Source organism: Phasianus colchicus, chromosome 3 (assembly GCF_987193195.1).
Source record: "Phasianus colchicus chromosome 3, bPhaCol1.hap1.1, whole genome shotgun sequence".
NCBI lineage: Eukaryota > Metazoa > Chordata > Aves > Galliformes > Phasianidae > Phasianus > Phasianus colchicus.
In genome coordinates, this window is record NC_143438.1 from 29,129,082 (window position 1) to 29,201,170 (window position 72,089).

Below are 72,089 nucleotides of genomic sequence, written 5' to 3' on the forward strand. Positions count from 1 at the left end.
GGCAGATTTGTTTCAGTCTAAGCTAATCTTGATTCCCTCTTAGGTTATACCTCATCTTGTCCTTTCCCAAAGACAGCTTTCCATAGCTGTTCAGGCAGCACAACAGTGTAAACGATAGCTAACTAGTGAAGAAGTACTAGCAAGGAACTGTAATTTTTAGGTGTTAAAACGTGGTGTGTTGAGGTGTCAAAGATTCTGCCGCAGTTTCCATTGTTACAAGAGTTACTTATGTTTTACTTCGTCCTGGTCACATATCAGTACTTAGTGTGACAAAAAAACAGTTCTGATATAAACTCAGCCTTCATATGACTTGGCTCTGGTATCCATTTTCTTTCCTAGTCTGATTCAAGTTTTATTTTCTGAGCAGGAGTAAAGAGATAGATGCTCTTTTGGTGAAGGATTCCACTTGGAAATTGCAACTACCATTCAGCCACCAGCTGGAAGCGTGGTTTAGCCAGTCCATCCTTCCCTACCTTTTGACATCATGGTTCATCTAATGTGTGGTGACTTTTCTTCACCATGCTTGATGAAAATAAACCAGATATTTAGTTACATAACTAATGGCACAAAACAAAGCTAATGGTTCTAAAAAAGACCAGCTTGGCCAAGCTCCTGAGTTGCTTGGACTGCAAGAATGTGGGCAAGGCAGTAGGCAGTTCATGTAACCAACCACTAGACCTACGCTAAGAGAATAAACCTGGAGAGCAGTCTATGCAAAAAGAATGAAATTCTGTGATAATGTAGAATTAGGCAACCTAATGAAAAGACCTTATTACTTTAAATTGTTTCATTCTGGGAAAATTGTGTTTTTAAAATATTTTTCTTCCTTTTTATATAGTATTTCACCACTCTTTTTCTACATATTTAAATAAAATTTCTTTAATGGCCAAATTATTCTCTCAAGTAAGTGAGAAAATTTTCATTTTCTTGCAGACAGATTGGTGAATCTTATTGTAGCTACTAAGATATACCTCAAAATGAAGAAAGAAAAAAAGTTTTTACATAATTTTTTAAAATATCTTGTAGAGGCAGAGAAATTGTATAGTCTATTCAGTGCATGCAAACAAAATATTTTCTTGTGACATCAATTATATTTGGATGCAGGCTTTCCCATTTTAGTTATTTACTCTAGAACATGGATGTCCAACATTTTGCTTGCTTGGGCTGCATTCAGTAAAGAGGAATTGTCTTGGGCCACATATAAAATATATAATATAGTTAATATATATAAGTAACAAGACTTATATATACATGTTATTATTAAAACATAAAAAGAGAGTAACAAATTTTGTTAATTTGTTAATTAATTTTGTTCATTTGTTAATTGTGCTTAGCCAATGTAGCAAAATGTTTATACCAAGATAGAGAAAGAAAGGAAGGGAGGAAGGGAAGAAAGGAGGAAAGGAGGAAAGAAAGGAAGGAAGGAAGGAAGGAAGGAAGGAAGGAAGGAAGGAAGGAAGGAAGGAAGGAAGGAAGGAAGGAAGGAAGGGAGGGAGGGAGGGAGGGAGGGAGGGAGGGAGGGAGGGAAAGTAAAAGAACCTGATTATCCAATTATGAAACAAATCATCTTTTTCTTTCAGCTGTAATTTCACTGACTGTATTTTTGAAGTAAAATTAGACAAATATAATTTGAAGTAAAATTAGACAAATATATATAATATATAAAGATAAGCTTCTTAGTACTATATACAACAATTCAAGTGTGTAAGTCTTGCTGAATTCTTTAATTTATGCAAACCAGAAAAACTGTCTGCAAAGTCTGTAAAATAATTAAGAAAAAAGGTAATTTTGTACACCTATCAGAATACTGCTGAACATGTATTTGCTATTATTCTAAAAAAACAGTGTAAGATGATAGTCCATGAAGTATGACTGTAATACTATTCTGGAAAGCCTTCATTCTAAATAGGATGCATTCATTATTTTTTTCTAAATCCATGGAGTTCCAAGTATATGTATATATTTTTTAATGTAATTTGTTAGCTATGTCCTTCATATTTGGAAAAGAGAAGACTGCGGGGAGAACTCAGTACAGCCTTCCAGTATTTAAAGGCAGTTTTTAAACGTGAGAGAAATCAACTTTGTACTTGGGTGGGTAGTGATAGGACAAGGAAAGGTTTTAAAACTAAAGGAAGGAAGATTTTGATTAGATATCAGAGAGAGCAGTGAGATGCTGGCACAGGTTTCCCAAAGGGGTTGTGGATTCTCATGTTTTAAGGCCAGTCTGGATGGGGCCCTGGGTAGCCTCATCTAGTACTGGATCTAGCAGTTAGCAGCACTGGCTGTGGCAGGGAAGTTGGAACTTGATGATATGGAGGTCCCTTTCATCCTAAGCCATTCTATGATTTTATAATTCCATGAGTATTCAGTATTTGCATAACTAAAACATCCATTATTTGGTATTCTTCAACTTCAAAACCTAAGAAACAACCGACTTGCTGGAATAATACTGAAGAGAGTGTTGTTTTTCTTTGAGTAATGTTTCCTTATAATTTTGTGGGATCAGCACTGATAAACAGCAAAAGAAAAGGAATTTGCTTGTTTCTTTGTTTTGTTTATTTTGTAAAACAAACAAAAAACTAATACGGCTGCTTTACTCTCTCTTATTTGTCAAAAAAAAAGTAATACAATACTTTTCCCATTACTATTGTTCCTTGGTAAATTATTACCATTTCAACAAATGCAATATGATCTCTCTCTATTCCTTTTGTAAGGAAGTAACCAACTTTCAAAATACTCTATTCCAAGTAGGTTGATCTGTTTTGTGTACATCTGACATTATTTTGTATGTAGATTGCTCCAAAAGTAAAACCTACTATTTTTTTTCATGAAACCTTCAATAGCTATAAACAGCACAGTAAGACTACTCAGGAGAGCAAATTCTCAGCTACAAACACTATTTTCCAACATGGTCACCAGCATTAGCAATGCATTTTCACCAGTGATGAACAAGATGCTGCATGCCTTACTCTGACATCTGGAACATGACTTGTCATTCATATCATTGTTGCCATTGATGAAACACACCATCCACTGCATTCACATCCACCATTTGGTCTCTGTAAACATACAGCAAGCATCAGTGAGTGTCAGTGAGTGCAAATTTTTCCACACAGGGGAATTCACTTCTACAACTTCACTTGATACACACTCCCATGTCAGATTCCATTTTGCCAGACTGCCCCTCTACTGTCATCTATCACATGGCAACAAAATGTTATGGAATATTGGTGGGAAGGTTCAACCTCTACTGCCATACCACTAACATCTGCCTCTGACATCGTGGAACAATATAATAAAATAGCAAGTGTTACTTTCCAAGCTGCTCTTGTACAAATTATTTAATTTGGTCAAGGAATTCATCTAAAAATTAAAACTATGAGAAAATTAAGAAACATAACTTTAGTTAGATCTGAAAACAGAAAGTTCACTTCAGAGTTAAGTAGTAATAAGGATAAAACATGCTGAGATATTATTACTGTTACTAGGGACATGGACTTACAAACCATTAAGGTCATTAAGGTTCATCTAGATTTAATTAACTGAGAAGCTGTGTTTCTGGTGTTGGTCTAGCTGCCACAAAGGGACCAAAGGGAGAGCTTCCCTGGCTAGATAATATCCACTAACCACATAATAAACGCACATTTACTGAACAATGTGCTAAATATAGATGAATAGTCCTGGATATAACCAATAATTCTTAAAACAAAACAAAACAAAACAAAACCTAACCAACCAAAAAAACCAATGTCATTTCTCACCTCAACTTTCTTTTTTTTTTCAGAGTTTTTATGGTTTTATGATTCCAGCTAACTAAATTTTACTCTATAAAATAAACATGTCTGTTACAGAAATTCCAAACATGAATAAATACATCAGCTCCCTATAATTCTAGGAATATTTTGAGCATGTGAGTTATATAAAATACAAAATAGGCATCCTAAAAGACACTTCAAAATGATCCCAGTGCGTGCCAAATCCAAATTTACCTATTTATCATATCACCAACTCTCACTATTACCTAGTTAGAGATCCACATTTTATTTGTGCTTTACATTACTCCTCTCAGCTTAAGAGTTGATGCATTTGAGATTCAATAATATGGTTGGATGAAAATTCATGATGTATTTTCTAATTAAAAAGAAATTCATATTCCTATCTGATCTTTACGCTAAATTCCAGAAATAACACTAGATCCAAGATGGAATACAGTAAGAAAATAATGGTAGAGCATGCTATGGTTTAGGATATATGTGAATACAAAAAAACAAGCAAACAAACGCAAAATAAGTTTCTGTTTGCATCATTACTTTCTGGGGAGTAAGGTCAGACAAACATCAAGATTGTTATTCTAAACTGAAAATATCCATCTAGGAAATTCATTATACCACATTAGACCATCAGAAAAAAATTTGATGGTCTAAAAAAAGATCTTTGAATCTTTTGTGTGTGGGGGGGTGGGTTACATTATTTTCTCTTTATTGTGCAACAGGTTTAATTTTTCTAAAACTAATACTGTTTCACATTTATTGACATGGATATATTTACTTCCAATGTCATACTGTTTACCAAAGTTGTATGATTAAAAAGTCACATTTTAACATGATATTACAGTTTGGATGAAATAGGTTAAATATCTTGGGCTTTGAAATTTTCAAGTGCTTGTTAATATCTGAGAAACAGCAAGTTTCAGAAGTAGCATCATCAATCTTACCTTTTTAGAAATATTTTATAAGCTAACTAATTATCTGAAGTTTGCATATGAAATAATGCTGCAGGAACTGTATTGATTTTGAATCCACAACATTTCAACTAATGTTTCAACTAGTAGCAAAGTCATACATTATGTTTTGTTTTCATTTCTGTGCCATCTGATCCTCTTGGATTTTCTTCAGAAACAGAACTTCAAAAGAGGATATTTGTCCTAGCCAGCTGGAGCCAAGAAAGTACCTTAAACCTCGGGACATTAAATGATATAAGGCTCCATTCTATGTGATTTTTCAGTGGATAAAACAGTGTTTTCCACTATGCCACAGACTGTGAATTATTCTGTTGACAGAGGCTTCCTGCTGCTTCAAACTATATCAGGAGACAGGTAAAACAGATTGTAGATGTTTGCTGCTGAGCAATGCAGCTGAGTAAACTTCCAGCATTGCTCTAACTTTTCCACAAAAGATAAAAGGACAGACTTAAATCTTGAGTAGATAAATTTTTAACAGATATATTTTGGTTTCATTATGCAAGAGTTTAACTTGATTTAAAATATTTTTAAAATGACAAATGCAAAATATGGAATTTTTCCTTAGTGAGAAACTTCTCTTAAGCATGAAAAGGAAAGATATATTGTACCACATACAAATTAAGTGCACTCATCAAAGGTCAAAAAAGGTCCAGGAAGCTGAAAGTACTGGAACAAGAATACTGTACAGATAAAGAATATTTATGAGGAAATAGCCATTAGTTTATATTTCTGTGAACTGAAATTTTAAACAATATGCTATTTGAATTATCAAAACATTAAGAATATAGTTTGGTTGCATTTTGAAATAACAATGTCTTGTTTATCCTACATTTTGAGATAGGATAATGGATCTTTCATTTTGATTATCCACTAAGCATCAATCTTTAATAATAGAATGGTTGTTCTTTTAAAGTTTTTTCTATTATTAAAGAATATTTGGTTTCTCTTCTGAAAAACTGTTCTTTTGAAATCAATGGGGCATGGTAAAACACTAGCAAAGAAGAGACACTGAAGAAACAGAACCAAATATGAGATACATATTTTGTTATATTTTCTGTATAAGGGGTACTGTGTCTGTAAGGGTACTAATAGGCACTTTGCTATTGCTAGAAATCTGGTGTCTGTAGTTGTCTAAAGTGCTAGTACAGATAAAAAAAGGTTAGACTTTGGAAGGCTATGGAGAACAACTAGCTTAGGCATGGCATTAAAACATACAGCTTCCCTAAACATCACCTCAGATGATCTGATGGGTCATTTATTAAGTAAAATTTGAACTGGAGTTGCACTTCAGCAACTTATTCCAGATCCCATTTTGCTAGGAGTGTCACCACAGAGGCCTGCCCTATTTGCTTACAATTGAAATATAAAAAATACACTGGTACAGATAGCTGAGGGACTGTCATATCACTAAGACAATATTAGCCAGCATAACAGCAAACAGAATAACATTTATAGAAATAATTATTATTCAGTGTTAGTTTAGCATCTTGGACTGGCACTAAGGGCTTTCTGCCACTTATTTTCCTTCAAATGGAGCTCTGTGTTAATACTGCAAACCAACAGCATTTATGAAGTTTATTTGGCCCTTAAAACCAAACTGAACATTAGCATTTTGTAACCTAACCCACTTACATGTTCCAGTTTGGAGTGAGCTAAAGTAGGTTCACGGGATGAGGAAATTGAGCTCATAAAACGTTAATTATTGTGCCTATAAAAATGTTAATTAACTTGAGTCTAAAATGCCAACAGAAATATGTGTCATGTTTGTTGTGAACTTGGAAATATTTATGTTCTGATGTGTCCTGCACAGGAAAAGGAATATTTATCAAACAGAAAACTTAACAGGATTTTCAAGTTATAAAAATAAATTCTATATTCTATTCACATCTTGGTCTTGCTCTTTACTCATTCTTCATTTTTCCATCTCCATTTTGTTCTGAGTCACTTTTGAGATAATCATTGTCTGAAGAAAAAACAGCAACAATAATACACAAAGAATTCTCCAACAGTATTCTGAAACAACTTTCATCTTTGTCATGGGCAACAAGAGCAAGATCTTAGAAGATGTTTTATACTTTCCAGATCAAGAAAACTTATGTATATTTCCATACTTTACCTCCCATGTACAATCTTTGACAATACTGATTTCATCCCGGAAAGATAAGCCTCATGCTTACTTATATAAACATTCATTTATAGAATACTGTAAATGTACATGCTGAACAACTGGTCTCAAGATTAGAGGACTTTTTGCTATAGAGGGTTAAAATTCAAATGATGAAGACAAAAAAGAATGGAAAATTCTGCATAGAGACCAGATAGTGTATTGGAATATAGCACAGAATAGGAAACATTTCCTTTTTTTTTTTTTCAAAATCAGGCTGGAGTCAAGTATGTTACCATAAAATATAATAGGTCCCTCACTAGAAAAAATAGATAATATTCTCAATGAAGAAATAGAATAACAGTTGCCAAAATCAAATATAAATAGAGAACAGGAAGAGTAGAGTATCTTTTAAAATTGGAGATAGAGTTTTGTGCAATCTCATGGATTGTGAATAAGCAGCTTGAGCTTGGACAGTAAAGTACATGGAGAGCAGAAAGAAGCAAGGGAAAGGAAGGCTGAAGGAAGGAAAAATAACTGTGTGATCTTTACCTGGATGATTGGAGAGGATAAAAATACAATAAAGGGAAAGAAAAAGGAATCCACAAAGGAGGGCCAGATGAAACATCAGGTTGAGGCTTTGGATGAAAGGATGAATTTCAAAGTTTTCTTTCCCATATGGAAAAATATTCAACTTAGTATTTCTTCCCAACTAAATGATCTCTTGTGAGATAATAATCATTGTTTGTTAGGCACTACAAAATTTAATTGTCAAAACATAAAACTTTCAGCCCATTATAATTATGTGTGTTTTGCTACAATTTTAGAAGGAGAAGCTGAAACACTAATATGTTGAATGACTGTGAATTATAATACCAATTAGACAAAGCAGACAGCTAATCTCCAGCTCTATAAATGTGACTGCAGGAGAGAATGAATTCTCCATTAGTAGTAGCTACAACTAAAGGAAAAATCCATAGATATACCAGGCTGCTTACTGCTTACTGTACTCTTTATTGCACAAATGCAATACATTTACAGGTTCTTCAAACCATGAATGAAAGTTAAGGGAATGAGCAACTGTGGGACAAATTAGCCAACTAAATCATTAAAATAAATAATCTACCTGACTCCCATCTGCTTGCATTAAATGGATTGAAATAAAAAGTAAAGCTCTGCCATCCGTTTTTCTCTGGTTCCAAATAAGGCCAGGGAGCCCTATACTGAGTCAGACGAAAACAAAAGCATATTTTTTATAAATAATTACCAGTGTGCATTTAACACTCTGTGGACCCTATGAAATACATTAACAGCAGTTCTCATTGAAGTGTTCTAATTACCATAATATCTACTGTAGCAGTAGTTACACTGCATCTTTTTTTTTTTTTTTTTTTTTTTTTGACAAACCTACTCATATAGCCTCAGGAAAAAACCTTGGTTATCTGGACTTTGCAGCTTATGTCAAAAGTCCTTGAAGGTTTACACATTTATTTTTTCATGACTCTTTCTCAAAAGCCAAAAAAAAAAAAAATAATCCCTGCAAATTTCTAAATACTCCAAAGTATGAGGGGTGGAGAAATGCTAAGTCATTACAGTAAACTAAAACAAAAGTCATGAAGTAAATATTGAAGTGTCATTTTGAGATAGGACTGATCAACATGGAAGTTTTGTTATACTCAAGACCGCAGTTACATTTGTCTACAAAGATCCTATTTCTTCTCAAGTTGGTAGAGGATACCCAAATATTTCTACATTACACCTGAAAATATTGCCCCATTTCAATCCCACACACTTCCAAAATTCCCTTGGAAATTAAGATTCATAATCAACAAATAACAAATAACAAAATCACATTTCACTTTCAACCCAGCCAGAAAAAGAGCTACTGATATCAGGACATCTTCCCTCTCTGCCTTATTTATTTATTTATTTATTTATTGTAGTAAGAAGCACCATCTCAGACACCAATGCAGAGTCCTTTCTTTATCTCTGTAGCTGTCTGTGGATTCTCTAACCACCAGTCCTGATTCATAGTCTGAAATGTCTGCTTCTTGGTGAACTTATTACATAGTTTACTGTAAAGCAGAACATTATGAGAGTGGTATGGGTAGAACTTCAAAGTTCCTCAAACATATGTTTCCAAAACCAGTTAAAGGAATGCTATAAGGCACCATTGTTTCTCACCCCTCCTCACATATAACAAACTAGACTATCATACTGCAAACTAGTATGGAGGAATTGGGCAGGCTTAAAAATAATCGGGGGGGGGGGGGGGGGGGGGAGGAAAAAAACCCAAAACTGAGCTATCTAAGATCAGAACAGTATCAAAGATGTATAAAAGAGTCTTAAAAGGCAGATCATAGCATTAAAATACGTTTATGTGGCATATAAAGTATGACACAGTAAACACAAAGGACAATTCAAAATAACTTGGTCAGAAAAACAAGCATCTTTGAAAAAAATGGTGAAAGCAAAGGTGTTTCCTCCTCATTTTTGAATTGCTAAATCTCATTCAAACTCTTCATGAGACTCGGTATTACAATAAGAAAAAGTCATTTTTTCCAAAACTTTAATCATTTTTCTAAAGAAATTTTCCTGTGGATGTCATCTTTGAGGTGAGAACGGCAATAAATTACACATACACAGATAAGAAATATAGAACACTTTTTCCTCCCAGAACTGTTTAAGTCAAACGTTCTCAACTTATTAAATAAGTTTCCTCCATTCATGTAATCTGATTTCTTTAAATATTTGTTACTCTCTAAAATACTTTTTAGTTACAGAATACTGTTTCACCAGCTGTACTTTTGAGATATCCCTATTTTTCAATTAGCTTCCCTTTTATTTTAAATAAAATACACTATGTGCACAGGTTACAATAGTTTCCATGAAGCAGAACTAAAATTAAATAGAAACATATTTATGTATTATGTTGAGCAAGACCTCATCTCTTATTTATCAGTATTTTGTCCTGACAGTAACACTAAAAATGGTAATGCTATCCATGTGGTCAATGAAACAGACAGGAGGTATGTTAGACACTTGCTAAAAGACATTAAAACTTCTTTCACTGTGAAAACTATGGAGATTTAAATAGTAGATTTTAAAACATTGCCTTGTAACTGTTCAACTTGCTTGGCACAACAGAAACAATTATATATGAGTTCTGAATTTCAGGAGAAATGGGCAACAATCTTACTAGTAGTATTTGTTTGCTTTTTTATCATTTAATAATATTCCATTCACATCATTAATAAGCAGGAGATAGCTATGGAATACACATATGTATTTGAGATGCAAAATGTGCAAACGTAATTTGAAATTGGCATAATTTTTAGGTGAACATTTATTCATTTAGAATGTTGAAGAGGCACAACTCAGTGGTTTTGACCTATGTATTTGGCAGCGTACCTTCTGAGTAACTAATATAAACTTGTGATGTCTGCCAATACTATAGTCACAGTAGTTCCAAGAAAGAATACTGAAATAAACTGAAAGAAGGCAAAAGGAATGTAGCTCTATAGTGAGCTTTCCTTCAGGTATATTCTACCTTATTCCTGAGCTCCCATATGAGGAGACAAAATATCATCTTTCAGGTGGAAGCAGCAGACAAGGGGGAATTATTTTAAACTAAAAAGGGGAAGATTTATATGATGTTCAAGGCTTGGGTGGAGCCCTGGGCAGCCTGATCCAGGGGGTAGCAACCTTGTCCATAGTAGGGAGCTGGAATAAGATGATCTTTAAGGTTCCTTCCAACCCAAGCTGTTCTATGATTTTATGATCTCTTCAAGTCCTACTCTCCACAAGTGGCGAAGACACAAATAATGCTTATGAGTACTCATGGATTTTCTTCTCTAGAGGATGCCTGTTCTTGCATGAACACAAACTAATTCATATCAACCAGACGCAGATTGTCTTGCTTTGCTTAACTCTCTTGTTCATTTCATTATTATAACATCTTAATATTCTTTGATTATACAATGGAAAAGACCTGTAAGATCATTCAATCCAGCCATCCACCTGCCAACAATACTGCCAACTAAATTATGTTACCACATAATAACCATATACTGCAACTTATTAGGACATCCACACGTTTCTTAACACCTCCAGAACCAGTGACTCAACTTCTCTGGGCAGCCCATTTCAGCACCTGACCAGCCTTTTGGAGAAGAAATTCTTCCTAACATCCAGTCTGAACCTCAGCTGGCACAACCTTGAGGCCATTCCCTCCAGTCTTATCTCTAGTTCTCCAAAAAAAGAGATTGATCCCCAGTTCTCTATAACCTCCTATCAGGGAGTTGTAGAGGGCAATAAAGTCTCCCCTGAGTCTCCTCTTCTCCAGACTAAATTATCCCAGTTCCTTCAGCTGCTCCCCATAAGACTTGTGCTTCAGACCCCACACCAGCCTCATTGCTCTTCTCTGGACACACTCCATGGCCTCAATATCTTTTTTGGAGTAAGAACCCCAAGACTGAGCACAGTACTCAAGGTGTAGTTTCACCAGTGCTGAGTACAGGATGATCACATCCCTGGTCCTGCTGGATACACTATTTCCAATACAACCAGGATGGCCAGGGTTGGAAGGGACCTCAAGGGTCATGAATCTCCAACCCCCCTGCCACATGCAGGGCCACCAACCATTCCACCTAATGCTAGACCAGGCTGCCCAGGGCCCCATCCAATCTGGCCTTGAATACCTGCAGGGACGGGACATCCACAACCTCTCTGGGCAGCCAGTACCTCACCACTCTTCTGTAAAGAATTTCCCCCTGACATTCAACCTAAATCTCCCCTCCCTCAACTTAAAACCATTTCCCCTTGTCCTGCTGTCACTCACCCTTTCAAAGAGTTGATTCCCCTCCCCTCTGTAGGCTTCCTTTAGGTACTGAAATGCTGCAATGAGGTTACCCCGCAGCCTTCTTTTCTCCAAGCTGAACAAGCCCAGCTCCCTCAGCCTGTCTTCATAGGGGAGGTGCTCCAGTCCCCTATCATCTTCATGGCCCTCCTCTGGACCCTCTCCAATAGCTCTCTGTCTTTTTTGTACTGGTGGCTCCACACTTGGACGCAGTATTCCAAATGGGGCCTCACAAGAGCAGAGTAGAGGGGGACAATCACCTCCCTGTCCCTGCTGGCCACCCTTTTTTTGATGGAGCCCAGGATACCATTTGCCTTCTGAGCTGCAAGGGCACACTGCTGGCTCGTATTAAGTTTTTCATCTATCAAGATCCCCAGGTCCTTCTCCACAGGGCTGCTCTCAAGGACCGCTCCTTCCAGTCTGTATGGTTGCCTGGGATTCCTCCGGCCCAAGTGCAAAACTCTGTTTTTAATTCAAACTTTTTAATTGTTAAGAGACTGTTTATTTTTTCAGATGTTTGCTCAATTTAACAATAAAGAAATTTTTCTTGCATGTCAAATCAGACAACAAATGGTCTACTTACTTTACTCTTAAGCAACCTTCTGAAGATTTAATATTGCTACTAATGCAAAGCACCAGACCACATTTAACTGTCCTCTGCAGATATAATTAAGTACTTCCAAATGTTTTGCCTAAATGCATTCCTTAACATTCTGAGTGATGTTTTGCTCCTTTCCTTCAGTTATGAATTGCATTGATAGCTTCCAGTAATCCCATTTATCACTGCAATTTGCTTAGCTTGAAATGTGCAACATTAATTAGTTCTTTTCAAGTCTTTTAAAAGAAATGTCTGGAGATCATTAACTCTATATGGGCAATTTATTATTGCTTAAGAGAATTACATATAACAGTCTGTTGCTCCTTTTTATAAACTTCTTTCAGCATTTCCCTGCATAAAAATTATCTTACATGATCACCTTCCATAAACCCTCCCTTGTGAATATCACTGTGATTTTTTATGGTTATAAAGGGCTCCCAAGCATTAAACAGCCAATTCCAAACAAACACTATTAGTATTTTCATTTATTTATTTATTTATTTTGTAAATGTTATTCCAAAATGAGTTTAAAAAGCACATATTAGCAGAATGAACATTTTTCATGATTTATTAGTACATAACAGGGTAATGATTGAGGTGCACCATGCAAAAACATGCAGGGAGACCAACAGTGGAATTGCTCTTTGTATAGTTATTAATCAAGAGAAGATTGTTTTGTTCTTCCTTGCAATTACGAAAAGAGAGCACAAATCTCATCTTCTTTTCTCCTTCGGTTTCAGTGTTATATCATAGCTGAACAACTTTAAAGCTGTGAAAGCTTTTCACACATTTTATTTCAAACACATCTGTTGCCACACTGAAGCTCAGTGCCTTTAAGCCCTGAGTAACACTCAGCAAGATCATAGTATTATTCACATGTTGACTTCAGTCCAGGGGAATTTTTGAAGCCATATGTTCTCCACTAGAAGAGAAGATGAGGAAGACTGAGAGTCTTAAAAAAGCCTAGGAAAAAAAACTCCTCAATCTATTCACCTTCATACAGCTATAGTTCAAAACAGATCTAGTAATTGGTGGAATAATGCATATATCAAAGTTGAAAATAAAGGTGATAATTAAACATGATGAGGGTCACTTGCTCACAAAAGATTAATAAGGACATGGCTTTCAAGTTGTATGGTAAATCTGAGGTGCGGAGAGGAGTTTTAATTGTTTGGGAAATCAACACAGTGTGAACTCTTACATCTCATGATAGAAATGGCACCAACCTATTCCCTTTTAACGTATGCTTTTATATGCTCTGATCATATTCTACTGCTACGAATCGACTAGTTTCTGTCCTCTTGCTATGCTCCATCTTTTGGTATGTTTGTTCTCATATGTAATAAATGATATGGATATAAGTATTAATAGATGTATCTTTATTAACAAAAATATATATTGCAGATTTTTTATTGCATAAACATCTCTAATTAAGGAGAAGCTGTAAAGGAGAAGCCATTTAAAAAGAAAATTTTATGGGCTCTATTATCATTGTTTTTAAATAACTATTGGAAAAGCAATGGAAATATAATATATAAACTAATTGTAGGCAACAAGTAGTAAAAATAATTTTAAGTGAGCCACTGGGGAAAAAAAATACTTTGAAGAAATATCATGACTTAGTATATTTACCCTAGTTTTTACAGTCTATGTGTAAGGTAAGAAAACAAAAGTCTCTTACTGCTGAGGAATATTGTGCAAATGGTATTCTAATTAGAAGAAAAAAAGTAAACAGTGCATTTTAAATATGAAATGTAGGAAACAATGTAGGAAACAATAACTTCCTGTAAAGCATCCTTGTTTTATGTGGGGAAAAAAATATATATATATGAAAAAAAATGTGTACTGATGAAAAATACTCATGTTAAAAGTATCTTTTGTGTTTAGAAAGTATATAAAAGCTTCAAATCCTTTTTAAATAATGAAAAATTTAGAGTACATGTAGTCTATATTTACAATACGCTACATAAAGCAGAAATATACTCTAATGTAGGACGAGTATTTAACTCTAGACAAGAGCTAACTAGATACAGCAGCAGGTTAGCTAAAGTACCACACAAATAATTTTAAGGGAGGGAGGATACCATTAGGAACTTAAGCCAAAGGTTTGTATCTTTCCATTTGAAGGTGTCAAGGCTAACTGGAAAGTCTGTGCCTCTACAGGGAGCATATCTGAAATGTTTATCTTAAATGTATGCAGTATGGGGAATAAACAGGACAAACCTGAAACTTTGGTCTTTTCTCAGTTATGACATCATTTGTGTTAGTGAGACTTGATGGGATGAGTTCCACCAATGGGTGCTGGAATGGAGGCTTATCAGTTGTTGGGAAGAACAGGCAGGACAGGAGAGGAAGAAGTGTTGTGCTGTATATAAAGAAGAGATCAAACTGTACAGCTCTTGCTGTTAATGTTGGTGTAGCAGATAGCCTATGGGTAAGGATTAAAGAGATGGATATCAAAGCAGATGTTGCCAAGGGAGTCTACTATCAACCACTCACCCAGAACAATAGCACAGATGAGTTATTCCATAAAAAATTTGGAAAAGTTTTTGTATCAGTTGCCCTCATCCTTATGGGAGACTTCAACTTCTCAGACATAAACTACAAATATCATACAGTCATGAGAACTGAGTCTGGGAAATATAAAAAAAGAAATGTTTAAGATAAATTTCAGTCACAAATAGAGAGATAACTAGAAATGGTGCCCTCCTGTTTCTGTTGTTTGAGAATAGAGAAGGCCTTGTGAGTGATATGACAAGTAGCTGTCTTGGCCATGGTGATCAAATTGAGTTCAAAAGTTGTGCTGCAAGGAGAAAAAAGATCAGTTCACCCATCCTGAATTTTAGGAAAGCAAAAACGTAGTTCTTCAGGGACCTAGTTAACAATGACATCAGGGAATCTGCTCTACAGGTTTTGGGGGTCTATATGAGTACGTTATATTACACCAGAAGTTGAGCAATACATGAGGGTGGTCAATCATTGGAATGGGCTTCCTTGGCAGGACAAAGAGAGGGGGGAAGGGGATTACAGGGGAAGAGGGAGAGGGGGAGAAAGGAAAGGAAGAGACTTATCCTGAGATCACAGAGTTGCCCAGGGGTGCTGCACAAACACAAGTATATTTTTTTTAATATGGGAAATTTTGTCACATCATGACTCAGTTTAAGGATATAGTATACAGGTTATAAAATTTAGGATATTATGTCTTCCTGGCTTTCATTTCAGCTGCTTTGAAAAATAACGTTATTTTTTTAAGACAACTTAAATTGAAACATGGCTATTTATATAGAAGCCCAACAGCTACACTACAAATAATATTTTCTCCTTAAAATTTTTTGTATTTCATCAGCTTTATAAAGAAGCAATTCTCCAAAATGTGTAACTAGAACATTTTAGGAAAAAAAAAAAAAACTACATCCGCATGATCAACATGAAAATATTCTAGTAGAGAATGTGACTAGTAAAGAAAATTATTTTTTCTATAAGAAATAGAGTAAAGGATTAAATACTTGAATATTTGAGTCTCTGACCTTCTTTCCTGGCCCTTTCATATTCATAAAAGTAGAAAACTGGTTAGATTATGACAGACTTATGTAGTTCTTACCTAGATTTTCCTTTGCAGGCTTTTTACTGCCTGGAGCACACTACTCTTGTAGTTACTTCTTGTCTTTTTATGTGTAAGATATAGAGAAAAACAGACTAGGCAACAATAAGGTACTTCTTATATGTTGTACAAAGCATATTATTACACTCTTTTTTAATATATGTAAAATATTCTCTCATCACTTGGAAAGATGCTTGGATAATGGCAGGAGTTTTGGATATCTTTTTATATTAATATACACAATGCTCCTTTAACTTTGGATATTTTGCCATTATCTTGTCCAACATGAGAAACAATTTTACTTCCTTTTGCCTCAGCAGTATGCCATTAATATAAGAATTTTCTCACAGAAATAATTAATAGAAATAAAAGAAAATTCCTCATCATGCATTTTGCTATAATTTACAATTATCATTTCAATACTTCGATGTTTTAATCGTAACACAGGAAATTGAGGTATTATAAATTCTCTCAGTCAAGAAAATTTTTAATTACTAGTGATTCCGGTATATGCGTTTCATGAGTTATTAAGAGTTTCAAAGTCATGCCACCAGCTAATCTTGATTCTTTTTTATGCTAAAGCTTGCATCTATCCACGAAGCTTCCCTCTTCTTCTCACTGACTTTTAAAAAAGGCACACATCCTTTTTTGAGATATTAGGGTATTTGACTGAAACTAAGCACTTTAAATGCTGTCAAAATATCTCTAGATGCTGAGAGTTACAAGCAATAGAACATCTTATTAAAACACATTATTCTGTGTGGATCTTCTGTAGCAGTTTCTTAACTCATTTCCTAGCATGATAACAGGTCAATATTTCAATTCAGACTTTAAAGAATTGGTACTGTTCATTGTTCAGTATTAATGATTTTATCTGTAGCCATACCTTAATGTGACCATTCAGTTTGTGAAAAATATAACACAGATTTATACAGAAATGATGATAAAATGGTATCAGTAATACATGGTCTTAACTAAATGTGGGAGTTTCCAGAAGTCTTTTGCAAGATGTATGATTTTTTTTTCCTATTTTAATTATGAAGTCGCATGAAATAGAAGCTATACACCTACAAACAAGGAAGTCAGGCTGCATTTGGGAACAGGAACACTGATTGCTGGAAATCTGTAACTCTAAAAATATTTTGGAGATTATATCAGACAAGCCACAGAACACAGAGACAAGTACAATACTGTGGGAAACAAGATTTTAACACACAATCAGAACAGTGGGTAAGAGCAAATCCATATATGTTGTTTTGTTCAAAAACCAGTGTTCAGATGTTATTAATAGGTTCCACACTATAAAAAGTACGTTGCATGTGGGAAAAGGAAAGGTAAATAATAGTTATTATTTTTATACATTAAATCACTTAAGGCAGAAAGCCCCTTCAAACCTTACAGAAGACTTGAATATTGCACATCAGAGGAGGATCTGGGTACTTATGTGTCTTTTAAAAGTGTCAGAAAAAGATACAAGGTGAATATAACTGTGATAACCAGTAGAATTAAAACAAAACAAGTCTTCATTATAAGGACATTATTAACTATTGAAAGAAGTATCAAGGGAAGATGAAACGAAGATACAACATTATTTCAGGAATGTCCTAGCCTAAAACACATTCTCTTTCTTTCAGACAGAGTATACCGGTAAAGACTAGCTAAATCTCAACTATTTATTGTTTGTATTAGATTAGTGCTATCCAAGTTTTCCTGCAAGGTCAGAAACATAGCTTTGTTAGTACTAGGAAGGGATATGCTGCCACCTTCTTTTGATTGCATGCAAGGGAATGCAAGGAACAGGGTAACCTGTTTGACTTGGTGCCAGGCCATCCTAAGTGAGCTGGCAAGGTGAGTGCATGCCAAAAATGTTAGACTTACTGCACCTGCCTGAGAGGAGTCATGCGTCTGTAAGATGCTTTGCTCCACAGCTATACAACACACCGAAAACCAAACCCAGCACTGCAATGGCAGTCAAGAGCATAATGATATCAACTGAGTCACTAGATTGACTTATCTCAAGAGACGTACAATTGAAAGGGTATTCAGGGTATTCAGCCCATGAGCTGAGTTAATTGTTTGATCAAAAGATGACACTCCTGAAATTCTCAAACTACACAACCAAACGTTTTTGTCTTATCTCAAACTTTTTAAGATCCAGGCAAGATTTTTCCCTAAAATTTCAGCTTAACTCAAAAATCCTCTCATCTAAATTAAGACCTAATAAATTGAGAATTTCTGACCTTCTTTGTATTTACTGAGTTACAGTGTGAGACTTGATGGCCTCTTGAGAGATAAGTACCTCTGTTTTGAAATAAGCAAGTATATCCAGAAGCTAAGTGTTGGTCTTTCACCGTGGCCACATCTGATAAATCTGGAGTGTAAATTCCACAAAGTGACAAATTGTTTGGCAATAGCATATAGGTGAAGCAATTATCCCCTCAAATAGTCTTCCAGAAACTCCCTCTGATCTGCCATTGGACAGAAGCAATCACATGTGCAAATGCTTAACAGAGCATTTGCAGAGCTACTGGAACTCACACACATATTATGGCTGACAAAGTTGAAAAGATAACAAAAATATTAATAATAATAGTAAGTAAATAACCTACAAGCAGGTAAGCAAATAAACTCTAATGGTCCAGTGGCTGAACATAGGCAGATTCAGACCAGAGGCAAGACTAACATCTTAAATGAAATAATTATATTTTGGATTTTTGAGTAATTTAACTTCGATTACACTTCAGGTGAATTCTTTGTGTCATTTAAAATATTTTCTAGTAGATCTAACCAATTAGATGTTAGATGTAGGATTATTTGAACTAGAAGACACAGTACTGAATAGTGAGTTCCAAAGGGCCCTTCTGGCCCTTAATGTAGTGAGTTCCAATAAAAAAGTGCATATTTTGTTTCATGAAACAGTAATAGCAAAATATTTATGTAAAAAATACATTAAAATACAATCATAATTTTCAGCTATGAAGGAATTCATTTAAATAAAAACTTGTTCATTTGTAATGCTGACACAAGAGTAAGTACATTCTAACAGGTGGTGCTATAATTAACAGCACATTCTGAATGAAATATGACACAATTTGGAACAGTACTACCTCCCATTGCAATTTTCACAGATCTCAGGCATTTCAAATAACCATTTTTGTTAAAATCACACAGTGTTCTTATTTTAATTTACTTGTAAGTGTCTCATGGGGCTTTTCTCTTTTTCCAAAAATGCACTGACATTTGACTGTGTTACTGATTTTTACACACAATACTTCATTTTTTATAAGATTTACCTCAACTTCATGGGAGAAGGGAAATGAGAGGAGAAAGCTGTATTCCACTGAATTATGACATACGACATTTAGATCTTGACTGCAGACTAAATCCTTTCAAAACATGTACATTACATATTCTGGTCTGATATTTGAACTTATGATACCATATCTAGGAGCATTTCCTATCTGCTCTCTATTTTTACTGCTGCTTTTTACTAAGGTGAGAGGGAAATGGTACTTACATGTCCGTAAGCATGGGCATATAGTACTACTATTAGGAAGTCAGCTAAAATCTATCAATATATGAATATACAAGGACAACACTGAGAAGGAGTAGCAAAAAGGCAATGAAAGGAGTAAGATAAGATTCTTCCTATTGCTTCACAGGGATTTGATGAAATCAACTTTTCCCAAGAACAGGGCCAAGACATCAAACAGTAGGGTCAGAATACAAGTGCTCAAAAGACTCAAAAGGAAAAAAAACATATTTGAGTTCAAAAGACGAAGTACTATTTGTCTACCTTTCTGTCTGACTGTTGTTTTTTAACTGCAGTACTAGTCATGCATGTTAAAGAAAAAGCTGTTCACAGAAGAGGCTGAAAGATTTGCAGGAAAAATGTAAAGTATATAGAATTGCAAAAGAAGACTTAAGAAGATTTCAGGGCCTTAAAAGGAATGAAGCATGATACGCCTTCTCAGTAGGAATGCATATGCAAGTATCCTGTTCTTGTCTTTCTGGAGTTCTCTCCTCACTTATTGCTGATTAAATTTCAAAGTGTTTTGCAGTCTATGTATGAACCCATATATCAAGTCCAGGCATAAACCATGCCATACATGTCGACACAAATAAAATCCAGACAGCTTGTCGGATACTAAAAGTTTTGGAATGAATATTAGACACAGGATATAGGTAATTGCATCACAAGGTTTCTAGTTCTGGGAAGAATGTAACACACCAAAAATGCTGATTAAGAGTATGTATATTCATAGGTACAAAGCTAAGACAATACTTCGATTTTGCCCTGATACAGAAAACTCATGTGTTCCTGTAGTAACTTAAAAACTTGAAGTTTGTTTTGTAAAGATCAAGATTATGTATTAAGTCTAACTTTACTGAAAACTTTCATTTAATACTGTCTTATTAACTGTCTTCAATTATTGTTTAATAACTGTAATTACTGTCATTAATTACTGTCTTATAGAATTTTCAGTCTATAATTATATCTAAAAAGATAATAATATCACATCTTCCATAGTATGATGTTTTTTATAGCAACTGTGGCTTTGCATATGGCTGTCCATGATGAATACTGCAACACATTCTGCTCTTCTTATTCTCATGTGTTTTTTAAAAAGCTAGGATTAATTTGTCCTGATATCACATCTCTTTAAAGGCATTATCATTAATAACATCCGAGACATTTTCTGGATTAGAAAACAAATCTCATCTTTTTATTTTCCAAACCTTTTAAAATTGCACCTTACAAAAATGGGAAAAGGAAATTCCAGAAAATTCTTAAAGAGATTAAAAGTAGCGGTAGCATTCTCAACTAAATATCAAGGAATCAAATCTTTGCACTGATCTGAATTAAAAATTACATTCTTAACTGTAGTTGATTCCCTCTATCATGACTGAGTCCATCTCTACGAAAATCCTATCAGATTTGATAGTCATAACATTTTATCATTATCTTTCTTATTCTCATTTTCTAAACATGCTTTATAATTCTATTCTTGCTTTCATTGGTCATTTGAATTTATTAATAAGTTGCCTAGCAACAGTCAATAATATCTTTATTCCAGATGCTTTTTGAGTGCTATTTTATGGTAAAATTTATGACCAATAACTAATTATACTGAGTAACAAGAGAATTTTTTTTACTGAGATAATACTTATAGACCACAACCGCTATTAAAGGAAATGAAATAATACTGGCCTTAACACTGCATGACAGCTTTCAGCATATTTCACTAGAGACACAGTTGTTCAGCCTTCTACGAGCATGCTCAACTAAAAGCCCATGCAGTTTGGCCATTACAGTTACTATATTTTTAATGATAGTAAATACCCCTCATCTCAGAGAATGATCATGCCAATATACATATGATAATACCTAAACTGCATGTGCAATAACCAGTATGATCTTAAGACTTAGAACATTCTCCCTCTGAAGTTCCAGGTCAGACAGAAACAGTCACACATAGGAAAGAATTATGGGCACTAAGCTCAGCTCTCATTTTACATAACTCCCTCACAGACAAGAGCAACAGTAATGACATAAGCTTCCTTTTCTGTTCTCTTTTGGTCTAAAACCAAAGAAGTCACACAAATTAAAGGCAGATTAGCCTACTTAACTTTGAATTGAAACATCAGAGAAGCAGCACCCATCCATAGGCAGCGCTAGTTTTAGTTGGTACATGACTATAAAGAGCACTACCCCCCAGGTCAAACAAGTTATAGCTTTTGCAACAAAATTTTCTGTGTTGCTGGAATTTTATGAGACTCACTAAGATAATACAAGAGACACGTTGAGCTTGGCCACTAAGCACATTACCTGTACAAACAGGAAATAATTCCTGCAATTGGATTCCAGACATAATCTCACCTCGGCAATAGAAATGACGCCACTGTAGTAGGCTCTGCTCAATTGCTATGTGTGGAATCCACTTTGTTCCATCAGTTTTGTTACAACTCTGATGTATAATCTAGAGTGAAAGCAGTAACTAACTAACTAACTAAATAAATAAACAAATAAAGCAACCAGAAAAAGCAACAGAAAGCACTATTAACAAAACCAAAGTTATGTTATTCCAATGAAAAACATTTTCCTGATTTTATAACATCTGTCTTTATCTGATATGTCTTCTACCAAGAAACAATACATGAATGATTTTTATCTCAACGGGTTAGTCAATATATTACAGTATTGACTGTAATTGAATCAGCTGAATTATAAAATTGGAAAATAGAGAATTTCTCTGGCTTTTTGCCCTATTTCAGGCAATCTTCTATAGCAAAAGTGAAGTGTTTCTTGTCATTTTGCCTTAGAAAGACACTCTTTATCAGTCTTTGCCTTTCTTTTGACTACAATGAAGCTACTAATTAGTTGACAATGAACAAACTATTAATATTTGTTGATTGATTATACTAATAAGCTTTCTCTTGTTCAAATCTGATTTTGTTGTCTTCCAAAACTAAAAGATATTTTAATTAATATTCAGTCTGTATCTGGAAACAGTTACATGGTTTTAAAAGGAAATAGAAATTTTCAGCAGATTTTAAACACATTCTCAGCTTTCCTTTTAGAAAAAAAAAAAAGTCTAGAAGGATGATGAAAGCAAAAGCTGAATATACGACTCATCAAAACCCACAAAATAAGACCAAAGTTTAAGTAGGTGCTAATTAGACAATTAAAATAATTTTAAACATAAACAACAGATTGCATTAGTAAGAGCATCTAGGAAGATTCTGATTCATCAGCAGTTCCAGAGCTGCCACTGGAAAAAAGAAAAACCCAGAAGCAGTAATTGCTGGGATATGAATCATCCTTCTTCAGAAAGTCTGGTAGGACAAAGAAAAGCAGGAAATGCTCCTTATTTTGTGCTTTACTTCCAGTCTCACTGCTTCTAAGCCCTGGAATGAGTTGCTTCCACTTGGTGACTTCTGTCCACATCCTGGGAGCCCCAGGAAGTTTCCCTTCTTCCCTACATCCTAAGATAGAAAGGTGGATGCAAGTTGGAAGAAATGCACATTAAATGTCAAAAGTTTTTGAACCAGGACCAACTGAAGTCTTGTTCAATGTCATTTCAGAAGTGTATTACCTTTGTGGGATTTAAACTTAGAATGCCTAAGCTGCAAGATCATTTTGTCATAAACAGTCTCACTACCTGATCAGACACTGCAGATAATAACTATAAGACATAAATAATGAATAAAAAAGCACTCAGATAACTTTTGCTGATATTATCATTTTTACTTTGCCACAGTAAGTATGAGAAGGAACAATAAAAACAATCAACCTTTTTTTTTTTTCATTACCATGGACAGTAATCCTCACAACTCCATGATGTTATAGATGTTGCTTTGATTACTTGCAGCTCATATTACAGTTAATGCTGTTGTTTATTCTGATGGACTAATCTCAATTTATTTTATTGTCAGTTTTGTGTCCGTATTTATAGCTGTCGATCAACTCAATAGATAACGGTCAAGATAAAGAGAGTACGACACTTTATTGTATCTCTCCTCCTGACTGAATTATAATAATAATATTACAATTACATAATACTAGAATTAATATATTGATTACATTTTTGTTTACAGATACCAACTAGGATATGTAAGCCATCTTGGAATGGGTTGTAGCACTCAGAATAGAGCAATCCTTGTTCATTTCTGTCCATAAAAAAGGAGATCATCTAGACCTCTCTGTATTCAGATATTTGTGGGTTTCTCCTCATATCATGGAGTTGCATATATGAAGCAATATTTTTCATTTTTTTTCAGTTTGCAGACTTCTAATTATCTTTCAAAACACTCATGGCATCTATTTCTGCAAATTGAAGTGGCAACTGGTGACTGATAACTCCGATCACGACCTACAGACTTGCAAATACTACTGAAAAAAACCTCAGGTTTAAACCCTAGTGAAGCTTATCAATAAATGCGCCAAAAGATGGTTGGGTAAATTTTGACAATGTTGTGGAAGCAACTGCCACTTCCACAGTCTAGTGCAAAACATGTTCTTTCAAGTATTCTTTCTATAAAAATAGTAAAGGCTGTAAAATGAAATGTTAAAAGAAGGAAATATTTTAACTTCCCAATATAGTACTGTTACATATATGTAATTTTGCCACCATAATTGCTTGCCATAACTGAATTGTGCTACCTCCACAAAAACTGAAGTGCAATTTGTGAAACAGATAGATGTTTATAGTCCTTTTTTATGCAAAGCAAATGCCTCAACTTGCAGGGCTGCTAAAGTAATCACCAGATGGTACTTTGTACAACCAAGCTGGATGTGGCTGATAGCCAAAATGACTAGAAACCTAGAGTAAGGATCTTACAATTGCACTGCCTGATACTGGCAGAGTATATAATCAACACCACCTCAGCTGATCCGGCAGCCACTTTAGGTATCCATCTTTCATATTAACATATGCAGTATCCATGCCTGAAGTATAAATGGTTTTTTTTTTTAACTTCAAAGAATGAAAAGCTCACAAAAGCAAGGAGCAGGAATATTTTACACTGAAGTTAACAGACAAACATAGACCGTAAAGCTTCCTGCTGTGCCCGGAAGGCCAGCTCACTTAACCTCTGCAGTATTCTGGCTTCTCCCTTTAGGAAAGCACAAGAAAACAATGTTGTACTTAGAAATCCCACTATGTTGAAGAGGGAAATTAATCATGCCTCAGTAAGACTTCAGACACACAGCATGGTCTTCTGAAGAGAACTGCAAAGCAGTCCTTAAAAATTCAACAAAGATGCTACCAAACTTCCTAAACAATTTGTATCTTTGAACAGATAAGGACATGGAAACATTAAGATGCAGAAATTATAAAATATATCCTCTCTACTTGACAATATGGTCTATCTATATTCAGAATCACATCTGCCTGTTTTGATGACAGAACCTTTATTTTTCTTTCTTCTTTTAGCTCAGAACCACCAAAACAAACAGAATTGAAATGGAATTTTATTCTTTCTTTCAATTCAATTTAAAAGTCGATTAAGTTCAAAGCAACAGATTCGTGATTCCCCCATGGAAATCATTTATGGCAGGAATGGCAGTATTGAGTGAATTTGTAGCACAGGAGAGATCAATAACTTTATGAGGTGACAATCTGTGAATGCAATAGATGAAAAAATGTGATGGAACTGAAGTCAATACTTCAGAATTCTTCCAGAATACTTGGAAGAATGCAGAACAGGTCTGCAGGAAGTTGTATGTAAGCAGGGCCTCACCCTAAGCCAGATGAATTTCAGTGGAACTGAGAGGGTTCCCATGTTAATTGTTGTCACACTGAGAAACTGCATATACAGATGGCGTGAGAAAAAGATAATTTGAAGCTGTAACTCAAGAAATGTGAAAGCATTAATGTTTCTGCTACACTTTAAGGGAAACAGAATTAAATCTTCCATAAGTCTGCCCATAAGTCTACAAGCCATTTCTCCTATATATTTTGACTGTGTTGGCAAAGTCAGGATACAGCTTTAAAAGTCTTTACTAGCTCCAGGAAAAATAAAAACAGGTAACCAAAAGGATATCAGAAATAAACAGAACAGGTTGCAGCCTGAGCCCAGCATTGTTTGACAAGATAGAAATACTCAAACTTTGTAAGTTATTTCAGTCATCAAGTATTTGCATACTAAGATAAAAATGTAAGTTATTTTCCATTTAATACATAAAAACACACAAAACAAAACAATCATTTCTTTAAAAAAAAAAATAATAGTCTTGAAATATTTGGAAATATGTGTTGCATGTATATATATATATTCTCATAACTCCAGGTATTGTGCTATTCTGGATAATATATGAATAATTGTGTTCAATATATTCTATAAACAATACATCTAACTAGAGACAATACAGATATGCTTGCAGATGATAAACACTTTCAGATTTATAGGTACTGTTTTGTTGCTTGTCTACACATAATTTTACTTCACACACTAATTATAAGCTTGTTTTAAAACGACAAAAACATTATACAGAGTGACAGTAAACTTTATAGCCAATGTTTAATTGCATCATAAAACTAAACGTAAAAAAGTTGAAGAATTTTAACAATATAAAAACAGAATTATAATTCTGAATCTTACTTTAATTAACATATTTAAATCTAGTATCTGTTTTTAGAAATACTGTATTTCAGCTAAAAAATGAGCTTAATTTGAAGTTTAGAAATTGTACAGATAATAGTGCATAAAAACTAAATGATAACAAAAAAGCCTCATGTTTGAGAAGCATGTTCGTCTTGTGCTTCTGGAAATTTTTTTCTAATTTTAGAACAAGAAATAAATATTAAATACTTATTTCTGATATATAACACATCTAATTCTGAAAAAGCAGGATGCCTTGGTTGGAAATTTCTACACTGACTGAACTATTCTTTCCAAAGAATCAGAGACAGCTTGTGAAACACACCTTGATTATTTTGGATTTCACATTTTCTATCTTAGATTGCATGATTATTCATTTACTTATTTCAATTTCTTATTTATTCGAAATGTATCTAAAATCTAAAATCAGGATTTAAGACATCCTAAATTTTTTTCAGTATTGTTGTGACATTTCTTAGTAAATAAACCACTGTGTCTTTTATGTTAATAGCAAAAAAGAAGACTAATATATTACAATTGAAGGTTAATGACTGCATTCTTTAGTCAAATAAGCTACAAATTGCTTCCAGTTTAAGTAACAATCTTCTCTCAATTAGAAAGATGATTCAAAGGTTTTCCAAGACTTAAAAGAACATTCTTCAGGCTACGCCCCTACCTGCAATAGTATTAATTATTTCTTAATACATTAGTCCATGTATGATAAAGAGATCATGTTTTTTAATTTCTCAATTATCAGATTACTGCCATTATCAACCTACAAGTTCATAATCTATGCTGGTCATTTTTCTTAATGGAGTCACATGAATAAAGCCTAGCTCAACTGTATGCTCAACATTGTAACTCAACCATCTAACAGTTATTCATGGATCAATCATCATTTTTGTCATTATCAAATTCGAATTCATATCAAAATTTTGATTCAGAAGAGTCAAAGCAGAATATAGCTATCATAAAAAGAGAAGATCACTGGGAAAAGAATTAGAACAAAAGCAAAAGATGCTGTTCCTGAGTCAAAAATGAGAGCCCTGGTAAGACAGCCTCTCTTCCTATCTGCTGCTCTTGCATGCAGAAGATGTATCTGAGATATGTCATCCTTGTTGGTCATAAGTGTTTACTGCTCCTTCAGCTCTCTGTCTCTCTTGGCAGCAAGCATGCTGACTTTCCAAAACTCTGGCAGAGACAAAGGAAGTTACGATATTTTCCTGCCCTAAGAAACTGCTCACGTCAATCATTCTGGCATATGGTTTCAGTCAGACACTTGTATCTACCAAACCGGACACAAAGATCATCATGCTGGAGCAGCAGACCTATTTTGAACTGTCATCTGCAGATGAATGACCTGCTTAGCTGTGCTCCAGATTTTAACAGGATTAAATTTCTTTTTTTTTTCTTCCTCTTTCATGTGATGAAAATACAAAATGACTAGCGCAAACAGGCTGCAAGAAAACCCATTAGTAAATTTACACATCAACATAATAAAATTGAACACAAAAATTAATTTGCAAGCAAGTAGATGATAAATACCACAATGACATTAACCCTAGAGGCTCATATTATTACTGCAGTAAAGCTACAATCTGGAGTGTCTGACACTTACCTCTGACACCTGTCTGTCCTTCAGATGATTCATATGTTAAAGAGAACATGTGGAGAGTTAAAATGAGAACTACCTGTGTGCACAGCCTTCAACACCATATATCCTTATATGTCTGCTACAGGGACAAAGGAAAGCAGTTATTCTTAACCTTAAGTGTTCTTAAACCTTAAGCAGTAGCCATGGAGCAGGATGCAGAGTGATGAAACTTGCAAGAACTAACATTTGATTTGTGTGCATCAAAGATATCACCAGCTGCTTCATTCTATCCTTTCCTATGTATTCAGGATGATCTAGGTAGAAGTGTAGTTGTAGCCTCTAAGCACAAGGTTGAGTTTAAATCTAATATTCTACACAAAATCTTAAACGAATTTGCAAGTAATACCAAAAGCATTTTGCAGATATGAAGTGTATGTGATTTTGTTTCAGCTGAGGTTGCAGCTTTTTGGGTAACATGTTCCACAAATAGTCAAGCAGCTTAAGATGGACTGCTGACCAGTCTACTAATGCTTATCCTGAATCATATTGAGCAGTGGATTTAAAAATTGCATTTACCTTTGAGGCTTACTGATTTTATTTTAGATCTCGTGAAGTTCTATTCTTTAGTCTAATAAGAAAAATGCTATCTCTCGCAAATATTGCAAAAGTGATCTGATGTAAATATTTGCAGAAAGTAGAATTGTCTTAAGAAGAATAGAAATATTTCATCAAGTTTCAAGAAAGATTCTATTCTCTTTTTTTCATGACAGTTTCCAAATTTACATTTAGCCCATATTCAGAATCTACAAGCAGAAAGTACTTGGAAAGAAAGGTAATTTTAAGCCATTATTTGTGGTTGCATTTAACAGCTATAAGGCAGTTAAATCTACAAAATGAATTATCTTATTTGAAATTTATTTATAGTTGTTGAGTTCTACAAGACATAGAAGTTTATTCACAGTCACAGTTATGTGCCTGAATTATATTCATTCTGAACAACAAAGCAAATAACCTGAAATAAGACCATCTTTTTCTCTAATTTTCATGAACTGCAAAGATGGCCTCAGGACTTTTAGTGCGATGACAAGTGATCATCCACCCAGCTACCAAGCTGACTAGCAGGGATTCTGGCCAGCTGGCTAAGAAAACATCTTGCTCCTGACCAGCCTGCCTGCTGCCCAGCTCCCAGCTTCCTGACAGTTTCTAAATTTCTCCCCCTGGCCAGATGCCTTATCCTTTTGTTGGCAGCTTGATTTGCTGCTGGTCTGTTCTTCGGCTACTCACTGTGCTGGTAGAGCAGCTTGAGCTTTCTCTCCAGCTTTCTGCATATCCAGGCATCTGGTGCTCAGGATATCCATCAGATAGATGGGCCAAAATGGACAATTTGCCTTTGCAAAAGATTCCAAACTGTTGGCATTTCATACCAACATAAAACAAACCAAAGTATCCACAACATAGGATACTTTGCAAAACTGCAGTTCTCCACCCCTCTTCCCCAGTCATCACTTCCTAAACAGCACAGAAGTAGAATATGGTAAAAAATGGTGCTCTGATGATTTTAAGTATCATGCTAACCTTAGTTTATTAAAACCGTCTTTGAAATAAGACAACATTAAATGTAAATACAGGTATCAGAAAATCATTTATGATTGTTGATACATTTCTGTACAGGGATGAAATGTGTCAAACAACTGTTAAACAATACACAATAATTTGTGAGTATATGGTACTTTTTTGTTTAACTGCATTTAAGAACTAATGCAGTTACCTATATAGGAATCAGACTAATCTGCCATGAAGAGAGGGAATGCAATAAAAAGTGCTTTCTGAAATTTATGTACAAAATCTTTCACCAAATATAGTCTTCAGAATCTCTACATCAAAGACATAAAAGCATGGCTTTCCGTGGCTTCAGTAAAAATGCTATGTGCAAAACACACATGACTGTGAAAAGAAACTCACTTTAATTGCCAGTTCTACTAACCGATCTGCATAGGAAATGCTCTACAATAGTAAAGTCTTAGTATGGACATGGTATGCGTGTGTATTTAACCTTGCATCATGCATTACTCCTTCCAGGGGAAAAACAAAACAAAACAAAACAAAACAAAACAAAACAAAACAAAACAAAACAAAACAAAACAAATAAAATAGTTATGCTTCTTCATAATAACATTCCACAATACTGCCTAAGAAACATATTATAGAAGTGGCATTATGTTCTCTCTATGAACCCACCACTCCCACCAGCACCCCCAAAAGAGTGAAAAATGTTCATGGAAGAAATCAAAATTATTTTCACTGAAAAAAAAAAAAAAAAAGCAAAAAGGAAGATAATTTCTATTGATAAAAGAAATAATATATGTCAAATTATTCTATTTTAATTAGCTACCAGTACCTTAAAGAATTTAATTTTGTCAATGCAACAAAAGAGCACATTATTTAGGGAAGAGAAAGACAGTGAAAGCCAGGTTTTTAGAAATTGAAATGCCAGGTTACTTAGAAAGGCCAGGAAAATAGATTGCCTTCAGTCAGACTGCACAGGGGAGGACCAATAGTTTGATATCCAGGGTTTGAGTTGTATTGCTATATCCATTCATTCTCCCTTCCCTCTGTATTGCAAAACAGAAATATAGATTTGGAGAGATAATTGGATTATTTAACATGTTCCAGTACTCATTATCATATCAACAAACAAATTCTACAAGAAGATTGCATAGTAACTCTTAAGGACATGATATAATTTTATAATTTATTCAAAAGCCTTTACCAAAATGGTACCTAATGAGAACTATGAGGAGTGTTGCAGATGTACTAGTTACTTTCTTTATTGGAACAAGTTAAGAAACTGTTAAGACCATGAAGAAGTGAAGAGAAAGCCTTCATGCTTTACCTGTCCTGGAAAATCACCATAGATTTATTAAATTCTTGATTCTTTGAACATTTGAATATTAAATCGTTGAAAGTACTACAGTTCTTGAGGAGCTGTTACACAGATTGACCGTTGGGAATGGATAAAGAATGAAAGAGGCTGCCAGGAAAAGGATTTTCGAGCACTTTCACAAATACTATTCTGTTCCAATCTTGCTTCTAGCATACACAGAATTGGATGAGACATTATCATGCAATGTTACCTCCCACACTTATTAAACAACTCCGGGAAATAAATATTACGGAGTAATGCACATTCCTGTTTACTAGGCTGTGAAATATGGAATAATTGAACAATGGAGAAAGTACTGCCATTTAGTCTTAAAAAAAAATAGCAGATTTTTCACAGATAAACAAACCCATATTACTTCTTTTCTCATAAGAAAAAAAAATGCTTACAAAAAATTAATCTAGGAAGTGTGGAGTTCAAAAGTTATGAAGACAAATTAGAAGTATTTTGAGATATGTGAATAACATGTAACTACTCAGACAAGGTCACCTCTTCACATTGCCTTGGAAATCTATTATATAAACTTAAAGCAATCTTATTAGATAAAAATGTTTGTGTGATATAACTTTCAATTCTTAGGTAGAACTGACATTTCAGTGCATCACATCATTGCACACTGTACCAGTATGACATGTTGAAATGATAAAATGTTAGCTCTAAACTACAGAACTGGAGAAGAATAAAAAAACTGCTGTTAGGTTATGCAGCAACCCTTCCGTTAGCAAACATAAGACCTGCAATCATTAATATTTTTGACTCTTACCATGCATAGTGAAGGTGAAAAACATGACTATGTGGCAGACAGCAAATATCTGCACAGTTAATTACATTAATATTCAATACAAAATCTCGTTTTTATCCTTCTTTAGAACTGGCTAGAAGAATGCAAATACTCTTCCCATTTCTGGAAGTTATTTATTTGTTACAGATAGGAGAAAATCAACAACACTGCAAGATATTTATGCAAAGACTTAAAGGGTTGCTGAGAAAGTAATGCCTCCTATTTTACTCATTATATACAGAGGCTGATGTTGGTAGCATGGTAGTAGAGGTTGACCCTTCCCACCAGTATTCCATTACATCTTGCCATGTGACAGACAGCAGGAGAGGAGCAGTCTGACAAAATTACATCTGATGTGGAAGTTCTTAAGAAACAAACGTGTGGAACTAAATTCCATTATGAGGAAAAAAATGGCACCTACTGATATTCATCACTGCTTGCTGAACATTCATGGAGAACAAACAGTGAATGTAAGCACAGTGAGGTGGTGAGTGGTGTGTTTCATCAGTGGCAACGGTGACATGAAAATCAAGCCACATTCTAGATGGACATGAGTATTTTTATGAGCATGGCATGCAGCCTATTGTGTATTGCTGCAAAAATGCATGGCTAATGGTTATGACTATGTTGAAAAATGGCATGTTGTAGCTGAGAATTTGCTCTATCAAATAGTGTTACTGTGCTCTTTGTAGTTTCCCTGAAAATAAATAGGAGGCATTACTTTCATAGAGACCTGCATACATTTTCATTTTCTCCTTGTAGAAATAAAGCAAAAATAACTTACTAAAATTGATACACACTCTTCACAAAGAAAGAGCTATACACTAGAAAGTGCTGCTGCAGCTCTTGCTCACAATCAAGTAGCAGCCTTGAGCAAACTGAGCTCTCAAAAAAAATTTGGGGGGCTGATGCATACATTTACTAATTCCTTCATCTTTGTGTTCCTACAGTAGGAAACAATGAAGAAATGGGGGTGTGACCAAACCAGGCTACAATAAAATGACTAAGTCTTTCATTTTTTTATGGACATATTAGTTTTTAAGGGTGGCTACTTACATGGTGCAATATTGGTGCAAAAATATAATATAAAAGAACTACTGAAAAAATAAGGTTACATTATCAGATGAATTAGTAAGTTTTTAATGTGCTATCCTGAAGATTTCTGTATATTATCATCTTTACATCAGATTGTTTCATCAGACTTATGAAGGCTTAGGGGTAGTGTTGAGGTAAAGGAAGCCTGCTGCAAAGAACATTTCTGGTCTTCAATTTACCATGAGAACAGTTAAGAATTTTACTTTTCACTAAATTATTTTGGAACAAAATTGAGATTTTCCAAATTGTTTTTCAATTTAATTGACATATTTATTTTGTAGTGTAAAATGATTAATACTTAGGATAAGCTGCTTAGCCAGACCTCTTAAATCCTAACTTAAAGCACATTCCTTTCAACGAAAGCAGTCTATGATTGTTTCCTATTTCTCACTTCTAAGATAAAAAATTCTGTGTCTGTCAGTCCTTCAGGCTCCATAAAGAGCCATCTCTCCATAGTGTCTCATACTCACTGTTTGATTCCCTGTTGGAACTGTGATAATTTACAAGATAATTAAGGAGTCTGCACCTCTTAAATACAGACATTTGTCTTTGTTAATATTAGAATGATTGTTTTTCTTCCTCTATTTTTTTCTAAAACAGTCTAAGTCAATTCTCCACAGTCATTGACAGAAAATGAGAGCAGAGGAGGAGCTACTCTCTGTATGTTCTCTCACTATGACCAAAAAGCTTCTGCCTGACATTGGATTTTCATCACTACAGACTTGGAACCTCTTTATTCTTAACTTAGTGAATGAATTATCATATTAAGAATTCCAGAAGTATACTAGAGTAAAAAAGGGGAAAGACTAGAATACTATTTGATTAGGAACAGCAGGGGAAGGAGAGGATTTAAGGTTAAACTACTACTTCTAGAGGTAAGATATTATACTGGCTAAGCTTTTCCTGTCCTACCAACCTACATAGATATAAGAGTTACCCAAATCAATAAGACTTGATTTTACAAGCAAAGCCCATAGAAATTGCAACTATTTGATGTAACTAAAATAGGGTCATTTTCACAAGATACCTACTTGTATTTTAGGCAGTTGTCATTAATACATTTATTGATCAACTGCTAATCTGCATTCCAGATTTTAAAGTACTGCTGAAACAGTCTGGTGTGCAGTCATTTCCTACAGCATTAGTTATCATTCTTTCTGTCTTCAGAGAGAGAAGGGTTCATTCAAACAAGCTTTTGAACAAAGTTCATTATCGTACTTGAAATGACCTTTCAAAATTGTTAATGAACCAATCACCAAATGTGGAAGTCTCATTCCCCTCACTGCATTCAGCGTATATATTTTTTTGCACAGATAACTTTGTTAATTATCATTATAAGCAATTTGTCTTAAGTGTAAAAAGCTATATGCAGTAAACCTGATTAGAAGACACATCACTGAACTGTCTTCTCTCTTCCAATTATGAGACCCAAGCAGTTGCACATGGCCCTTTATTCTGACTATGCCAATATGCTGCACATAATAGAAGAAATTTTTTCCTGTTAATGTTGATTAAGATGTTCCATAGAAGGTAATACCAATACACAATCTCAGATATCCATTTTCTTATTTTATACCACTTTGGCCTACTAAGTTAATTGTTTATCTACTTTTCACGACAAAAATACATTGGCCATTGAGAATGGTTATGCTGAGGACTCTCAGTTTTATTATACAACCTGTAAATCTTCTGTCTCCTTTAGAAAAGCACACAATACGACAGAAATATTTTAGACAAGATCCTCTGAAGCAGTAAATCAATATAGCTCTACTGAAATCAATTGAGCTAGCATGATTTACAGTAGCTCAAGATCTGCCCTTTCGATTGTGGCCAGTGATAAAAGAGACTCAAGAGTGTTATTACAGTAATATTCAGGAATACATTTTCCAGTAAATTACAGTTCTTTAAATAGAGATCAAGGAAACAATGCATGAGCTCTGCTCAGTTCACTACACAGTATGGCAGTATTGTAGCACAGGATTAGCATACAGTCTGCAGTTCTGCATGCCAACTACATCTATCTGTAGGTATGCAAGTCAGACATGATACCTAATCTGTCTGTTTCTATAGGCCATTAAGGTAGGTAGCCACTGACATTTCACTTGTTCTGTACAATGGAATGAACTTCCAAGATGACTGTTGTTTTTCACCTGTTGTGAGAGAAATCGTGCAGCAGATATCCAGCTCCTAAACAGACTGAAGAGTCCCATCAACAGTCAAGTTGCTAGACTTGCTTATCCTTTGTCCTCCTCCAGTAGCAAAGTGAAGAAGCTTTCTCCTGATCAGTATTTGCAGGTGGGTCTAAATTTCCATTTTGATTACCAGTGTAAAAGATCCTTATTTTCAGCATTTAAGGTGCCTAAAATGAGCAAATCCAGCCACAGCTCAAGAAATTAACATAAACTGTATTTATAGCATAAGCATTCGGACTTGAGAAATTTAGAATTCTGCATAAGTTCACATTTAAAACCAATTTGAAACAGGAATATTAAGAAGTCGAGAAAATCTTATTATGCTATCCTTCTCAGTTTAGTTTAATAGTATTTCTGATTTTGAGATTTCTTAACGTGCTACTTAGTGCTTGCAGGATAAGCCCTGACAAACTGAATGCACTGGTAAAAAAAACTAAGATGTAGCACAGTAACATAGATTGTTTTTCTCATTCTTCCTATAGCTGTTTCCTTAAAGGCACTTAGAAGCCAAACTTACACAGCAGATTTTTTTTCTTAACAACTTTGCCAATTGTTTTTAAGTGACTGCATGCCAGTTTTGCTGGCTAGGATATGTCCTCCTTGCACCTGATCAAATTCCCATTTGGTCATGAAGAAAATTGTTGTTTAAAAAGCTTTTAAAATATTTTTTTAAAGATTACTAAAATACCAACTGTAGATATAGAAGCACAACATTAATAATGTTTTTTTTTAATTATTATTTGTTTTGCAAAATTAATGTCACTCTCTGTATTTAATAAAAGATGAAATGTGGATGGAAAGAAACATTTTTCGTATAGACAAACAAAACAAAACAAAACAACCAACCAAACAACAACAAAAAACCAGAAGACGCTCTGTCAAAAAATAAAAATAAAAAACAAACCTTTGTGATAGATCTTTGTAATTTTTACTCTGAAGAATGCAGAAAAAAAGAAGTAGGCATTTTTTAATATTACTTGCTCTTGATCAGAATTAGATAATGCAAATGCAAAAAGGAGAACAAATGTTGAAGAACTTCAGCTTAGGTTGCTGAATTTTACATTTTACATTGCTTTTGTAAGCCAACATTAGGAACTTAAGTGTTATTAATTTATACGTAACCCTGGAGTTTCATTTTTTTTACAAACATTCTGGATGTTTAAAATTTATAGTAAAATAAGTGATTGTTTCTTGCTTTGTTAATGAACCTTCCATATAGCTTGACAGAGAACTTGACAAGATTAGCAGTGGGAGAAAGAATGTTTAATTACTTTCTTTAGTTGTTAAATGTTTGCAAAGGCTTCTTAGAACAGTGAATGAAAAGAGAATAATTATCACTTAATTATATAGTCTCTAAAGAAAACAAATATACTTCTTCTTTGAACTTTATATATCTTAAATAACACAGTATTCATGGGTTCAAAAAATCCTCAGAAATCACTGAAAGATATTTGAACATCTAGTATCTCTTATTTCAGTTCACTGCTAACAAATCAGTGATTTTTGTTTTCCATTTTGAAGGAAAACACATTAGTGGAAGTGCAGTAGACCTAAAAAGATCACATGAAATTTCTGTGGTAAATTATGCATTATAATTTAACTAATTATAATTTAATTATTTAATTATATATATATATATATATATATATATATATATATATATATATATATATATATATATATATATATATATATATATATATATTGGTTTTTTTTTTTAATTAAGTCCTTTCAATTGCCAAAAATGCAATCACACGGAGGAGGTACTTCGTACTCACCTTAAGAGTACCAAGGAAAAAAATGACATTGCTTTCATGGATACCGAATTGCTACTTTATTTCTTAAACAGATTCAAATTCAGAGTCATGGCTGCATTCTTTGGTTGTATTTTGAAGAAGACATTGATAAAAATTCACTGACATATTCCTTTCAAGACAAGCAAGAAAGGAACATGAAGGAATAGTAATTAATTAATTAATTAATGCAACATGCTAAAAAAAAAGACTTTCCTTTGGTCAGAGATATGGAAACATTTATTTGTATGGTAGTTTCTCAGATAGCAATGCTTCCAGTTTTACTATGTTTTCCCACAACATCAGAGGTGGATAGTGGTATGGCAGTAGAGATTGAACATTCCCACTGATTACATTTTATTGCTGTGTGACAAAAGCAGCAGAAGGGCAATCTGACAAAGTGGTTCCATGACACGGAAGTACATTTGAATCAAACATGTGATTGAATTCCTCTATGTGAAAAAAAAGTCTCACCCATAGACATTCATCAACACTGGCTTAATGTTTATGGAGACCAAACAGTGAATGTTGGCATATATCTTTGGCATGAATACTGTCTTCACCTTAGTACAGCTATAGACAAATTTTAGATACAATCTCAGCTACAATGCACACTCATATAACTACTGATCCACAGGAGAGCTGTGGAGAGACAAATGTTGTAGCAGTCTTATGGAAACCTACGCTTCCCTAGGTATGCATCTTCCTGCCCTGGTGTCCCCAAAGCTATGAGCTTTCTCTTTCTCTGTACTCTAAGCTAGTGTTCAGGTAATATATGTGAGCTTAGATATACTAATATATCTGTTAATGTCTTCCAGAACACCTAATTTTGCAGATGTGAGGCAGCTGCCATACTGAGAGAAGTCTAGAACGAAACAGACTATAATAAAAGTGAGCACTCATGTTTACCTTTGCTGACCCACCGCCCATGGATCAAAACCCCTGACACAAGACTATGCTGGATCCAAGGAATAATTAAACTTCTCTGTTCTCTCATTCTCTCTCTTTATCTCTTCCTCTCTTTCTTCTCAAGCTTCTTTTACTCATTTTACTTTAGCAACTGTTGTCTAAATTCACATTAAAGTAGTTGACAAGGAAATAACATCTGTGCAGAAGTACTCTTTACACAATTCTTATTGTTTTTAGAATGCTACCTAATTTTGCCTCAAAGTAGTTGATTAATTGTTGTTAGAAATCTCAACAAATTGCTTTATATTGTTTCTCAGAATCATTGTCATGACCCCATCACTCCTATGACTCTACTGAAAACAGAATACTCTATTTGGTGGGATTCTGAAGATTCACCTTCCTCAAAACCCAGCATGTGGGACAAGACACCAGCTCTCTCCATTTGTTCTATGTTATGTTTCTAGTCATTAAGTGATTTTTATCATATAGTTGTCCAAATTCCCCTGCTGTTCTCAATAACATCCCATCAGATCTTCCTGAAAAGGTTAGTGCCTCTTCCTAAGAGTTCACCAGCCTTTGTGTTGCTGTTTTTATTTCCTCTTAAATGCTCAAAGATATAGGCAACTTTTCAGCTTCTCTAAAGCAACATAGGACTCTCAGTTTTTATCTTCTTGAACTTTGAACATTTACCACAGGGAATTTCTAGGAGTTGGATTTTTTTTCTCTCTCTTTTTGTTTTTTAAATTATTATTACATATTTTTCTCTTCAAACGCGAAAATAATTATTCCAGTCAATATTTATCTTTTTCAGGAAAATGGGAAGTATAGTCTTTACAGATGCAATTGTTCGATTTGTATTTTTCATCAGGAGAAGACAAAGAAGTAGGAATGGAAGCACTATGTACACACAAAATGACTTACTGTGTGTGTATATATGTATGTATATAAGTACGTATGATGCACACACATGAAAGGAAAGTTTATGACTAACTCACTTAAAATGCCATACTTTGTCCCACCATTCTGCACACAGATGGTGTTGGGAATGGAAAAATTATTAATCTGCAGGAGAAAAAAGAGTTTTTAAATGACTGCTATACAATAGAATCTGACCAAAACATTTTTCCTCCAAAGCTACTTATGGTAGTATTTTAGCATTACAATTTTAGCCATGGAATCATAGAATCAAAGAATGATTTGTGTTGCTAGGGACATTAGAGATGATCTTCCTGCTGTGGGCAGGGTTGCCAACCACTGTGTCACACTGCTCAACGCCCCATCCAATCTGGCCTTGAATACTTCCAGTGATAGGGCATCCATAGCTTCTCCGGGCAGCCCATGCCAATACATCACCACCTCAGAGTAAAAAATGTCCCCCTAATATCTAATTTAAATCTCCCCTCTTTTATTTCAAAACCATTCCTCCTTGTCCTACACTTCCTGATAGAACCTCTCTCCAGTTCTCTTGTAGGCCTCTTTTAGGTACTGGAAGACCACTATAATGTCTTCATGAATCCTTCTCCACTTTGAACTCCAACTCTCCCACATCTTTCCTTTTACAATCTCCTTAAGACACTAAGGAAAATAATAAAGATTGTAGTGTAATAGTATTTCAAAACACAGACTCAGTAAATATAATTTACTGAAACTGAGCTGCTTGTGCTCCTTGTTTAATTGATAACTGCATAAGAAAGCAAAAGGATGGAACAGAGAGGAGTTCTATTCTCTGTTCTATTCTCTCTATCTATTCTCTTTATGGTTATGTAAACACAAAAATAAACATCTGAAGATAGATATACATAACCTGGAAGTAAGAGTACTAGTTTACTTCTTGATATCTCTGTTCACCTAATCTAGAAATGTCAATCTGCAGAACAGAATCTGATCAGCCAAAGTTATCTAAAAGAAGTAACAAAGGTGCCCTCAAAAACTATAAGCCAGTTATCTGATTCAAACAGCATCAAGCATTGTTCCCTGGGGACTTACTGGTACTTTTGCTGAAATAAAAATGGGAAATTTGAAATCTGGAAGAGAAAAATTATTCTCAGCTAGTGCAGAAATTTTCATTTCTTTGTTACACACAAATGACACAAACAAATCATACTGTCTCAGCATCTCTTAACTGTCTTCAAAACACAGGGTTTTTTCAACTGTTGTTTCAGATATTCCCTGTTGTGAACTTGAAATGTAATTTTAAGCTTGGTCTGTGTTTATTTATCTCACATCACAAACTAGCTTTGGTAACACACTATGAAAGTACTGTTTTCATACATAAACTAGTTATGGAAAGCCATAGAGAAGACAGAGTTTGCAGCTGTTCATACATACAGTTAATAGCTTTAGCTGAGCAAATCCTCTTGATCTCTGCACAACCAGCTCCCACTCAGAGATGGATGTTGCTTCTTCACCACAAGGTATTCAGCAGAGGCATCTGTTTCAGGGACATTAGTGTGTTGTCACACAGTTTCTCTCACAGTCATTGCAGGATGTCTGTTGCTAAAATAATCAAACACACTTTTGCCAGTGCTACAAGACGATAAAAATTAATAATGTAACACAGGAAAAAAAGAAGAAGAAGAAGAAGAAGAAGAAGAAGAAGAAGAAGAAGAAGAAGAAGAAGAAGAAGAAGAAGAAATGCCATACTCTTGAAATTAATTTATTTAAGATGACTATTTTTCAGCACACATCATTAGAGATGATCTTCCTGCTGTGGGCTGTGGGCAGGGTTTCCAACCACTGTGTCACACTGCTCAAAGCCCCATCCAATCTGGCCTTGAATACTTCCAGTGGTAGGGCATCCATAGCTTCTCCAGGCAGCCCATGCCAATACATCACCACCTCAGAGTAAAAAATGTCCCCCTAATATCTAATTTAAATCTCCCCTCTTTTATTTTAAAACCATTCTGCTATACAGTTTTGTGGATGAAGGAAAGATGCTTCTTGTGAAATACATTTTGCAGAAAAGGCAAAGAGACCTTCATCTCTGTATTGAGTTCAGCTACTTTTTGTACCTGTCCCATGTAGAAAATGTTATTCTATCAAAAATTCTCCTTTATCTTTACTAAAAATGATGTATAGCTATTGTAGAGTAACCTTGAACAATGCTTTTGAAAAGAAATGACTTTTTCTGATAAAGTATGTTATATTCCTTTGAAATTTATTTCAAAATGTTGAAAAGTTGCTTTGAAAATAGTTCAGATGATGCTTTACCATTTAGATTTCCTCTTTCAAAAGGTATTTATGAGCAAGTTGGAAGTAGGCATAGTGATCTCAGATAGCTTTATCAAGTTAGAAGCTTCCAGGTCCAGGTTCATCCCTCTCAAATTAACTTAGACAAAGACAAAGTAGCTTAAGTCTAAAGTCCATATCCCCTGATCATTTCCACTGTTTCAGAGAAAATGTGAAGATTACACTGGTTAATCACTCAGCTCCAAATATCTGAACTTAGTCTCAGTTAATGAATGAAGTAGACACACAGATGCTATATTTTCCATTATTTTTGATCAGAGAAAAAGAGAGAAGTATTTTAAGAAAGAGGATCATTTGTGCTTCGTAAGTGCTTTTAACTTTTAGCTGAGAAACTGAAAATCTTAGTTCACTTGTTCTTCATCCCTCTTCTATAACTATTGATATCCTTGAAAAAACTGCATCACTCAGATTTAATCCCAAGATATTTTCTTTGTATTCATAATGGTAATTGTAAGCAAAGATTATGTGTCAGTAACTGAAGTACTTCCAATGGAAAAAGTATATATATATTTTTTGCTTGACTTGAATTAGTTTTTCCTCTCTAATCTCTAACTTTTCTTTTAGCTTAAAAACAGAAAGCCAAACCATTCAACAAGAAGACCAGATTTTGAAGATTTATATTATTTATACAGATATAGCTATATTTTGCTATCCCACTTTTCTCGCCATGAGAATTATAGCCAACATTTCCCTTTTGATTACTCAGACTAACTGAATCCATGCAACTCTCGCTTTGCATTTTTGTCCCTCTTTTTTTTTTGCTGTTCTTTTGATGACATTAAGCATCAATTCAGGAACCCTGAGGAAGACTAAAATAATGAACAGATATATCTGAGCTGTAATACAAAACAAAAAGATTATATGCAATTCACCTTGAAAGTAGAAGCCAACATTATGTCTTTTCATGGCTATTTAAAAAGTAAAAAAGGAAAAGCTGTTGAAATATATTTTAACTTTTATACATTGTCCCAAAGAAAGTAACACAGTTGAAAAATCATCAGAAATTCTATTTTTCATTTTTACTGTGATATTAAGAGAGCTTTTGCATTCTGAACTCTACCCACAGCAGTCCCCTGAATTGTTCTGACTCTTAAATAAGAGTACTTTGCAAAAAGTAGAAGGAAAAAAAATCTTCAAAAGATCTCACACTAATGACATACTAAACTTTTAAGAAGTTTTCTTTCAGTATTTATTGAAGCCAGACACTTAACTCGGTACCTTTGCGTCCCAATGTATTCACAGTCTCCTATAGGAGATTTGGATATTTCACTGCTTGGAAAATTGAGGCTGTAATTATCTATTATCCCAGCAGTCTTGAGTCTTTTTGTGAGCACATATTATTAGTTAGCAGCAGTGCTCAAATGTTATCTGATATAGGCAAAGAACAACCTCTGGGCCTGGCTATTCTTTATATGTGTTGGTATTTGAATCAATGGTAGATCATCAGAATTCAAAAATGTCTAGTCCAGAGAGAGACCAAAGTAATGAGACAAAAATCAGGTTCAGTTTGAAGTTATCTTTTGATAGAAAGTTGATACTTGTAGGTGAACTTTTTTTCCTTCTTTTTTTAAATCAAGTTTATTTTCCTCATCTTTAAGAACTATGGTCTGATGATGGTCAACTACAGTTACGTTCTTAACAAGAAGACTGGTCCCCAACCACATCCTTATCTCCAAATTAGAGGGATGTGGATTTGATAGGTGGGCCACCCAATGGATAAGGAATTGGTTGAAAGGCCGCAGACAGAGGGTGGTGATTAATGGTTCTATGTCCAGGTGGAGGCCGGTAACAAGCAGCATCCCCCAGGGGTCTGTCTTGGGACTGGTGCTCTTTAACATCTTTATCAATGACATCGGTGACAGAATCAAGTGCACCCTCAGCAAGTTTGCTGACGACACCAAGCTGAGTGGTGTGGTTGACATGGTACAAGGAAGGGATGCCATTCAGAGGGACCCTGAGAGGCTAGAAAGGTGGGCCCGGGTGAACCTGATGAGGTTCAACACGGCAAAGTGCAGAGTTTTGCACTTGGGCCAGAGGAATCCCAGGCATCCATACAGACTGGAAAGATGATGAGGGGACTGGAGCACCTCCCCTATGAGGACAGGCTGAAGGAGCTGGGCTTGTTCAGCCTGGAGAAAAGGTGGCTGCGGGGTAACATCATTGCAGCATTTCAATACCTAAAGGGAGCCTACAAACAGGAGGGGAATCAACTCTTTGAAAGGGTTGATAACTGCAGGATGAGGGGAAATGGTTTTAAGTTGAGGGAGGGGAGATTTAGGTTGGACATTAGGGGGAAATTCTTTACAGAGAGAGTGGTGAGGTACTGGAACAGGCTGCCCAGAGAGTTTGTGAATGTCCCGTCCCTGGAGGTGTTCAAGGCCAGATTGGATGGGGCCCTGGGCAGCTTGGTCTAGCATTAGGTGGGAAGGTTGGTGGCCCTGCATGTGGCAGGTGGGTTGGAGATTCATGATCCTTGAGGTCCCTTCCAACCCTGGGGATTCTGTGATTCTGTGAGCACTCCTTGAAAGCAGCCCTGTGGAGAAGGACCTGGGGGTCTTGATAGATGAAAAACTTAACATCAGCCAGCAGTGTGCCCTTGCGACTCAGAAGGCAAATGGTATCCTGGGCTCCATCAAACTAGGGGTGGCCAGCAGTGAGTTATTTTTAAAAAATTAAGACACCTTAACTATATTTGTGGATACATTTATGGGGGAAAAAAAACACATGCTAGCTTAAACCTCAGTAGAAGAAGCTTAATTTAATGCAGTCTACCTTGCAGTTTTACACACACACATTACTTTATAGCTAGTCTAGGTCATTTATGGTCAGCTATGGCATCTTAAAGACAGTAACCCATATAAAAGCTGAATTAAATGATAATCTATCACATGCCCAGGCTCAAAGGGCAGAAGAAGCTGGCTCCAAGCTTCTTAGTTTATTATAGTGATTTTGTGTTACATAAAATTATAGTTGGCTCTAGAATATACTGCATACATAAACTAGAAAAGTCAAAAAACCCATACATATATATTGAAAGGGAGAAAGGTAGAACTATTAGTCAGAAAGAATCAACTGTTCAGTTCAAGTAAACAATAGAATTATGCAAATTATTTCTGGGTATCACTGATCTTGAAAGGCATTGCTTTTCAAGATTTCCAACTTTTCCTCTAAAAGTACCTCCCTTTGGCACAGTCCTGCAAAAAAGACAGAGGGAACCTGGAGGCATTTTATAAAAACAGAAGGGGTGCTGACCAACTATTCTCCATTAATAATCAAGGGGAAAGGGTCATGTCAGGATGAGATTTTGGATCAAATGACTCCCATTAGAAAATTAGTCTTTATTTCATATAAACAATTTCTGTGTCTAGAGACCTGAACTAATATTTCACTGTTGTTCACTGCTTTCAAAAATTCATAGCTAATGATGGTCACTATGTTGAAAAATAGTGTTTTGTAGCTGAGAATTTGCTCTATCAAACTGTGTTATTGTGCTCTTTGCATCTGTTGTAGTTTCCCTAGAAATAAATAGGAGACATTACTTCCAAAGAGACCTACATATGTATTATTCTACTGGAAAATATTGTTGGAGTGTTAACTTTTAATGAAATAATTTGATTCTACAGTTAAAAGAAATTGTGATAACAATTTTTATGTTTCTCTGCAAACAGTTCTCCATGTTCATAAATTTCATGATATGAAACATCTCTAGATCTTTATTCCTTCAACAGATACTTATGAAAATTAAGTCCTGCAGCTGATGAAAATCTATCATGGTTTTGTGGCATGATCTTAGAAAACACAATATTCAACATTTGGTATTAGAAAGGTATGTTACAATCTTTAGCAATATTAGTGGTGACACTGTGACACTGAATAGCTGCTGCACATCAGGCAGTTATTGAGTGTAAGTGTCTCTCTTTTCCCGCCATGTCACAATTTTGTTTTATTTCAACAGGACATTTCAAGTCATCTATACAAAAACCAGTCAGATAACAAGGCTAATCAATATACTTCTAAGTCATAACAATGCCAAAATGATTTTTCTTTTCATCACAGTTTTTCTAGCATGACAAAACCAAAGAGATACTTAGTTGAAATAGCACTAAACAAAGAGCAAAATAAACTTTTGTCTAAATTTTCAATATCCTGCATGATACTTGAATTAAAATGAACCCTTATGAAGTTAAGTGCTAGAAAGTGCTGTCTTTTCATGCAAGGAGAAAGTGGTGTAACTTCTTAATTTACAGACAGGTAAAAAAAGGCATCCTAAAAAACAAACAAACAAACAAAAAAACCATGCCAGCATTGTTGAAGAGCAAGATTTATGTAGTGGATATGGAAAATGTACACAAATTTGAATTTGGAGTCCTGTTTTATTGCTACTTTGTGTGTGAATTCTTGTGGAAAACTGCAAAGTAGAGTTGAAAAAGAGCCTCCAATATAAACAAGAAATCTTCAAGTGCTGCCTCTAGCCAAAGCTAGGAGAGAAAACCATGGGAATGAGTAGAAATGAAAAAGGCAACTCTTACTTAGGCTTGGGAATTCAGGTCAGTTTATTAAAAATTGAACAAAATATTTTTTGCTTTTATACAAAAAAAAAAAAAACAACAAAATAGTTTTTGCTTTTTATCAAAACAAAAGCAAAACAAAATCCAACTCTCAAACAAATTCCCTCTGTAGTATGAGTATGTTCAATCTGGAATTCTGAGTTACTTGATCAAAAAAGTAAACTATTAAATAATTATATTTTTGGAGTTTAAATGATGCTGATAAGATCCATGAAATCCAACAAATGCAAATACTTTCTATTTGAAATCAAGTACCACTAGCCAAAAGAAAAAAGCCCAACATCTTTAGATGTGTTTGCCTGCTTCCATGTTTTTTTCTCCTTGAAATTAGAATCACAGATTAAATGGGAGCCATTCAACAATTCAACCCTTTAGACTCACTCTTTTCTGGATGACATATTTTATGTGTTTTGGACAGAAATTCATTTTTTTCCTAGAGACATTCCTGCCATTATTTTTCTGAAGAGCTGAACTCAATTCTAACAATCATTTTCAATGCACTAAGCATGAATAATTCCATTATGCATCCATTATCAGCATAGCCCAAGTCCCACTTACACTAATTTAGGTCTCTTCTGATATCCATACTGTCATTCAAGGTTTACAACAGTATCAAGTCAGAATCTCAGTCAGCACCACTGCATTAATATTTCTGGGTTTGTAGTCTAAAACACAGTACAATGTAATTGTGATTGCAGGACATTCAGTGACATGATAATTCTGCAGAAGACTATGTCATTCCAAATGGGCCTTCACAAAAGCTTGTACTTGCACATCTTAAAGATTTTTTTCCAGTTCAAATTGTTCTATAACTCTAATGTCTTTGAATTGGATAGTATAATCAACACTCATCCAAGTGCATTCAACAAAAGTACAATTTAATTTTTCACGTCAATGAAGAATATTTGAAACTTCTTCATTAACTTGGAATATATATTTATTTTTTTATGAATTTAAAATATGACTGATCCAAAGTTCATTAAAACCAATGGAAATCAATCTAGGGCAAGGTAAATCATTGCTTGGATTCTCTTTATAAGACAGCCATTGACTGCAGATACAGTTCATGGTCCAGTAAGTTAGTCCAGTTAGTCACAGTTTTATATTATGAATGAGCAAGGACACAAAAGATTTCAGCATGAATTAAACTCGATGTGCAAATAAAGATAAGAGATCCAATCTATTATCTGCTTTTTCCACAGTTTTACAGATCACTGATTTATCCAAAATTACTCCAGGCCTACATTCTACCAAAAATTCTGCCATGTAATAATGTTAAATTTTTATCGGTATTTTTTCAATATCTCTATTAAAAATTGTATAATACCAAGTTTTCATTTGAGTCTTTCCACTGTTTATAAGTAATCATAGTTTTCATTGTTCATAACTTTTCACTGCTTGATAATGTCATTCATTTAGTTTCAAAATGCTGCTGTTATTCTTGTATCTTAAAGAGATTTTTTTCCCCCACATCAAGAATAAATTACAAAATGTGCGAGTTACACATACAGGCACAACCCCAAAAAAAGATCTCATTGAAAGAATGGAAAGAAGAAAGAACCAGGCCCTTTGCATTGTGCCCATTGACAGAACAAGAGAAAACGGGAACAAAGGGAAACACAAAAGATAACAATATAAACACCATGAAACTCTTCTTTACTCTGCTCAGAGAGATTACGAAGTCTCTGTCCTTTAAGAACATCAAAAACCATCTGGATATACATGGTTTTGTAGAAATGGCTCTAGGTAAACCTGTTTGAACAGGATGGTTGGGCCAGATGATCTCCAGAGGTCCTTTCCAACTTCTGTGATCCTATGATTCTTTGAAAGAAAGTTATGAACATGTGCAGAGAAGAGCAATGAAGCTACAAAAAGAATGAAAAGGCAAGACTTGTGAGGAGAGGCTGAGGGAATTGACATTGTTAGTGCAGAGAAAAAGAGACTGAGGGAAGACTTCTTTGCTCTCTACAACTACATGAAAGGAGGTAGCCGCTAAGTGGGTATCAGTCTCTTTTCTCGGAAGACAAATGATCAGACAAAGGGAAATGGTTTCAAGTTGTGGTAGGGGAGGTTTAGGGGATAATAGGAAGAATTTCTTAAGGGGAATTAGTCAAGCACTAGAACAGGTTTTCCAGGGAAATAGAGTCTTCATCCCTGTAGATATACAAGAGATGTACAGACATGGCACTAAGAGATATGGCTTAGTGTTAGGACTTGGTAGTTTAGGTTGATTGTTTGACTTTATGACCCCAAGAATCTTTTTCAATCTAATGGTTCTATGATTCTATGTAATATTCTGTACATCTGTCAAGTTACAGACATTTACTCTCTGTCTGACACGAACAATGAGTGGATATGGAAAAGAAATAAAGGACTTTTTTTTCTCATTAATCACAATGGCTATATTTACATAATCAAACCTCGTTTTATAGCAACAAAACAAAAGCTAAGTTTTAGGGTCTTAGATATATCACAGAATAATTACACAAAAAATTGATCTACTTTTAGGATGTCTAGCACAAAATGACAGAATTGCTAACCTACATTTTCACTGTTGGCACTCCCAAAAGGCCAGAGTGCTCAGATCTCAATGTTTCTCTTTTTTTTTTTTTTTTTTTGACAGACAAAAAGCAGCTAGCTGAAGGTGTTCATGCAAATTTCCATGACAGAAGTTGAGAAATACTGGCCTAGATTTCTCTGCATAGTAAACTTATTGGTTCCTCACGTTACTACTTCTTGTGTGCCTGAATCCTAAAAACAATGTGTTTTCCCTGGTTCTGCACCCAGACATGATGTTTGCGAAGGCAGACGTATTTTTTTTCCTACAGCCTCTTATAGCCATTTTTTTTTCTTTTCCTGACATCTAGGTTTTTCTCCAAGACGTTCCTATTTTATACCATGTCATACTCATTTAGAACAAAATGTGATTATCAGCCTCAAATACTGACTAGAAATCCTTCAGGATACTGTAGATGCCTCTTTGCTGTCTAGTATACACACTTCTGAATTCACAGTAACAAGCAGTAACTATTTATTCCCATTGGTTATTTGAACTTTCTACTAAAGGTAGGCATTTGATTCCTTTGCCCTTCAGATAGACCTTAGTACTTCTAATACATTATTTAGTTCCTCTCCATAGGCTCTGAATAATTCTTTACCTTTTTGTTGTTAACTTATTAATACATAGTATATTTTGTATTAGTATAAAACGGCTTGATTCCAGATGTAGTGGTTAAGTATTTAGCTAAACTGTACATTCTCATATACCTTGAAGAAAACGTTCCAAAGATGTAAGTTTTAATCCACATATGTGAATCACATGAACTCCTTTTTTCTGGCTCTATTTCCTTCATTGATTCACTCCCTTAAGAATCTTTTCCCTAGAGTGTAACAAGAAAGGGATTACATGCCCTTTCCAATTCTGTCAAGAGCTTTTCTCTCAAAAACTGTTTGCATGCTGTCTAGGGAAAGATGAGGGAAAAATATCTAAAAATAACACAAGAAAAAATCAATTAAAATTAATAGAATTGGACTGAGTCTTTGTGATGAGACTGCAGCATGAGGAAGAGCAGATGTAGTCTAATGGGTATACAATATCCATGAAAAGTTGATGCCCTAAGTAAATGTAGAATGAAGCCAGTAAGAAGAGGATATTTATTATTTAAATACTCTGTATAGATCTTAAATTTTCTAAATAATTTGCCTATATTACAAAAATGAGCACATAAAACGATTATCATCAAAACAATATATATTCTATATAAATTACCAAACATTTCTTTGCATCTCTCCTTCACATGGTCTATGTAGTCTCACAGCCTCCCCTATTCTAAAACAGTGAAATTTGACATTCAGTAATGAAATCATAAATCTGTAGTAACAAAATAACATATTTACAACAGATTACCAGTAAAATAATAAAATTTCAACAGTTTCCTATATGACAATTTAGGAATTCTGACTTTTATTTCCATTTTACATCATCTATAAAATTGAATCCCTCACAATTTTGTGAGGAAGGTGCAAGAATCTCTAAAAAATATTTTATAGTCTAACATTTTAGCAAACTCAAAACTGCAGAAAAGTTTAATCTACTTTACAACTATTGCACATAAAGACCACTGATTTCACTGGTACATACATGTGGAATAAAATCTTCTCAAACTTATGCTTTTGTTGGAGAGGCTGTGGGGGTGGAAAAAGGTTGGATTCCACCACCCCACCCTACACCACTCTACTTTCTTTTAGAGGAGAGGTTTTATGAAGAGTTTCTTGAATGCTGACACAATTTTATCAGAATTTTCTCCAGTCAGATATTAAGATTCCTCTATTACATATTTTGTTATCACTGAAAGATGTTTAATTATACTGCTTATTGCGTTTTGGTCCACAGCCATTCACTTTATGAGATAGTCCTGTAAACAAGGCACCCATCCCAAAGATTGGCAGTTCATTTTGGAGATGAGTTAAAGAAAGAAAATTAGTGCATAACTCTTTATTCTTAAGAGCTATATTTGCATGAAAAGGATAACAGATCACAATTTAAAATTTTTCAGCCTCCTTGGCTTGATGGTATCACTACCAATTTTCAAATAGTCTGAGATCTTTGTGCAGAAGTGTGCATGAATGTTAGAAAAACAGAGTGAGACTTCTTGATAAAAATTGGGTCTTATGTCTATACTAGGTAAATAATATGAAAAATAATAGAAATTCAATCATTTTTTTTATGAAAAAAAGAATCCAAAAAACAACAGCTATATTAAATCATTGTTTTTCTACACTATAGTAATAGCTTTGCATTAGGAGGGTCATCACTTCCAGTACTGACTACTCCATGCTATATAAAGATATTATTGTCCTATTGCTTGGTCACTGTATGGATAAGTAGAGCAGCTGACAGCTACATGTAAGCTGATGTATAAATACTAAGTATTTTCTTTAGATTTTCATTCCAAAGTTACGTTACTCAGCAAGAAGAAAACAAACACCTTTCTCACGATTTGGGTCAAGCCGAAGTCATCTGAGAAAAAGAAAACCATTCTCTCTTACAGTAATTTTCATGGCTATGATCATTTAAGAATTCTATCAGACAATCAGTACTCATGAAAAAGTTGTATTTTCCTTCTCTTAATTTAGACTATAATTAATCTGAAAGCATTCCACCTCCCAATCCTCTTGAAATGTGAATGGAAAAAAAAAAAAAAAGTGAGAGAAAGAAAAAGAAGAAATAGCAAACTTAAGCATGATAATTTGGAAATACAAGAAAATCTGCTTTTGCTTTTATCATTTCCTCTGACTAATGTAATTTCATGCTGCTGCTATACACTTTGAGGAATTTCTCTCCAAACCGTATCTTCTAAAATCTGAGGATTAGCTAAATTACTATTTTTCAAGGAAAGAAAAGTTCAGGCTTGACATTGCAGTAAAAGTAATCATGATATTAGTATTTAATGGATAAAGCATTTAATAAATGAAATCTTAAAAAAACAAGACCCTGTCTATTTTGAATAACCTCTGAACAACCACATTAGTACAGAAAATCTTCCACACTATTTTAACCATCAGGTTATTCTTTTCCTCCTAACCTCCAAATCCTTCTAACACATACTACAAACTAGAGTACATTACAATAACTTTCTCATAATCACCCTCTGAGAAATTGTTACATTTTAACTCTGTACATTTTTTGGTTTTTACCCATTTGAGTCCAACAAAAAGTATGGAATCTGGACTTGGCCTACATCTTAAAGAGAATCTCTGTAGTATTATTCTTGCAGTAGTGAAATTGTATACCTCAAATAACTTCTGATAAATCTTGTTATTTTTCTTTTGCTATATTTGATCACGGATATATTGCATATGAGAAATAGCTCCATCCATGTTGTTTTATTATTGTAAAATAAATATATTACATATTGAACAAGAAGCTGTGCATTTTGCATTAGGTTCATAGGTCAGTCATGGCCAAGCAATTGTTTAAGAAACTATCCTTTTCTTGACTGTGAATTATTACCTTCCAGCTGAAATGTTACATCTGCCTTTATAAATACTCAGTTACTTAAATCTAGTTTAGGCCAATGAGGTTATCTGAACTCAAAATTCCAAGATGTTTGGAACAAACAACTAAGGTTTATCTCTTCAACCTCACAATATGAACACCAGAAGTACGTACAAAGATAAAATCTGTGTAAAAAAAACTATACAATATAGCAAAGCTGTGTGATTCCATTTAAAATAGAGTACAATAAGACTCAAGCATAGCTTGAGGTCAAATCATAAATTCCAAAGAATTCAGTATTTTTTCCAATCACTACCAAGCTGGCTGAAGCACTTGCTTGCATTGTTAAGAATGGTTGAAGGAATGCACCAAAACTGGCATTCCGAAGAGTAGCAAATCTTTAACAAGTACTATCCAGCTTCATAACCGTAACAAACACCAAAATCCCAGAGGTTCTCAGTTAAAAAGTGTTGTGATACCACAATGAAAGAGATCCACAACTGAAAGTACAGAACTAATTAGGCAGGCTTTTGTTTAGTACAGCAACAAAAGAGACTACATATCTTTTTCAGTGCTCAGAAATCTCTTGAATTAATCAGCAAGCATCTCTCTAGTTCAGTCAGTACGTAGTAAAAAATGGTGTGCCACTTGCAAAGTTTCCAGCTAGCCCCAATGGAGTTAAGTGTGGAGAACTCTGTGTCTGAATCACAGACTACATGAGATGAAACTATCTCTGTACATCATAAGTGCAGAGCTCAAATTAACCTACAGACTGTATAGAAATCTATGACTGAGCGGGTATTTCTTCCAAGTGTAGTAATTCTCCAGAGACAGATTTACTTGATGGCTCAGGATCAGCTCAAGTAAATATAATATAGCATGAGACTACTGTTCTGTGTAGAAATACTGCTACCTGTCCCAAACAAACAAACAAATAAATATTTCTAGAAGTCAAAAATGAAACTTAACAATTGCATTTGTTTAAATTTAAAAGAGAAAGAGAAAACAAAACAACAACAACAACAAAAAAGCATTGTAAATCACAAACAGGCTACCACTTTCTAGATTTTGTTTTCACTTTAGATGGCTTAAAAATAGTGCAATTTTAGTGATTCACAACACTTTGGAAGGGAAAAAATGGTCTTTAGTAGATAGATGATTCTGAGCAAAATTATCATAGTTGCATAATATTTAATTTGAGGGAGTTAAATTCCATAGTTAGCTACGATAAGCCACTCTGGTGTTTTTATATGTTGGCTAGATCCCATTTCTACATACATAGAGAAACAAAGATGGTAAGGAAGAAAAAAAACATTTATCAGAAGGACAATGTAGTATCAGTACAAATTATAAAATAGTTAAAGGTGAGATCTATGAAGGTAAAAAAGGAAGAAAAAATGTGCTCAACCATGAAACAGGAAATATATCTTGCCAGAAAACTTCATCACATCTGATTTTTCTCAAGGACAGTGAGGGAAATCTGACACAATGAGAGATTTTTTCCTATGGTAAATAATGGTGACAGTGTCTTGAAAGACAAGCCATGTCCTGGAAGACCATGCACAATTATTATGTAAAATGAAGAGAGTCTTGATCAGTTCAGTTCATCTGTGCACATTGGCTAATGCTGTTGATTATGTTGAAAAATAGTGTTTTATAGTTGAGAATTTGCTCTATCAATCAGTGCTTTTGTGCTCTTTGTATCTGTTGTAGTTTCCCTGGAAATAAATATGAAGCATTACTTCCAGAGCAGCCAAAGTAGTTCCAATCCTCACACTGATATAAGGTGTCATAAGATGTCCTTTAAGAAAGAGTGAACTAAGTTGAAGATATTTTTAATGCTAAGATTAGCCCTTAGGAATCCTAGACCCTGGAGATCAGAATGAGAGTCTGGGGAAGACTTCTCATTTGTCAAGGAGAATCTGGTCAGAGAGTGTCTAGCTAAAATCAATCCACACAAATCCATGAGCCCCAATGGGATGTACCCACATGTGCTGAGAGAGCTGGCAGAGGTGATTGTGGAATCATGTTCTATTATCTTTGAAAGGTCTTAGTGAACAGGAGAGGTGCCTGAAGACTGCAGGATAATTGTGTCATTCCAGTCTTCAAAAAGGGCAAGAAGGAGGATCTGGGAAACTACAGGCCTGTCAGCCTCACCTCCATCCCTGTAAAGGTGATAGAACAACTTGTTCTGGATACTCACCCCAGTCAATTGGAAAAAAAGGTTATCGAAAGTAGTCAGCATGTATTCACCAAGGGGAAACCATACTTGAACAACCTGGTAGTCTTCTATGATGTCATAACTGGCTGAGTAGATGGGAAGAGAGCAGTGGATAATGTGCACCTTGACTTTGGAAAGGCATTTGACACCATCTCACACAACATCCTTGTTATGAAACTTAGAAAATGTGGGATAGGTGAGTGCACCTTGAGGAGGATTGAGAGCTGGCTGGCTGGCAGAGCTCAAAGTGTTGCCATAAGCAGTGCAGAGTTTGGTTGGAGGCCAGTAACTAACAGTGTTCCCCAGGGGTTGGTGCTGGGTTCAGTCTTCAACATCTTCATGAATTACCTGGATGAAGGGATAGAGTTCACCCTTAGAAAATTTGCTGATGATACAAAACTAGGAGGATTGGCTGATACACCAGAAGGTTGTGCTGTCATTCAACAGGTTCTGAACTGACTGGAGAGTTGGGCAGGGAGGAATCGGATGTGGTTTAACAAGAGCAAGCGTAGAATCTTGCACCTGAGAATGAATAAACACATGCATCAGTACAGGTTGGGGGATGAACTGCTGGAGAGGAGCTCTGCAGAGAAGGACCTGGGTGTTCTGGAAGGGAACAGGTTGGCCATGAGACAGCAGTGTGTTTTTCTGGTCAAGAAGGCCAGTGATATCCTGTGATGCATTAAAAAAAGCGTGGCCAGCAAGAAGAGGGAGGTGACCCACTCCCACTCCCACTCCCTCTACTCTACCCTGGTGAGGCTATCTTTGTCCAGTTCTGGGCTCCCCAGTTCAAAAAAAGACAGGGATCTCTTAGAAGGAGTCCAGCAGAGTGCCACAAAGATGATAAAGGGCCTGGAGCATCTCTCATATGAGGAAAGGCTGAGTAACCTGGTCTATACCACCTGGGGAAAAAACTGAAAAGGGATCTGATTAATGTTTATAAATATCTAAAGGGAGATGGGAGGTAAATGGATGAGGCCAGGCCCTTTTCAGTTTGTAGCTGACTTGCAGAGATGGGATTAGGGAAACCAAGGCACAGATGGAACTGAAATTGACAAAGGACATTAAAAACAACAAGGGATCCTACAGGTATGTAGGTCAGAAAAGATAGGCTAAGGAGAGCCTTCTCTGCTAAATGAGAAAGGAGAATGGCCATAACAGATATGGAGAAGGCTGTGGTACTCCATGAGCTCTTTGCCTCGTTCATTACTTGAGAGCCAGGATTCTCACATCCCTGAACCTCACATCCCTATACCTGATCCTCTACGTGGAGATCCTTGAGGTCTCTTTCAACCCAAGCTCTCCTATGATTCTATGATTACTGCAAGTCAAATAAATTTCATTAGTACTACACTCTGTCAGAGTTGATTAACTGTTCAAAGTATCTTGGCTCCACTCTTTATTTATGTATGGAACATCACCCATAGTGATTTTTTTTTTTATATGGGGAGCATGTTTGTTTGTTTGTGGAGTACGTCTGTCAGGGAACTAAACCTAGTCTTACAAATCCTACATTTGCCTGATTGATACTGGCACATCACCTAGAATGGAAGCATAATGCTACTCTACTGCATATTCCTTTTTCCATTTTAATATTCTGCACTATCAAATGGGGTAAACACAAACACTACTGCAATTCTGTCAGTTAAAAACAGATCTGTAAGACATAAAAATGAAATAAACCTCAGAAAACTAGTTAAAATGTCAACACATTTCATATCAGTGTTAGAGCAACTCCACCTAAGCACAAGACTATAAAGGTATGTTATCAGCATTGTGTTGTACCTATTGCAATTTTCATCACCCACTATCTGACTTCTCATTTAAAAAGATAGCCACCTTATTTCTTGTTATCATGCAGCTCTGCTATAGCCTCTTCTCTTCTTCTACCATTGTCTTTATCAGCAGGTCATTTTAAACTAAGCTATTAATGAATTTTTTTTTTGGGGGGGGGGGGGGTTGTGATACTTTCTTATTATTACTCTGAGAAATGCCTCCAAGTCCTCACTCTTCTCATGACCTCCAGATATAGAGAGTTTCTGATCCCTTCTTAACTTCTCATTTACGGTATAGAGAACAGTGGGAGAAAACATTTCTCATTTTTGTTTCCTGGCCTGAGAATACTGTCATAGTGAAGATCAGGTTTTTCATTAAGTTCCTAAGGACTGCTTTGCTTCTGTGTATGCCTTCAATTCCATATTTCATGATGATTTTAACCCAATAAAGTACCCCTCCTTTACCAAAAGAATAACAAGATATAGGGGAATCAAAATCCAGATACACAAAAAGGTATAGTATTGTTTGACAGCAACTTCACTGGATCTATTTGTGACAAATACAGTCAGTACTTCTGATGTTCAGCCTCAAACTCTTCAAATTATTTTTGTTTTAAATGTGGACGATAGGGAGGAGGGAAACTTCATTATAAGATTTCTCAAAATGAAAAATCAACATATTGTTTCCGAATGTTTTAAGACTTACTTTACATGTATTTGTTCATAAACATGCAAGAGAAAACAATGAACATTCCCGAATCATTCAAAAAATACCCTGTTCATCTGAAGTAATTTCAAATTCTAATGTTTCTGTGCCACCAATAAAGAAAAATACTTCTCATTACCGTAATGATATCAACCTCCCTCAAAAGAGCTATTCAAGTAATTCTCAGCCATCTTCTCCCAAACTTTGATAAACAGAAAAACATATTCAAATGACTTCAACATTTCACAGTTTATGCAAAGAGGAATTCCTTCAAGTTTGTGGAAAAGTAATGATACACTGAATTTTTATGCAAAACTTTCAGTCACTTGCACATTATGTAAGCTCTTCCTAGTTTAAACCCACACATAGGCTTACAAGTGAACTTCTCAAGGCAGTCATGGGAATCTAATTTGTCATCTCTAAATTTAATTATTAAACTTCTTTGCTCTCTTTCCCTGAAATTTCAGGGACTACAATGTATATAATTTTTAAGATCAAGGAAAATGACTGGTCTTACATCTGCAAAATAAAGTAAACAATATCATGCATTTGAAAGCTAAAATTATCAGTTTTGGAAAAACAAAAAAAAAAAAATTATGTACTATTTTTTATGAGTGATACAATGACTGTATAAAACAGCTTCATAAAATAAAAAGCAGTTGTGTGGTAAGTAACATCTGAGTAAAACATGAATGGAGGCTTTGTTTTTTTGTCCCTCCATTCAACAGATTATCTTCTAGTCCTTTCCCTTCTGCTTGTATTTACGTGAGAACACAAGATGTTTACTGGCAAAAGGAAGGACTGTGATGGTCTGCTAGTAAAATCTGTGGTCTACTTCAACATCTAATAAGGGGTGTAAGATAGCAATCATGAGATACACAAACCATTTTATTCTTAAGTCTTTTCGAGGTTGAAAAGTCATAACACTTCAAAGTCATAATTTCTCTCCCAAAAGAAAATGAGCAACTACTAGGTCAATATCCTAGAATTTGAAATAATGGCAGTTTCTAACCCCAAATCCCATTGGATAAATGGAAGGAGATAATGCAATTTCAGTACATAGAAATAATTAAACAGTAATTCTTAGTTAACACAGATATTATAGCCAGAAATGTTCTGGCATGAGCTTAAAAGAGGGATGATGTATGTGAAATCAACCTCTCACAGGTACAACAAATTCAAAGTTCTATTGTCTCAGGTTTTGAATTTTGAACAAGGGGCATATCAGTATTTACTTATTTATAAATCTGATTCACTGCACTTCCTGTTTTCATCTGGAATATTTAATTTTCTTCCCAGAGGCTGCTATGATGCTGTGTTCCTAGATTTAGGATGAGAACAATGTTGATAATACACTAACATTTTAGCTGTTGCTGAGCAGTTCTTAAATAAGTCAAAGACTTTTCTGTTTCTCACACTGTCCTGCTAATGAGAAGGTTGGGGTGCACAAGAAGATGGGAGGCATCAGAACTAGGACAGCTAACCCAAACTGGCCAAAAGGACATGAGATAGCATGAATGTCTCAAGAATAATAAAATCTGTCAGACCTTGTCCTTACAGAGTATCAGAAAATCCAGGCATATGATGCTCAGATAAAGCATTCCTTAGTTTTGGTGCTCTTACAACTTGGTTTACTTGTTAGAACAATAGCAAATATGTGCATCTATAAATAGATCTAGTGTGTAGACCCTCTGTATGTTAAGATTTATACAAATATATAGCAAAGTGTTTCTTTTTCCCCACAGAGGTTTTTATTTCACTCAGCGAGACTGTATAGAAATATAAAATAAAATTAAATAGTCAAAACAACCCCAAACACATTCAAGAAATACTCAAGTGTGACTTTCAAAAACACGTTATGCCAGACAGATGGATGAGAACAGTGATCAAATACTTAGAGCTAGTCCAGTGGTATATAGTCTGAGAGACTGTTATAATTTCCCTCTGGCTAAGTAATAGCTGCTATGATGTGGGTAGCTGAAGGCTACTAAGCATAGTAGCTGATCATGGAATCATAAAATGATGGAATCATAAAATCATAGAATCATTAAAGTTGGAAAGGATCTTTAAAGATCATCTAGTCTAACTTCCCTGGAACAAAAAGGGACACCTCCAGCTAGACCAGCTTACTCAGAGCTCAATCCAGTCTGACCTTGAATGTCTCCAGGGGCGGATCTTCTACCATGTGTCTGAGCAACCTGTTCCAGCGCCTCACCATCCTTATTGTAAAAAAACTTCTTTGTTATATCCAACCTAAATCTCCTCTTTGATTTTGAAGCCATTTCCCCTTGTCCTATTACAACAGACCCTGCTAAAGAATGTGTCCCTTCTTTCTTACAGCCCCCTTTAGATACTGAGATACACTATCAGATCTCCCCCCGAAATTTCTCTATTTCAGGCTGAACAGCCCCAGCTCTCTGTACACACTCCAAGAGGTCCATGCCTGTTCTGTGCTGAGGACTCCACATCTGGATGCAGAACTCCAGGTAAAGTCTCACCAGCACAGAGTAGGGTCAAGATACCTTGCCCGGCTGACCATGTTTCTTTTGGTGCAGCTCAGGATACTGTTGGCTTTCTGGGCTTCAAGGGCTTATTGCAGTGCTCCTTTTCGGCAGGGCTGTTCTCTGTCTTTACATCTCCCAGCTTGTACTGATAGCAGGGGGAGCCCTACAAAGGAGAATGATTCTCTACTTGGATTTGCAGAACCTCATATCTTCAGTAACTCTGAGTCACTAGAAATCCAAGAGAGGGTGTCAAGAACAAGCACACCAAAATAACTTCTTTTCCATTTCTTCTGTAAATAAAACCAAGACACTAAAAGCAATTAGAATGAATCTATACATCATAGTTATTCTGAAGGTTTTCCAATTTAAATTTTTTAGATCTTATTAACCGAATCTTTAGAATATAAAAGGAAATAAAAGTAATAAAAAGTAACAGAAACACAAACTGTAGAACAGACTTGTCCATCTTATTTCCTGCAGGCCCTGCGCATCCCTGAACAGCTAATAATATGGCCCCCACAAGATCATATTTTTTTAACACTTTTAAATAATTTTTAGCAATATTTTTCATTAGTCAATTAAGCACAGCTCAAGAGTGGACTGCATAGGAAACAACAGACGCTGTGGACGGGAGTGCCTGTCACACACTCAGTGGAACTGAAACCAGCATGTGTTACATGTTATATGTACTTGTGCCACTTGTTGAGTAAAAGAGAGAGACTGCTGATAATAACATTTCAACATATCTACACGTGTGTCTGTGAAGAAAAACATTTTTTGTTACTAAGCAGACATATAAGCTTTCTCATTTAAATATTAAACTTCAGCTTATGTTATTTCATAAAATAATTTATGATCATTAACATATTCATTGTGGAAGAAATATCCAGCATACTGTACAGTTCTGAAAAATTTTGTAATTTTCAACATTTTGAAAAGTATAAAATAATTTGTGATATACATATTTTTTGTAGATTTGAACACTCATTTAAATAACTTACATGTTCATCTTTAAGGAGAAAATCAACTCATCTGTGCTATGTTTCAAACTGTTCAAAATGTCGTGTATATTATGGCAAGCTCAAGTTATTGCAAATAATTTTATGCATTTTGATACGCTGGCTAAACAGAGTCTTCTCAACATCAAAAAAAAAAAAAATCTGTTATGATAGCAGAATTTGAGAATAAGTTTCATGATTGCTCAAAAAATCACCAATTTTCTGCAATTACATGACTACATTTTTGGTCAGTCAACATAAATACACTATCCCTAAATTTTCAAATGGAATATATAGAGTTGCAGCCAGACATTCAACTCAAAGAAAAACTTGATTGTGTATTTACTATGATTTTTATAAGACATATCTTAGCAGAGAAAAACATTCCTCACATCAGTCACATCTTATTCATGTCGTTGCTCTCTGGCAGTATGTATATTTGTGAACAATTTTGAAGGATTGAAGCACAGGAAGAGAAAAATTCCTGGAAGATCAATAATTTCTGATGAGCATGTTGAGAACTCACTAAGAATTGCAACCACTGTCATTAAATAGGCATTGATGAATTAGTTTCAAAAAAATATGGTCAAATATCCTGCCTAGTCTTACAGTTTTGTTTTTTATGTTTTGATATAAAAATAAGCGAAGAATAGTTTTGTTACTTACACACAATAACTATGTTATATATCTTATTTATGGCCAAAGACAATTCCTCTTCACTTAGTGTGGCCCAGGCAAGTCAAGTTTGAACATCGATGGTCTAGACAATATTGGAAGTCACAGAACACAGCAATGCCCAGGATATCATGCGTATGAAGTTTTTGTTTCTATTTAATCAGAATAATCACACATATGCAAACAGATTTCCAGACTCTAATTGTTCTTCTACAGAAACTACACATTTCATCATTTACCTCATTACCAATTGTACGCAGTGCAATGCTCAACATTTTTATTTCTGTGAAGATCTATAAAAATTGAGAGGATGAAGGTTGACAGAAAAAAGATAAACTTCATCCTAGAATTTAAACTGAAATAAAGAGATACATCTCTGTATATAAATTACCTAATATAAATTTAGGTAATAAGTAATAGGTGATTTTGTACTGCAATGCTTTTATTTACAGTGAATAGGTGAAATGTGGTAACGTGAAGTGGCAACAGCATATTAAGGCCATGTCTATGCAGCTTTCAGAGCTGCACCATATTAGAGAATCTTTCACTAGCAAGAAATCATTCTGCTTAGGAATGATCCTTTAAATTATTATTATATACATTTTACTGTTAATAAATTATTATTTTTTTTTAAATAAATTATACATACTGAATGAAATCCTGTCTCTGACAGCATTTACAGAATTTTTTCAACTGACTTTGATTGTCCAGAACTAGACCTTACAGTCTTACGACTGTGTCTAAGTATATTTGGATTTGCAAAAACAATATAAAGATATTGGTATCTATTTGTATTACTTTCTTAGGACTGAATCAGAACTTATCCCCCATAAATAAATCTGTTTGTGTACGTTACATAAGAATAAACTGGTTACTGATCTATAACATTTGCTATGCTTTGTGGCACATAAATTAAATTTAGATTTATTAACCTAATATAAGAGGTTAAATTCTTACCTACATACTTTAGAGTTCTGGACCTTTACTTTATTCATACTTATCACTGAAAACTAAACCAGAGAAATGCTATTTTTAATCAAGCTGATGTATCATAATTATTTCCTGATTGAAGATGCTTGATTACAATTTATACTGTATGTTGCTAATTTATGAAAGACTTTTTAAAAGTGGTTTTTGCCTTCCATTATTTAAGTAGAGGTGATGCCAACACTGCTTTATAGTTTTTCTTCTGCCAGCAGATTTCTCATCTTTTCTTTTTTGTTATTTGACAATGTTAAGATTTGTTTATTCTTTTTTTGTTTTGTTTTTTAATATAGAAAATCACTTTTCATAGCCTCATTATTTGGTTGCAGGAACACAAATATACTAGTAAATTTTATTATTACCAAAGAAATAAGAATACTTCCTTTCACCTAAAATGTTCTTCACACATTCTTTCAGAACCCTGGAGACATCCAAGAGCAAAAAATTAAAAAAAAAAAAAAAAGAATTTAAAGGCTAGGAAATAGTGAACTGACACTTCAATAAGGCACTTAGATTGGCAATAAGGCCAATTTAATACTTACATTTGGAGACAAGGCAAAAGATCTTTACTCAATCACGATCTTTGGATTCATATGTCAAAAATGAATTTTAAAATAATACTTAGAACAAAATTAAATAAAAAAATCAAACAGCACTAACAACAATGGGGAAAAAAAAAAAAAGAAACTAAATGGCTCCAGATCTTTGTTCTACAAGTGTCTTTTCATGTTCTCTTCCATTTCCCTTTTATATGGATACATCCTTGAAGTTAAGTATGTGTTTAATTTCTGCCTAGCTGAACTGTATAACTTACATCAACCTAGTAGTTGGAAATAGGCATTGAGAAGACAAGTGAAAATATAAGCAGTTGGATCTGTTCTATTTTCTTTTTAACAAGATCCTACTCCCAGCTACATACTAAACTTCGGTAGTTAAAGCCATCTGGAATAAAAATTTCCATACCCTCATGTCTTCCTCAATCTATCTTTCATTGAACTGTACCCACATAATGATTATAATTTAGTATAAAATCCAGCAAAGTGATGTTTTCCACCTCCATCTCAATGCCTTGAATTCTATGCCTATGGTATTGACTATAGAGGAGGAGAGAAGAAAAGACAACTGCCATCATGATTCCTCAGTCTGCAGTTTCCCTGGGGCACACTATGGCATACTACAGAAGACAGGCCGGATGCAGACATACTTTTAGGTTGTTTTATAAAACTCTCAGAGTGACTTAGCTTGTTAAGCATGGATATTTTTCATGAGAAGCTTCATTTTAGCACTTAATCTCCTTCCACAGAGGCATATCATCCCACAAAAGCTTGTCCAAGCTACCGAACACTAAAAATATTTCTACGTGTCATGCACGAATCTGTAATGAGAAGGTAAGTCAGTCATAGCTATTAAGTGAACCTACCTCGATTTTCTTTTTAGATTGATTTCCCCAGAGACAACAAAAAACTCAGACTTTTCTAGAACAAAGAATGTAATATCGGCACACCAGTTTTAAACAGAAAATTCAAAGCTCACCACATTCAATTTGAAAACACAAATTTTATTCAGGAAAGTACTTAATTTTATGATTTACCCACACACACCTTTTTTTTCTTTTTTTTTTTCATTTGCATTCATGGACAAGGTCAAGAGTTTCCCACAGAATGTAGAGCACCACAGCAGTTTTCTTTTCATTGAAGAATCCTTGAAGCTGAAGGATATACAAATTTTAAACTTTTGCACACTCTTGACATTATTCAGTTTTTAATGGCTGGTTATCCAGACAGTTATGAAACATTTGGCTTCTTACTAAACAGTATAAGCAAAAAACTATCAATTTCCCCTTATCTCTAATTCCTCTATATACTTATATGTAGGACATAATTTACAATTTCTGAGAATGGGAACTTGAAAATGCAACAGGTTTGCCTCACAATTGCAACAATTTATTGCTGACAGACATTAAAAGGAGTTAGGAAGCTCAACATAAAAATACATGCTTTTATAAACTTGAGAATAATCCTAAAAGAAAAGGTAGTAAGCTGAAAACAAACAAACAAACAAGAAATCAGGTTTAAACCACATTAACCTATTACTGAAAGGATAAGCCAAGACTCCCTTTCTCCCACATCCAACATCTTATCCTTCACCATGGACAGCACCATGCCAATGCACGTACCAAGGCTGTCTTTTGCAGAGGCAGAATCTTTCTCAGCACAAGCTTAGAGATAACAATGAACAGTCACTGTCATCCGGATTCCAAATGCTGAGTCCAGTACAGTCAAATCAAGAACTCTGTCCTAAGAAGTAGCCATAATCACGAACAACACAAGGCTGATATGGCTAGCAGTAAAAGTGTTGATAGCATTGACAATGTGGTAAAACTAAAAACACAACTGAAGGAAGAATGACAAATTTAAGATAACATGAGAGGGGAAAAAGATTATATGAGATGAAGTTGATTCCCAGTTTCCCACTTTCCAACAATCAAAAAGATGAAAAAGCAAAGAAAAAAAAGAAAAAAAAAAGCACTTCAGAAGAGTTGTATTTCCTTTCACCATATATAACCTTTCAGGTTATATAGTTCACCATAATAAAAAAAACAGGTAGGGCTGAGCATCTTCTTATTTGGTGATTAATTTAAATGCATTCAAATTACCAGCCTCACTTGAAATTCAGCAAAGACCTACAGAATTACTGCTGTCCTATACCACCACACTGCATAATATGCCAACTCTTCACCTATTTCATTGTGATGTATTTTATTTACTGCCACTTATCAACCACAAATCTAATTTGGCACACAAGTTCCTGAGGTTTCTGTTTTCTTCTGAGACTGTGTCACTTTCCCCAGGTCTGCACTTTTAATAGAGGAACATTGTTTTATTGTTTGCTTGCCCATCTTTCTAATCTCCTGAAATCCTTTTATTATATTTTGTCTTCAGTGATTTTTGGAATAATCCTTGAATCTGTATCTTTCAGGAACTACATTCAAAATCTGACATGTTTTTCCTAATTTTTCAAACAGATATTTTAAAAATCTCTTAATAATATGAGATTTTTGTAGAAGTTAGGCTTTCTTTCCAACAGCATTTTTTTCATTTTTGCCATTTCTTTACAGTATGTGAATATGAAAACACTCTTTATAATTATGTGAAGGTCATTTGAAATAGAAAAGCCATATAGATATTGATAGATGGAGAGGAAAAAAAAAAAAGTTTTGTAAAATATTAAAAAAAAAAAATCAAAGCATTTCCTCTTTAATTAGAAATTTACCACTCTCATCCAAAAATTCAAATAAGCAGTCAAAATATACTATAGGATTACTAAGGTTAACTTGGGTTTCATGTAAACATATTCACCTTTTGCTCTAGGTCTTATATATCTATATTTCACTCTTTGTTTTTTCCCTTAGTATTTTGTTCCACTGTGACTTGTTGAATTTGCTTCATACTAATCCTTCATATTCGTTACCTGTTTCATTTACTGTCATAAAATCTATGTCATTCAGATCTGCCGATTTTCATGTGTTTAAATGTTCATTATCTTCCAGGTCTTCCTTTATCTGTAATCTTTTTTTTTTTTCTTTTTTCTTTTTTTTTTCTGAACAGGTCTTCATATTTTGTCTCATCTGTCTACAATTCTTTTGATTTTCTCCTCTTCCTCAGTAGTAAATGAATAAATAAACAAACAGTTACAGTCATGTTAAGGTCAGATTTTCTATTTGACTCATGAATCACTGAATCATTTCTGAATTGGAACTCATTATGAAGCCCAAGGCAGTCTTACATTTGAGCATAAATCCAAGCCAGGAACTATAAAGACTTCTCACATAAACCTGCAGAAGCCCAAATGGACTTTGACAAGTTGCCAAGCCTCACATTTCTCAATGCCAACAATTTCATGGCTTAACTGCTTACTGGATTAAATTTTCTTTCTCACACACACAGATGTAGAAATCAACTATAAAATTAGTTATGATACAGTTTCAAGATACATGCAAGCTCTACGTTGAGGGTCTCTAACTTTATGATTTGTCTAGTATCATAAGTTCGGGAGCAGGTCTATTATTCTATCTAAAGAGAGGTGAAGATATGAGACTTGTTAGTAAAAAAATCTTGGTGTAACTTAGACTTAATGACTACTAAAGAATTCATTGTCTTGGAAAACGTAAAAGCTCAATTCCAGAAGTTATTCTGTAACTTTACCCTACATGAGCCAAAACTGTGTTTTGTATTACTACTTTTTTTTTTTTTTTCTTTTTTTCCCCCCACTTTGGAAATAGTGATCTTTCTTTTTTTTTCTTTTTTCTTTCTTTTTTTTTTTCTTCACAGAAGGTGCCAGTGAGAATTACCACAAAGAACAAGAGTACTTGCCTCATTGTTTGTGACACTATATAAATGTGCCAGAATTTATCCCATTTACACCATATCCATCTCTGTAAGATAGTAAGCACAAATTTAGCATGAAACAGCAACCCTGGTACTTCATAAGAATGCCTTTTAATTCAGTAGGGAAACATAATGATAATTGTGACATTGTGATAGAAACATAAAAAATATGTTTCTATCACATGTAAAATATGATAGAATCATAAAAAAATTCTCTTTGAGTTTTTTTTTTTAGTTTTTACTTTATCAGTTGTTTAGGGAAAATGATTTAATAAAATCCGAAAGCAAAATCCCCCCAAACTAATCTGCTTTCAATACAGTTTTGCATATTTACACAGATGTGATGCTCCTGAATGCCAGTTTCTGTCTCAAAGTAATTTTTTTAAAGCCAAGTAAACATGAGTTCAAACAGAGAAATGCTTAAGTCTTCTCTCCAACCATTGTCTAGATATGGTAAGGAAATATCAATCAAAGCATGAACTACTGCAATCACAAATTTGCTGTTTTGCTTACAATTTTTTTTTTTTTTAAAAAAGGTTATATACTTGTAGCTTTTACTATTCATTGCTACCCTTGTTTTTTAAATTATTTTGAGTAGTGATGATAACGCTTTCATTTACTTCTCTCAGAGGAGGGAAGTGGAAGATAACCTGGATTAAATGACTCAGTACAGTGTTAGATACACAGTGTCAACTAGAGGCCAAAGATTTTTTTATAATAAATTTTATGGTGAGGGAGGGGCTGTTTTTGTTGTGTGTTTTTTTTTCCCCTCTCATTCATTCAGAATGTCAGCATTGACATCTATAGATCTATAGCGTTTAGTGAATGGCACTGTTAGCGAATGGACTGTGTATGACTAAATTTCTAGGGACAGTGTCAAGCTCATGAACTCTTTTCTCCAAGAAAAACATCAGCACAGAGAACTGTCACTGTTTTTTATCAAGAATCAATAAGGATTATTTAATTGGAATGCATTTGTGCTTGCATTAGGACAGACACTACTACAATTTGAACTGTAGATCCATGTCACATTTCCTGTTTTTTCTAGTAGCGTTACATTAAACTAGCCTTCAGGAAATGAGTTCATCTAGGAGATGCTCCATAACTATTATAAAAGTACAATAAAAAAGGAATTTTTGAGAACAGCTGTTACACAGAGGCATCTGATCTATCTAACCAAATGAGATAATGAAATATTTGTTTCAGCCCCAAAATTAATTCAGAACCTATTAATTCTGTATGTAAGATGTTATAGTTCTCATGCATTTTCATTACAAATTCTATTGTTTCCCTACAAGAATACTCAAAAATAGCACAACTCATACGCATACTACTGTTTTACACAGAGTTGGACAGAATTCTTTCTGCAAGGTAAATCTGAATAGATTGGTTTCACATCGACTTCTTTTTCAGCTGGGATAGATTTAATTTTCTTCCTGGTAGCTGATATGGTTCTGTGTTTTGGATTTAGGGTGAGAATAATTGTTGATAACATACCAGTGTCTTTGTTGTTGCTGAGCAGTGCTTACAGAGAACCAAGAATTTTCAACTTCTCATTCTGATTTGCCTGCAACAAGCTAGGAGGGCACAGAATCAGGGAAGCTGACTCAAACGCACCATACCATACAACTTCATGCTGAATAATAAAACAGGAAGTTGGTCAGAGGGGTGGTGAAGCTGCTGCTATTTGGGGACTAGCTGGGCATTGCTCAGTCGGTGGTGAGCAACTGCATTACACACCACTTTTTCTGTGTATTTTTATTATTATTACATATTATTACTTCCCCCTCTTTTTCTGCCCTATTAATTTGTCTATATCTCAAGTCATCAGTTTTACTTTTTTTTTCAGTTCTCTCCATCATCCCACTGAAGGGAAGTAAGTGAACAGCTGCGTGGTGCTTTGCTGCCTGCTGAGATAAATTACAACACTCACAAAAGGCAAAAATTGGCATAAAGGAAATTCTGCAGGTAGAAAAATTCCAAGCTTGATAAACAAAACATAACAAACAAACAAACAAAAAAACCATCTGGAGGCATGCTTTAAAGGAGTATAGATACTGCTGTTCCAGAGACAGTACAGGCTTCATCAGATCTAGCTGAGTGGGAGATGATGAAATTTGGGTGTACACAGCAAAATTTCTTTTGTCTCCCAAAAGAGCAATTTACAGAGAAGATTAAAGGTTATGTGGGAAGGAAACTTTATTAGAAAACACTTCCATTCCAAAATGATATATTTGCCAGCTCTCCAAGAAGATGATTATGTGCTGTAGATAATTGAAAATAAAATAACAAGATTCACAGAATGTCTGATATTTCTATTTTATATAGGAACACTTAGAGGTTTACAGTAGCCCATTACATTGTGTCTACTGTATACAATCAACTACTGGCATTCTCCCTTTATCATTAATGTACTTTAAAATCCTTCACCACAAATAGTTTTTCAATAATTTATGTTTCAGTGCAGAATTTTAGTGAGACATAGCTTCTGCAGTTCATGGACCAGGGTACTTATTTCAACTGCATCAATTTCTTGGCTTATATTAATAAGCTAAGTTAAAATTACAGGGAAAATGCCAGTTATTCTGATGTTTCTGCTCTAGAGAAGCAACACAGCAAGAGGAGAGGAATGAAGGAGGTTGGACTAGATGATCTTCAGAGATCAATGAAGACAAGTGGAGTTAGTTAAGCTCTTCAGCCACAATAAGTAGTAGAACAGCCAGTTTGAAATTTCAGATTAGTTTCCAAATAATGGAAAGAAACAGTCAAGAATGTACCCAATGTTCAAAATAAAAGGATTAGTACAAATTATTGTGGATAAGAAAAAGATTTGTGGAAATATTCTTGGTAATATTTGGTGAAAATTGCTGCATAGACATTGAATACTCCACACATTGTTCCAACACTATGTTCACACATGTTGAAATGGGAATAGTGCTCCAAAATTAGGTATTTAAAATCCAAAATTAGTGGCAAAATAACTTGTTTTTATTTTATTCTTTTATTTGAAATTTAATTTTGACTAAAAATTTTATTAAACTCATTCAAAATTCTATTAGTTCTAAGCCTGTTTTATTCACAAGCAGCACAGCTGACAATAGCTACTACTAATTTTCTCATGGTATATACTACTGGAATTATAACAATGTTACCAGAAATCAGAAAGACAACTCTTCCAGTAGCGCTGGAGAAAAAGAAAACTTCTCACTCATCTTGCTTCCTTTTTCGTAACAGCATAATTTCTACATAACTATAGAAGATAATTTCTATTAAGATTACAACACAGCACATCTTTTATAAGTTTAGGGCAGAAGTATGTGAAAGGAAAAAACCATAATCCCCCTCCACACACTTCTACAGAATATGTAGAAGGTCAAAGTAACAGCAGTTTTTAACAAACTTTCCACTACCTTTAATTGAGACACTGTATGTCACTTAGCTCTTCATCAGAAAGGAAAACTGAAAGCATAAGAAGTGTTGACAATGCATTGTTTAAGTCAGTACTAAACATGGTAGTCCTATCTAACATTTTCAAACTCAGGAAAACAGCATTTTTCTCTTATTTGCTGCTCGGTATACAATGTTCTATCATTGTCAATTATCACTTTCTTTTTTACAGCTACTTTTACTGAAGGAAGATTAAATATAAATAGTTTTTAATAATGAATAAGTCTCTTTACTGTCAGTCATATCTTTATTCTGATATAGAAGAGATGGCTCCAATTACAAAGGTCAACACCCCCAGCTAAACATTTTTCTTGCAATTGTGTTTTCTGATATTTTCATGATATTACATTTTTACCCTTCCTCAAGGCAGGATGAAAACAAGCATAATCTTTTTTTATGAATGTCAGAGAACACCATTATTTCTTAACATCATTCAATTTCAATCACTCATATCCTAAAAATTGTTACAATTTTGTTAGGAATGCAACTCTATTATAATAATTTACTTTTAAGAGTTGTATTTATGGAATCTACTATTGGTTTGTAAGATGCTTTCACTTTTCATTTCCTGTGCATACTTCAGAATATTCAGAATCTCTACATAACCCTGATTATCTAAAACTCACTTCTTCTTAAAAAGATGAAAATTCTTACACCGGGTGAGTCCCACCAATACTCACACAGAAACAGAAAGAACTGAAAGAGCGTCAACATATGAATTCCCTATTGCAGAAAAAGTTCAAGACTCAGCCCTCAGTAAGTAAAATGATGGGCACTGCTATGTGAGATAGGAAAAAGGTGATCCTTCTCAATTTCCTCGAATCCAGACAAAACATCAACACTGACTGCTACATTATGACACTGACTAAGCTAGAGGCTTGAACTTCAAGACTCAGGCCAGAGAAGATGATCTCTACCATCATAGCATCTGTGAAACAGTGGGTCACCTCCTCTTGTGTATACTGTTAGAAGCTTTGCATGTGGGTTCTTGCTCACTTCTGGCAAAAATGCCTAAGTAATGGTGGTAACTATGCTGAAAAATAGAGTTCTGAGAATTTAGTGAGAATGGTGTTCTCGTATTCTTTGTATCTGTTGTAGTTAAATGAATAGAGAAATGAATAGAAGATGTTACTTTTGGTGCAACCTACAAACTACTATTACTGCTATTAAACTGAAACAGACAGTGCTTTTTTAGAAATTCACTTTACTTTGCAGAACTGATTTTTAATGTCAGTGCTCTATTTAGAAGGTACTTTTATTATATTTACCAAGGTTTTTCTCCCAATATTTTAGCTAAGAATGCTAATTTAAATTTGAAGATTGACTTCATGCCATAAGATGATATGGTATTAACAGTCTGTTTTTATCTGCTACCTGTATTATTTTTTTTTTTAAAAAAAAAAAAAGCACCATAAAAATTTGTATAGTTGATTACCATTAGAAGACTTAACTTTTCTAAATAGTGCCTGTCAGTTCAGTCTTTGACAGTCCTTTACAGATTGCATTAGGAAAAAAAAGAAAAAAAAGAAAGGAAAAAAGGAGCTAAATACTGATCACAGCTGAAGTCAGCCTCTTTGATGTTTTAAAAAGTCTGGTGTTGTTTCATTTTGTTTGTCTGGCCACTTTTTAAAAATGTGTGTGTGTGTTTGTGTATATATGTATATTTGAGACACATATAACCAACAAGTAATGAATAACAGATTTAATTTTATTCATCCTTCCCACAGTGGCTTGCAGGGCCATTCCTTGACCTTGCAGTTTCCCTTGATTGAGAGAAAGGTGCAGAACTTGAAGTATTGCTTCCTTTTGTTTCTAAGCTACTTATAGCTTTATCGTGGTGTCAAAGTTTCCTTATATTTAGCAGAACACCAATATTGGTAGTTTTGACTAAACCAGATCTTTAGAAAAGAAAAAAAACACTGGCAAACAATATTTCCTTGTAACTTTTGTTAACACACTCCAGCAATAATCAGAAATCTTGACAGAACTTTCTTGGAACATCTGCTTTCTAGCTTGATAGAGCTTTTGTCCTCATTGTGAGCTCATCCCCAGTAGCGTAAAACATTTTTAAATTGGTAGCACTAATTCAGAAAATGACCTTGTTAAATATTTTGAGACCCTTGATTGTAAAACTCCTTTGATCCTAAGAGAAAAGAAAACTAATTATGTGGCATCTTTTTGAATTTAGTCCTCACTGTCTCCCCAAGCCCCATTAGGTCCTAAGCTCCCTAGAGAATGGTTGAAGGTTAGAAAGAAAGTATACATGAATTTTCCACTAGGAAAATTACAAAGCTAAAAGTAGGCTGCCCAATTACATGTCACAGACACTTGACTATAACACATGGTCAGAAGCAGTAATCATCAGCATCTTGTTGCCATACCCAAGCATAGAATGTATGAAATAATTATTTATGACACATGGACAATGGCCAAACAACAAATAAACAAAAAAAAAAGTCCACTTCAACAGAGGATGGGTACAGGAACAGAGGTGGTAGGTGCGTATGATTTCACCCCACTAAATCCACACAGAACTTTTGTATTTACATCCTTTTTACCAACTGCCTTGAATATACAACTGGAGTATTTATTCTTGATATCTCCTCTTGCTATTCTTAAATTAGAAGGTACTTTCAACTTGGACATATGAAAATACCATCAAGATAGTTTCCCCAGGCAGTATATTAGCACTTAGTCAAATATAGCTGCCTCCAGAATCACTACTGTCCCTTTTTAGCAAGCTACCTAAGTAAAAAGTAAGCTCTGTTTTTTCTCCCTAAATATACTAAAATGATTCTTCTTGTCCTTATCCTTATTTGGCATGGAATTTACCATGGATTTTCAGATCTGTCATCAATTTTCTGCATTTCATAACACATAATTTATAACCATTTCTACGAACCTCTCAGTTTTTTATAACATATATATTAAATATGAGAGAGACATTTTTGCTCATACTATGATTTCCAGTTAGGACATTAAGGTTTTATTATGGATGTATCTGAATACACTGCAAAAAAAAAAGCAGAAAGGCACCTATAAATTATTCAGGTCATTTTAAGTGAATGCCAGTAAAGTCACCATACACAACAGCATTTATTTTGGAATTTAACATTCAAGTCATTACTCTGTTTCTAAGCATCAGCTTTGTAATGTATGTTCTGGTATAGATGGAGCCAGCTGTCTTTAATTTTCATGCAGATTCATTTAGGAAACAGAAAAAAAAAAAAAAAAAAGAAGAAAAAAAGAAAAGACGAAAAGGAAA

At 34.6% G+C, this 72,089-nt stretch overlaps 1 long non-coding RNA gene across 4 annotated transcripts; it reads right to left on the reverse strand.

Annotated features, from left to right (window-relative positions):
• Window positions 1–12,929: 12,929 nt before the first annotated feature.
• Window positions 12,930–53,452, reverse strand: LOC149918480 (uncharacterized). 4 transcript variants are annotated; one of them, XR_016465504.1, is made up of 4 exons: window positions 53,330–53,452; window positions 39,640–39,742; window positions 14,525–14,666; window positions 12,930–13,223 (listed from the first exon to the last, which is right to left on the reverse strand). It is a non-coding gene; the product is annotated as an uncharacterized LOC149918480 (long non-coding RNA). The 4 variants fall into 4 exon arrangements; XR_016465507.1 differs by lacking the exon at window positions 14,525–14,666; XR_016465505.1 differs by lacking the exons at window positions 12,930–13,223; window positions 14,525–14,666 and adding an exon at window positions 22,678–22,889.
• Window positions 53,453–72,089: the final 18,637 nt, after the last annotated feature.